General features: G+C 31.8%; 1 protein-coding gene and 1 long non-coding RNA gene across 2 annotated transcripts; both read left to right on the forward strand.

The window, feature by feature from the left end:
* Positions 1-3,519: 3,519 nt before the first annotated feature.
* On the forward strand, positions 3,520-3,852 carry LOC130451059 (uncharacterized). Its single transcript, XM_056789857.1, has one exon. The coding sequence runs from the start codon at positions 3,520-3,522 to the stop codon at positions 3,850-3,852; it is 333 nt and encodes a 110-aa protein (XP_056645835.1).
* A 1,119-nt stretch (positions 3,853-4,971) lies between these two features.
* On the forward strand, positions 4,972-53,918 carry LOC130451107 (uncharacterized). The gene is made up of 3 exons (XR_008910671.1): positions 4,972-5,144; positions 24,989-25,187; positions 53,690-53,918. It is a non-coding gene; the product is annotated as an uncharacterized LOC130451107 (long non-coding RNA).
* The last annotated feature ends 18,171 nt before the right edge of the window (positions 53,919-72,089 follow it).

Raw genomic sequence — 72,089 nt, forward strand, 5'->3', positions numbered from 1 at the left:
TCTTTGGAGCTTATAGAAACGACAAGGAAAAATAACGTCATCCTATTATGCTTCTCTCTACACTGCACTATAGGATGCAGCCTTTAGATGTTGCCTTATTGTCTCCAGTTAGCACTTATTATTCTGAAGAGTGTAGAAAGTGAATGCAACTGAACCCTGGAAGTGTCATAACTATGACTATAGAAAAAACAGATTTGTCTAGCACTTCATGTTCGGAAAAAAATCTTTCTAACCCAAGCTCATCATCATCAACAGGCTACTGTAGCTGCATTTACAATTTCTCCTAAAGACATTAGACCAGTTCCGCATTTCAATAGAGAAACAGCGAGAACTAAAACCACAAAGTGGGGGGAAACGGCAGTTTTAACAGAGTCACCGTATAAAAATAAATTGATTACTGATTTTAGAGCAGGAAGTTAAGAATCTAAAAGGAATTTTCGAAATGGAATGACCCAGAAGATATAGAAAATGATCAAACTAGGAGGAAGAAAGGTCCACTCCTGGGAGCTGTAAGATATTGACGTTGGTGGAGTGGCTCAGTAACTTCCTCTCTTCTCGTGCCGTCTTGGCGTACGGGTGGAGAGGAGGGAAGCTAAGAAACAGCTAAAAAAACTTAAAAGGAGTAAACCTGGATAAAAAATCCGTAATCCTACGTTGTTAACCACCGTAGCTGTGGGATGAATGGCTGCTCGAAGACAGTCTTGAACGGTGCCTCTGGGATGCCAAGCGACCTCCCAGAGTATCTAGCCTTAGCGAGGCAAGGGCGCACTACCTCGCCGGACTTTTATTTCGTCCCCACTCGTGGGATCTGTATGGATACTTTTAATAAACAAGATAAGAAATGTCGCTGGAGGAGGAATATCTCGTCGGAGACAGAGGCATCTCTGTCTCACAATAGGAAAAAATGTAACATTGATGAGGATTGTACGTCGTCTTCTGATGGAGACGACAAAATTGTTGATGAGCTAAGGCTATCGATGATGATCTCACCCGGGAGCTCTTCGAACAGAAGCTGATCTGAAAGCACCAGCAAATGGTGGACAAATCGTTCTCGACTGTAAAACAGTCGACTATGATTGAAGAGGTGATAATTGACGAGGAGAAGGGGGAGGAGTCAAGTAGCTAATTTGACTTCAGAAAGTCCGACCTTTTCTCTATCCTACTAGGGATAGAGAAGAGGGTAACTACCCCATACTGGTGCCAGAGTACGAAGGGCCAGGAAAAAAAAGAAAAGAAAAAAATATGGAAGGAGGAGAACTCCAAAAACGAGGAAACCGCCGTAGAGGCTATAGTACGTAAGCTCAGTGAGGTCGAGGAGATCATCGCTGGGCTAAATATAAACAACCCAGAGATAAAGAGGAGAATGGGGGAGATGAGGACCCTCACTAAAAAATTGAATTGGTCGGTGAACAAAAACACCACCTCCACTTATAACTGCAGTGGCATAAAATGCCATAAATGCAGAAAAGAAGTTGAAAGGCTAAAAAAAGCCGAAATAACTAAAGCCATCAAGGTGGCTTTAAAAAATTTTGGGAGAAACAGGTTTTTACTAAAACCAAGATCCTCCCCATAAAAGAACAAGAGGCTTTGGACAGAAAGGACTTATGGTCCTAGTATATCCAGAAAAGGATGACAACATACTGAAGCATATTCTCGAAATAAGGGAGTTGGCAGAATCCCTAAAACCTGGGGAGTATGAAGTTATTCAAAATTCAATAACTTCTCTAAGAACAAAAAAAACTTGGAGACACTATGTCGCCAACTTAAAAGGAAATCAGAAGGAGGATTTCGAAACGATCAGGCCCATGGTCGGGGAGACCCGGAGCGGGGACACTAACGTCCTCATTTTCGGTGATATTGGAATTTACCACTAAGTGTGCTAACTATAACATGGTGGTCCATACCAGGACCAATAGAGACAAGAAATTAGACGAGGGTGAGTCAGTCCTGGTCAGGACAGGAGACAGGCCTTTCGCTGAAGTCCTGAAACAAATGAAGGACAATTTCAATATTAACAAAGTTAAAAAGACGAACAGCGGGGGCATAGTCATTCGCTTAAAGGGCAAGGGTCAGGCTCAGACCCTAAAAAACGCAATAAAGGAAAATATGGAGGAAGTAACTGTTTCCACTAGAAATAGGGGAACAGTTTTCAATATTACAGACCTCGACCCGGCTGTCACCTCAGAGGAGGTGAAAACTGAGGCCGAGAAGCCGACCGGTCTCGCCGATCTGGTGGAGGTAAAACTCCTTAGAAACATTCAATTCGGTGAGCAGATGTGTCCCAGATCTTGAATTATTTCAACGAACTCCTGGAACAACAACGGTTTCCCGACAGCTGGAAAACAGCTAAAGTGGTTCTACTTCCAAAGGAGGGTAAAGACCCAAATGAGGCAGGCAATTATCGACCAATATGCCTAATTAACTCTTTTGAGTTACTAGAACGCATGATAGCAAATAGACTAGCTGAGGAGATTGAGGACAAAACTCTTCTATCTCCACACCAGCATGGCTTCCGACCCAAAAGATCTACGGTGTCGGCAATAAAGGCATTAAAGGAAATCGTAAAAATACAAGCCGCAAATGGGGTGTATTTGTGGCTGTAGACATCAAGAACGCTTTCAATACCGCTAAATGGCATAAAATAGTCAAGGCATTTGAAGATAAAGGAATAAGCCCATACCTAACGAGATATATAAAGAACTACTTAAGCGGCAGGAGGGTGACTTCTGGCTTTATATCACATAGGTGTTCGATGGGTGTACCGCAGGGCTCGGTCCTTGGACCAGTTCTGTGGAATATGATGTACAACGGCATCCTGGAGCTGGACTACGGCCCAAAGGTCTCTAGCATACGCGTACGACCTCATATATTATATCGAGGGAAACAAAGAAAATGAGGTCAGAAACAGAGCAGAGAATACTGTGGCTCTGGCGGTCCGTTGGATTACAGCAAACGGACTTAAAATTGCTCCGCAAAAAACGGAGACGCTAGTAGTGAAAGGACCCGAATAACAAACGGTCCTTTCAAGATGGTGGTGGAGAGACAGAGAGTCGTGGCCAAGACAAAAATAAAGTACCTGGGAGTAGTCATAACTAAAAACTTCAACTTTTTAAACACATAAAGTATATGGTCGGAAAAGCCAACAAGAAGACAGCACAACTACGGAGGCTGATGCCAAACGTAGGGGGGCCAGGTCACTGCAAGCGCAGGGTGCTGTATCAGGTGTATCAGGTATCTTATAAAGAAAGATTAGTGGCTGTCCAAAGGAAAGGCTTATTGATGGTTGCTGCTCCCTACAGGACCGTATTGGCCGAAGCAGTCCAGGTTATAGCAGGATTTCCACCGACTGATCTCATGATAGCTTAGATATGCTTCCTGTATAAAATAGGAGGCAGGTTAGCCGGTAACAGACGGATGGCAAGAAAGAGAACATTCAAAAAGTGACAGGAGAGGTGGGTTAGTCTGAAGACGAAGGCCCAGTGGACGAAAACTCTAATAAGAGACATAAGAAGCTGGGTCATGTGCAAACATAGAACCACTTCTTACTACGTCACGCAGATTCTGACGGGACATGGATCGTTCGGTTCCTTCACTAAGAGGATCCATAAGACCGTGGATGACACATGTGCATCATGTGGGCAAAGGGACGACCCGGCTCATGTCCTTTATGAATGTGTAAGATGGGGTGAGAAGAGAGGAAGACTGAAGAAACTACTAGGCGGAGACTTGCCACGGGCAACTGAGATCATAGGTGAAATGCTCAAGGACAGGGAGACCTGGAAGGCGGTAACGACTTTTATGACCGAAGTGATGACCAAAAAGGAGAAAGAGCATAGGATCACCCAAGGATAGAAACTTAGTGAAAAAGGAAACATGGGAGGTACGCTGATGTAATGACAACTTGTTGTCCTACCGGCGTACGCAACTCCCAAAGGATTTAGGAATGAGGAGAGTGGTTTAGTGGGTGAAAGTCCCACACAAACTCACAGCATTGCACCCGCCCGCTGTGAGGACGACATTAGATTCCACCCCACCTCAGGACCAAAAAAAATGGAGAAAGGTAAATCAACTGTAGAAGTAACGCTAAAAAGTTGTAGGAAGAAAACGGAACCTTTCCATGAAGTTATTGACTCGTCAGAAGACGAAGAGAGATTTCTAATTTGAAATCCTGTAAAGGTTAGGTAATGTGTTATAAGTGCAAACGATGGACACATGAAATATGTGCCGGGATTGACGAAGATGATGAGCAATATGAATGTGATTTTTGTGTATATGTAATATACGAGTTTTGAAAACTTTTTATTTTTTGAATATACCATATAATATTAATTTGGTTTAATAGGAGGTACCCCATTTTACAGTACCCACTACCTCATTTTAGCATACCAGTTGGATAAGAATAATGTGTTTTAGTTATTAATCCACTCATATAACTGTGTACCTTGATATTAGAAACATGAATGTATTCTCACTACTTTTTAAATTAACAAGCACGATATAATAAGTACCCCATTTTATCCAACTCTCCCCTACTTAGAATCTAGAAAAAAGATTTCGTATTAAATAAGGTGAGAGATGTAAATTTGTCTATATTGTAACAGGTTGTTAGTCCTTTGCGAGTACACAGTTTTTGTCTCAACTTGAAACGACGCAATGTTAACGACAATTAACAATAAGATTAAACCAAAATTTCTTATCAGTTTGCTTGAGATTTTAATCCTTACCTACATACATACCACAACAAAACATTGAATAGTAAGTCTATTTTCAGATACGTAGAATCCATATTAGAATTTTTAGTTTGACATATTAGTACTTGTTACATGTAGTTATCTAGTTAGAAGAGAATCTGAACACACAGTTTGCTCTGCCACTACACCACTACAATTTCTTAAGACAGTTTTCTTCAGTTCACCTTCAGTCTATGAGGACGATAACTTGGTTTTTTAAACGCGTGTTCGACAACTTAATTGTTGGTTTAGTAGTAGTGTATACAGTGTTTTCAGCATAATTATCATCAATGGCTCCAAAAATTCCAACTCAGAAGAGGTAGTGCTAAATAACCTGATTCTATATAAAAGGATTATTTTCATTAGAAAATATAAAGCTCACTAAACTAAACAGGCAAAGCTTTGCACACCAAGGTAACTATTTATCGATCAATCTATATTAATGCTAGAGAATTAAGGGTAAATTTAATGGACCGTAGGTTAGGTTACGAAATATAAGGTGAAAATTCCCCATTTTATTCCTCTATACATGTCTCAAATAGACATGTATTTTCAGTGACTATTGTAAAAGATGTATCTTGAGTTCAGTATCAACATTGAGTTTATTTCAAATTAGAAATAAATTGTTAAAGAAGTTCCAAAAATATTGAAATTTGTTAATATCGACAAACGGTCGAGACGTCCTTCGACATCACAAGCAGATAAAAATGTGGAATAAGTAGACAAACTCATGAATTCTAACAGGTGATCAATTATTCGACAGTTTAGTAAAAAACTTAAAATCTGGCAAAGCGTTTTAATAGTCTTTTTTTATTTAACAAATGATTTAGGTACATTTGTTATTGATGAACCAAGAGAAAACCTAGTTTCAATTTGCAAGGAACTGGAAAGTCGACTATAAGATAATTCAATATTTTAAATACGAAAAGGTCACCTCTCTGTAAAAAAGCTTGTTAACCAAAATCAGACCTTAAGGCTATGGTCAGTATTTTATTCGCTTATGCGAGCAAAGGGCGTTCCAAGGGAAAAACTGTGAATTTGATAAGAGTGTTCTGAAACGTTAATACAAGGATATCTACCTTATTAAAAGAAAAACTTTTTGAATAGATTTAACGATGGAATAAACGTTGTTAACCAAGGGTCATTGAAAAAAATTTCATGTTGACTTTTTGATTTATTTATACATTTTTAGTCAAATCTCGCATTGACTTCGGAATATATTTTATTTGAAAGCAAATTGTATTCGCAATTTAGTAATTTGTTCAATTCTTACGATAAAATTCTGTTCAATATACTTTGTAATCAGAATTTACTCAGACAATTATGCATTCCACACTTTTCTTCATACCTTTTTTGACTATAGTAAATCTCAAATATCACAAAAGATCAGTTTCTTATTGAAACGGAAATTCCAATAACAGGACAAGATACCGGTTAATTTACTAAGAGAAATATGACTTTATAAACACGGTATAAATTCTGGAGTCCTGTTTAACTCCTTGTGTACGGTTGATGTGAAATAATTCTTATAATTTCATTATTTTACATAATATAATAAAATGAACAGTGTCTATCGAATAGATTTTACTCGTCCAGAACGAGGGAATGCATCGATTAATTTGATGATGAACTGTGAATCTACAATTAAAACTTAAAAGAACACATGCATGTCTCTAAATGTATTGTAGTTAAACTACAAAATACTTCAATAATATACCACTTTTTAAGCTATTAGAGACCGTTATTGCTTCACATTTAGTTTATATTTATTTTGTGCTGGTACTAGACTCTAGTTGTAAACATATTTTTCATCAATAATTTTGAACTTCTCTGCACGATGAAAAAGTAATGGAATGTTAAATGTAATAAAAAGTTATCAATTAATACGACCAATATGCTTATATAATAGTAAAAATATATGGGTTATAATAGATGGGAATTGCTGTTATGAAAGAATATAGTTATAGTGTAGTAAGAAGCAAGAAAAACATGGATAGAAATTTGGTTAGACAATTGACTTCACATTTTAGAAACGACAAATTATTAAGATGATTATATGCAATAATCCGCGCCTTGTTACGTTAAGTTTATTCTTTGTATTGTTTATTGATGCTGATAAACACAAGGGAACTTCCAAAGCACTGAAACTTGAAGTAGAACATCTTATTTCATAATTAAGTATACCTCCATGCGCCTTAACTCTGGTTCACTACCCATTGTACCCATTTTATCCTACTTTTACGAAGTTTTATTACTTTTCCTTCGGGAATTTATTTTCCTGATCACCTAATGTCGTAAATAGTGGACTTATAGGTGTTATATTACCAATTCCATTAAGAAAATTCGAATTGCTTGATATCTACCTTCAAAACATTTTCTAATTACAAGTTGTAAGCAATCTAACTAAAAAAATGTTATAGTACTCTATTTAGTTTTTCTGTTAACTTCATCTTAATCCTAAACAGGATACCGATTTGAAACGTATATTTCGGCATTTATAAAAGCAAAATCCTTTTTATTACTCTTGTAGAAGTTGTGAAAGCCGCAAATAAATTTTATATATCGAGTATTTTATAATAATCCAATAAACCACTAATGAATAACTTATTCTAATGGATTATTGAAATTTTGTCAATCTGTTTCTAAACGAACATAAAATTTGCTCTTATAGTCCTCTAAAATTTGATAAAAGTATTTTCTACGCATCTTCCACATCCCCAAAGGCAAGAGTTTTTTCAGTTATTTGTTGGAGTGTGAATACCAATAAAAAATAAATAGATTTTCAACATGTGCATAATAGATGGCATATGTAGCAAAAAGTACTTTTACTTGTCTTTAACAAATTATATAAAATGTTTTCCACGACGCAACTTATTTAGACTATTCGTCTCTGAAAGTTATTATTATTCAAAGGATTTCTCTTTGTAATATCATATGCGGGCTTGAATAACACAAAAGGACCCCTGAAATTGTTACTAAAATTAGATTCTCTTCAATTGTATGGGGTTTTTCTGAATTTGCTAAAAGTAAAGGTATATTGTGAGACGCTCGAAAAATTATCAGTTTCCTCAATTTTTAGAGACTTCATAGCATCGCTATTCAATTTTATTATCTCGGTTACTAAGTGATCACATAGTTAAATAAAATTAATGACTGACAAAGATTTCACAAAGTGTTTATTTACTTTCTCTTATTAATAGTACAATAATGGAATAATTTAAGATAAGTCACCTTAATTTAGGAATATTGAGTTCTCTTGTCTTAGGCTATTATTATGATTGGTACCTAACAAATTTTTTTTTTATTTTAGACCAAAATAGATCAGAACGTCAATTTTCTACCTCTTTTATTTTTTATCAGAATTAACCTAATTTAGCAACAAAAAAATCTGTACAACACTGACAATACCTAAGTTTATCCATAAGAAAGTACCCGAAAGCAACTGATACCAAGGTGTGATAGAAATCAGCTAGGGTGCAAAGGGACTACTTGAAGCTTCAATTTATTTCATCCATCCATTCCTCTAAAAAGGATTTATCAATAGTAAATGCTATACAATACGTCGATGATTTTTCGTGCGTCCTTTTAGCAAGATTGCACAGGACCTCGACAATGCCCACACATAATATTATAAAAAGACTTATTTTGGGCAATAACACATTTCACAGACGAATAGTCGCATTTTATGTTCTTTATTACATACCAAGAGATTCTCTTTCTCGTTGGGACTAGTCAGTATCAATCGGCAATTGTTGTTAGGAAATGTTTGACATATAAAAATGAAAATATGTGCGAACAATTGCTTTTTGCTAACCATTTAGATATGTGTACTAGAGGAAAAAAATTTTCATGCCAACAAATATTTTGAGGAAACATAGAAACCATACGAAAATCAACCTACGGTGGACATTTCAAGCTGCAACTCAGCATTATTGAATCAAATTTAGCTAGTTTAGTAAAAAGTCGCCAGGTTCATCCGTCACACTAAATAATCTATTTTTCATCTTCACTGAACGATTTTAATGTTTTTTCAAACCTTAAGTATCGACTCATTTTAAAAAATGAGTCTCTTACCCTAACTAACTTATTAATCCCAACTTTAAAAGGAGATATCTCATAAATCTAAATTTGACAAACAAACATGTTTTATTTGTTTACTAAACCAGGATTTATTAATAACATATATCGTATGTATGCATGAAAATATTATTTAAAATATTTTCAATTTGATAAAGAAAATCCTGCCATTGGCATCGGGAAAGTTATACTCCAAATAGAACTTAAATTTATTGTCAAATAATTTCTATTAAATTTTAACTTTTGTTATCTTGTCTTCAAAGCAAGCTTCAAATTGATTGCAATACTTTTCGAGGTTGAATGTAAGTAGGACTTAAAGCGTATGGTGAACGGCCAATCAATGAGACATTGCAGTAAGATATCTTGACATGTTAAAAGAAATCAACTTCTTCAATCCCATTGTAGTATAAAATTCATTTATCTTCGAGCTTTGAATAAACGAAGACTGCGTATAAAAATGACTTTGTTTATCGGTGTGCGTTGTATTCACTGGCATGTCCGTCCTCTGTCAATCTAAAATCACAGTCGTTCGTTACAGGGGGGAAAAACGATACTTATTGATAAAATTGTAAATTTGTAAAATATTGACTTTTATGTGGAAAAATTTTATTTCTATTTTCTTGTTAATTCAATTATTTCCTGTTTAATAGTTGTCAACACTGACACAAAAAATCGATTGAAAAAAAATGTGACATCAAGTCTCCTTTTAGTTCACATAGAGCATAAACGTAGTTCGGTTATTCCTTTTTTTCCTAGTTAAATAAACTCTAGAAACTTTTTGAGTATTCACAGCGTTTCTAGAGTAAAAAGCTCATTTTTGCTGTGGCATATATAGTACCCCTAACTTTTACGTGGCGACTAATACAATACAATACTAATACAATTAACATAAGCCAAACGAATATATGAGAAACACAAAATAAAAAAACTATGATTCTCATATATTCGTTTGGCTTATGTTAATTGTATTAGTATAAAAAAACTATGAGTACACTTTATTGGTTTTCCTAGTTACGTTTGGGTTTATCAAAGTTTTGAAATATTATTCTCGAATTTTTACAGTTTTTAACTTTTAATTGATAATATGTTACCTTCAATTTAATCTCTATTATAGGCAAAATTAATATTTTTCTGAATATATGAATAAGCTATTATTTTCATAATAACGTTTGAAGTCTATTAAGCTCATCTTCTATATAATTTGCATCGTTCGGCTGTATGTATGTTCAAATAGTTAATCTTTGTTGAGAAATTACTACTCAATATATATATCATCCCAAAATTTCATTTATAGTAAACCATAACGGACCCAAGTACGGAAACTGATTCTAATATAATGAAAATTTCTCGTTAACACTACGAGTATATCGGGAATAATTATTTCAAATAGTTCATATAAAAATGTTATATATGAAAAACAATACGTCTGCTATCCCCGCGGAAATTTCACTAGATTGTGGTGTCAACAAAAAATTTAAAACAAATCGGTACCGTCTCTGTCACAAACCGAAACTGCAAGAAGGACATCGATCGGTAATCGGTGACCGAAGTCGAAAGACGAAGAAAACTAAAAAGATCTTCGTTTTCAAAGTTCAGAAGAGAATCCAGCAGCTAGCAATCACAATCACCTTGATCCCTAGATGGACATGTCTGGTTATACAAAGAGAGAGACGGTGAGACCGGACACGGACAGTCTATGAACTTACCCCCATTGTCGGCTCTATACACATGCTTTTTCCTCAATAAAAGCTGCATTCCTCTTTTAGTGAATAAAAAGTAGTTTCTTCAAGTTAGAAAAATCGAATGGACTTCGCTAAAGGCCTTATGATGTTCAGTCACTATTTCAATCGAATGTTTTTTTAATTTGTGTTTGTACCGTAAATTAGTTATGAAAAAATACCACTTGTGTTTAATATTAGTGAGTATTTAAACGTTGCTCAATGTATGACGGTATTTTCTTTTTATTTATGTCAGCAAACATAAAATTCGATTTTATGAATGAACTGGCATAGAATAAATTGTTCTAATTAGAAATAAGCAATGAACGTAGAAATCTTAAGAATTTGAGAATAGATACGAGTAGCATATTTATTTTTAAATGAAAATATAACTTCTTTTAAATCATGAAACTACTAGTAAACTCATGAATTTAAGTATTATATCAAATCATAGTATAATATAGAAATTCCAATGTTCTTATGCCGATCAAATTTGTAAACGGAGGGACGTTATCAGACATACGAAAGCTTTTTGTTCATTCTTTCTATTGTTAAGAGCCCTAGCGGCATTAAAAAATGACGCCTTGATATATTTGGGGGCTTTTCAAACTCAACAGACCCTTAGAACGCACATGTAGAGCAGCTTTTATTAGAAGAAAATTCCATTTAGAAGCAAATAACGGAAAATTTAAAACTCAGGTTTCTGTCACAGTATGTTACATGTCAATAATTCATACTTAAAGCGGGAATGAATCAGGACTTCGAGGTACTTGCACAATAAATGAACTAGATCGTTTTTGCATTTGGAGATTTATGAGAACTATAACGTTACGATCGCATAGAATATACACTAACAAAACTTTTACTCACATTTTTCGTCGTATGATTGAATTTCTTGAATTAAATAATTACGTTTGGTAAAAGCAAAAAAAAATAATGAATATTGCCCAGATGGATGATAGGAATTTGACACAATTTCCAAAATATTATCTTAATAAAATGTTAAACCACACGTTGTATCAGGCCCAAATGGAGAATAATTACATAACCCTACCTTCTTATTATTATGTATACATTTAAAATGTATTAAGTTGTTGTAAGGCATGTTTGTGTTTCTTTAACCCTCTCCTTTGAATTCTTACTTTAAATCAATCTCGATGAAAGCCACTTAAGGCCAATTTTGTCAGTTTCTTCTTATCTGTCAGTTACAAGATCAAGAAAACCCCGAATTCAAAACGAGATCTAATAAAATGATCTCGAAATTATATTAGGTAAACAGAAATATTTATTAAAAATAACTTGAAAATTTCTACTATTTCATTAGGGAATATTTCTAAACAATTTAGTTACATATAAAAGAAAATCGAAGAAACGAAACTTATAAAACTAATAAACAAAGAAATATTCTTTTTAATTTCACATATACCTGTAATGGAACACTGAGTAAAAAAGAAAAAAAAGTACCCATTTAAACAACAATTACAGTAACTTGTAGTTATGTAACAATTCAGCCTATCTGGGGATTTTTTGTTAATTTGCTGAAATGTCTTGTATTGCGAAATTCTGTCTCTTTAGGGAAGAAGAAAATGTCCCTACCATAATTTCCAGAAACTACCAGAGCTATTTGCTGGAACCTATCATCCAACATGATAAGTCCAATAAAAGCAATTTCATGACATTATTGTAATTCCTGACCACATATTTTTTTAACTGAAGTGTTATAAATTTTATTACCAATGCATATTTCGTTAATGTATGCAATGATTCACTTCGGAAATAACATTTATTTGACTTTTCCGAACGGAGAAGAATAAAAATGAATCGAGATAAGTAACTAAGAGAAAGTGCGGTGAAATCATCAAGAAATATAGTGACTATGTAAATCCTACCGACAGAAGGCATTTGACGAGTAAATAATAAAAACCACCAAAGTTTGTGTAGATACAACAGAAACTTAAAATTGTCATCAATAACCGTACGATTGCCAATAAACAAGAAAATGATTATTATTTCCGATACCCTGGTATATTGGTATATTTTTATGGATATTCACTATATTAGATTATTTGTCGTTGGAAAATACAAATTTCTGTTTAAATCAATATTCACAGTGATGTAATATTTAGTGTGTTGCAGAGTTTACCATTTACATTATAAATTACATGCAAAAATGGATTAACATAAATTATATAATTATATGGAATATTAAACAAATGTGTAGTCTATAAAGTGTAATACATTCAATAGTTCAAATGCTGAATTTTTCTTCGAAAAATGCTGGAAATAATCGATTTGTATTTGAGTTGATTCCTTAAAAAGACAACACTGTCAACATGATAGCTAGTTCTATAGTGTGTAAAGTTATACATAGCAGGCAAACATCTAATTTTTATTTCTTCTCAATTACAAAATATCAATAAGTCACTATTTCTTCTTTTAATTATTTAGATCAACTGAATGCTCATAATTTTGTCCATTAACCTTTCGACAATATTCTAAACGCGATCGAAAGTAATTTTGATCATTTCTAATAACTTAGTTGAAACCATTATAATTCCAATTCGTGCTTTAAGCTCCTCAACATTCACCGGTTACTTAGAAACAAATTATCCAGTTGCGGCACTAATTCTTATAGGAATTCTAAATATTGTTTTGCACTGACAGTTTCGTCTCATACTGGAATGGTGATCGGGTTTAGATATCCATAATTTATTGACAAAATTGCAATCTTCTATCAGGGTCATCTTCCAGTAATTCTAGTAATTCCTGGAGTATTTTAAGTTCGTAAATATGAAATTTATGTGCTTTTCGAATTCATTCTATGTCCGTTGAATTCGTGGTGACAACTGTCTAATAACTACTCCAAGTTCAGATTAGTTAAGGGCTCAATGTCTTATAATGCAAAAAAATGCACAATCACTTGCCTATTGAAATTAAATCGATATCACATTTCCCCAAATTTACTGGAAAGTGCTCTTTACTCTGTAAAGGACTTTTATTCTAATAATAATATTTAATTCTAGATATGTTGCATACTGCTTTGATTTTTGCTATGAACTTATTTACTAATTATTACCTATTACTATTATTTATAAATTATTTACTCATTATGGTTTTATTGTGTTTATTGAAATTTAATTGTATTTGTTTTATCTTTATTTACTTATTTTTATGTTTGTTTTTTAGTTTTTACAAGCTTTTGTCTACAAATTGTAACAATTTTTTGACAATAAACATTTTGCTCTCTCTCTCTATTATTATTAGGTAAATGCCTGGTAAAGTTATTAGGATTTATGAGAATTGATAGTAGTAGATTCATAAATAATACCTTGACTAACAGCAGTTTTTCGATGACAAATTATTTTCCTCGCGTTCTTGTCTTTCCTATATTATCTTTCTCTTCTACTTATAGTATGTTGTAATATGGGTGGCAGGACAGGATATTTTCCACTGAAAAGATGCGTATCTTCAGTTTGAATTCTTGCTTTTTCTCCTCATCCAATCATTTGTAAAATAACCATATCGATTGACTTTGCCTTTTTTTATTCAATATCTAGATTGATAAGGTCTTATACATTATATACAAGTTGTTCAATTATAAATTCATAACATTCTCAAATTTGATTTTTCTTGTTATTAAAAATAAGTATAATTAAAAAATAGACATGAAACTGTGTGCTATTCAACAAAATCAACGATGACATATTGTCTCTAAATTGGGACAGACTGCATATATTGTTATTTTTAAAACATAAAGATTGGAAAAACTCATCGACGGGTCAGAAAATTTGAGAAAGAAATATTTGATCAAAGATATAAGTACAGTTATTAAGGATCAAATAATTTTAACCATTGTTCTGTATACAATTTACTATGTTTATTGCAAAGTAACAAAAAATAGTGTATTATAATACAAAATAAAAAGATGAAGCGAAACATTAATTGATGAAATATAAGGGAAATAAATGGATGTTGCTTAGTTTATTTTATTTCAAGATAATTCGACCACTATGACGGTGCACTATTTGTTATGTTAAATTTAATTAAACCTTCCTCACCGCAAGAAGCAACCACAAAAAACGTATATGTTGTCTTGTGACATAAAGAACATAATAGTTGATAAGTACAATAAGTAGTTAATTCAAATAATACTGATGTCATCATGATATGCCAAAAAGTCATTTAAAGTTTAAATTGCTTCAATATGATTAACCTTCAATTCATGACTTTTCATGAATTTTTAAGTAGGGAAAAAAATTCTCACGTTAAAATCAAAATTTCCAAAAATTAAGTAATTCAAGAAGACACCATCACATTTCCAGTGAAATATAATTCAAAATATATATCTATATAGAGGGTTTACCAATCTTACGACAATGCATTACTTCAAAAAATATCAAAAATGTATATTCAAGAAAAATAGTGGATGTCAAAGTTTGTATATAAACGAGTTTGTGTTTTATATAAATTGAGTGTGTAAAATAGAATGTTTATAAATTTACCCTACTAATATAAGTAAATATGAAAAACATTACATTTGTATTAAGTGTGGAGTATTGTAATCAAATAATGACATAAAGATGGCTAAGAAACTTGGTGACCTGAAAGTGACGGAACTGAGAGTTGAATTGGAGAATCGCGAGTTGGAAACGTCCGAAAAGGAGAGCGAATTAGTTGAAATATTTAAAGTAGCACTGGAAAGTGGCGGCTTAGATTTATAAACTTATTTATTCAAAGCCGAGGCTTCCACTTTGATCTCGTCGACTTCTGAAATGAAGGATGATATTTTGACGGTATGTCAAAATTTGATATTTTGATATGAAAGACGGTATTTCAAATTCAGAAAACGATATTTCAGTTAATATTGACGAGAAGATGTCAACTATGAAGAAAGATATTTCTGCTAATATGAATGAGAAGATTTCGACCATAAAGAAGTTAACATTGCTGCTGACGTGGAAAACAAAATGCCATTAAATCAGATATCGAGAATGGAATGACAACGATGAAAAATCAGATGGATGAGAAAATCAAGGAGTTGGGAAGAAAAATTGCAAATTCGAGAACAAAAGATATTCTAGTAGAGAAGATCGAACAAATACAATCCTTCAATACACAAACACTACTCAAGACCGCAAACAACGGCAGTTTTACACGAGTAAAGACATCAACACTCGACGGTAAGACATCTTGTACCAACAGTTTAAAAGTCAACCGCTACAGTGAACTTGACCATTGCACTGAGAAGAGATATGTGATCCAGACTATACCTCTTGAAGAGGCTGATAACTTCGAACAGCTAAAGAAGAGGTTGAGCATGAGATATGGTGATGAATATATTGAACCTCTATAGTCGCAGCTGAAAATCCAAAGATAGAAGCGTGACATAACTTTTCAAAAATAAAAGTGAGACATTGCCTGATTCGTTTATCCATCAGTACCAGAGAACATGCTGGAATGTTTGGGCGTCCAGGCATTTATTGATGGCCTGCACGACCACGGTATATAGAGGACGCTTCGATTTACCCATCCGAAAACCGAGAAGAAGGTGACGGGGATAACTTGGACCAGATCGTCGATCTTGTTTAAAGGTTAACAAGTAGCCGAGAAAGAGCAAACTTCGGAATTGTGATAAGCCAGGGCATGCACGCACATCGTATAACCGTACCGGGACTTCCGCAAACAACAACGTCCAATCAGAGTTAAAACTATAACAAATCGCCTAGAAGCAGGCAGCACCGATCTAAGATCGTAACTTTGTCTCCTACTAAGTGGTCACCGATAAACCAACACCTTATCTGGACGGCCCCATCCAGCAGAGTGTGCCCAGCAGTGAATCTGAAAGAAGCCGTGGTTTCAAGAACTACGGTGGTCAACGAAGAATGGTCACCCACAAGAATCAAAGATCAGGAGAATGATCCTCACCTGAAAAATTCTGACAAGAAATGTCAAGATTTTCGCCGACACTAAAAGCATATTTGGCTCCTTTGTTTTAGAAGCAGGCCTTTTATAAATAATTCTTGAGAACGACAATGCATCCAAGAAGAGAAAACAGCTAGTCATTTCGAGAACGAAAGTAGCAGGGGTACCGAAGAAGTTGTACGACAGTTCATGGGGAGGTCATCTGCGAGTAAAAAACACTTCAGTGAAATCGTGAAGGGTTTTATTGGTACGGCGATGTGAAGGGTTTTATTGGTACGGCTATGGGAAGAGTTGGTGTGAGAAATATAAAACTTGCACCAGTGGTGGTGCATCCTAGTGGTGATGGATATAGTGTGCCCTTGAAAGTTCACAGCGATCAAGGAAGATATTTCGAGAGACATGTGTTCCAAGAAATCTGTGACAAGCTGGGAATGAAGAAGATTAGGATGATCTCATCACATCCAGAATCGGATGGAATGATCGAGAGAATGAACTAGAGTATTGGCAGATATCTATCCAAAGTAGTTTCCAGCCACCAGAGAGATTGGGACCAATATCTATCCCTATTTGAAATGGCTTACCGATCCGCTATTATAAAGTCCAACGGTAAAACTGCGAAAATTTTGTTTAGACGTCAAATACGGCTTCTTTGTAACATAGAATTTAGCTGTCGTTCGGGAGAAGACCTGGCGGGAAGAGATTATGTGATCCAACTGAGAAAAAAAATGGACGACATACTCTAATTGGTTCGTTCGAATCCTCAAGTGGCCAGCGACAGAATAAAAAAACGATATGACACGAAAGCCAGAGACGGAGGTTTTAAAGAGGGGCACAACACGACGATGTGAAAGGGATTTCACCCAAAATTACAAAAATCGTGGGAGGGTCCATACTTAATTCAGAGAAGGATCAATCAGGTCATCTATCGCATGAGCAAGATTCCAATGGACATCCGAAAGTAGTCCACCAAAATCGACTAGCGCTTATCGAAGGAGACCATGACCTACGGAAAATAGTGAACCATTGCGAGACGAGCTTGACCCAGCTTTCGAAAAAATTTATGGATGCGTACTGAGGTACCGGTAAAGGTAGATGAAGTCACTACAGATCAACAACAAGATTTGTTCACTCTGTCGGAAAATTATTCAATGGTCTGCAGCATCACTGGTCATATCAAGAACGCACGAGGATTAGCAACCGTCTTCCGGAAAAAGATACAGGAGTTCATATATTAATTTGCAGCTATACATCCATCATCAGTGTCTGGTGAAGACGGTGCCCTGTTATTTGTATATGACCGGAAAGTAGTGCATGAATGGGTCCAGTTGCCGATTGGCATGAAACCGGCCCTGTTTGGTTATAGAATGGTATGGAATTCTAAGATATGGAGAAGTCGCGGACCGTTTGATGTTTTTTCATATAATTTTTTATCATAGCAGGCGATTTGTTTACATTTTTTGTTATGAACTAATTTTTAGGAAGGTCTTTCTAATTTTTAAGGTTTTTGGCTTTATAAATGAGTGTGTAGCGAACTTAGTCAAGTATTATTGATAAGTTGATTATTATATGTTAGTTACGTGTAGTATAAAGTGTTTAAAATAAACTATATGTGTAAAAGACTGATCATATATTCACTCCACGAGAAAAAATAATTAAGAGAAACATTACAGTTTTCATAGTTTTTGAAGATCCATTACATTAAAAGCTTAAAAAAAATCTTCGCAATACGAATTCAATATACTACATACACTTTCATTTAATAAATCATATGTTTGATTGGTATTGGATTTGTAGTCTATATAGTTGGAGATAATTTCAATATAAAGACTCAAGACATTCGCAATTTATTTTTATATAACATTCTCTGAATTTAAAACAGTATTTAAAAACGTTATTTGAAATTTCGCACACTCAAGGATTGATGACAATACAACAAGTTGATAAATTCCTACAATTATCCTCACTAGCATTACCAAGATATAACGTAATGAGCTTTTTACCCACTTTAAACGATCTAAATAAATTTAAAATCATCAAATCCAATGACAATACGATAATTTCATAAATTCGTACAATTATTCTTTCCAGACATACTAGGACGATATCTTTGAGTGCAATTTTTTCACTCACTTTAAACAGTCAGATAAATTAAAATTCTTACAGACTTATTAACGACTGTTAAAAATAAAATAATTTTATAAATTCGTACCGTTATTCTTGCCCGATTCACCGTACTTGATATGCTAATCATTCATAATTTGACAAATAAATAATTTTTAAAATTCTCAAATTGACTAAAGAGAAAGTTAATGTCACTGTGTGTGTGGCACTTTGTATATTTTTTATAACTGCGTTTTGGAATAAAACTGTTAAGAAACTATAACGATTAATGTTGAGCATCCCACGCTTTTAGGACAATGATGACATTTATTGTCTCGTTGATCGGTTTATTCTTATATTAAAAAACAAAGCTTTAACATTGATTAACTATATAAGTGTTTTTTTAAGTTTTTTCTAACTATAATTCATATATGTAGATAACGCGAATTTTTAAAACGATATTAAGACGTGTGATCTATAACTAGTCAGACTTAATTTATTCACTCGCCCAAATTCATCCTAATATAACATTGTTTTCTAAATCCTTTTTCCAACTGAACGTAACATTTGCATTATCTGTAATATTAATAACATGAATTATGAATTAATAGAAAATTAATTATAATGGAGTGCATTACGAGGAATTATGGAATTTTTACTTGTTACTCATTTGTCACAACTCCCTATAATTAAAAGGAAATTTAGCAAGTTCAATATACAAAATACAAAGTAATATTAAGTTGAATGGAAATGTAACCAGTTAAACTATAGAAAAAAGAATATGTGGTGGTGATAACGGATACAATAACAGAACAATTGATAAATATGTGGAACAAAAAAATAGTTATATAAAAATGGTAATGAATATTGATAGAAATAAGATTGAAAAACAAACAAAATTACAGGAATTGAGAACAAAAATAGAAAAGGGTAATGAATGGAATCGCATGACTAAAGCTCAATTTGAAAGTAGATCGAAAATGTCAAAAGGAGCAGGAAACGTTAAAAAAATATTATTAGGAATTAACCAAAAGTTGGAAAAGTTTATAAATATTCATTGAACTATCATATTGAAGAAGATAATGTTAAGAGAAACGAATTCAGACTTAAATTTGATAGACGGATGCAAAAGAAAAACACAAAAGTAATGAAACCAAAGTAAGATTCAAGGAACTGACCATTAAGGTGGTTGGGTGGAAAAATATAGTCAAATTCTAATGGACCTAAAGAAAAGTACAAAGACGATTAGGTAGGGAATACCTGTAGTGCCAAGACAAACAGTCGTAGGTATTGATTGATAAAAATCCATAAAATATTGGGGAAAGAATCATTTTAATGAGACCGCTAAAAATTGTGGAATGTCCTATACAGAACAAAGAGATGAATGAAATAAAAAAAGGAAAAAACTTTAATATTTATTTATATATTGTGCACCACTAAATTCTCTGTCAATTCACGGAATGCTATGTCTGCGTGTTTTCTGTTTTATTTTCTACTAGTTATGTCTACTCTATACATTTATTGCTATTTAAAGACAAGAAATCAATACATATATTTTTTTAACTTAGGATCACAAATCTGTTTCTAGATAGTACAAATATATCCATATATTAACGAGTCCCCAAACTAGATTTGTGAATAATCCGAGCTAGAAGTTAGAAGATGCTTATTATCACTTCCTTTGGTGTTTATCTTTCATTATAGCCCTATTTCTTATACAAACAATCACCAGTTAATATCTAAGAGTGGGAAACGATACACTAGATTGATATCTGACTTTTTGATGTCAAGTCAGTTTTGTTATATTTGTAAACAAATAATATCGAAATTTCCTATATATTTGTTTATAATCGGACAAATTGTCTTAATTTTAGTTCTCTCCCAATAAATAATATATTATTTTACAGAAAATATTTCGATTTTGTGGATTTATTGAAATATTGCCGACATTCACAATATAAATAAATAGATCATACACCACATGAATAATATAGTACATTTCGTTTTGATCATATATAAACATTCTATTGTGAGAAGAAAATATTTACAACTTTCTTGAACGCAAGAAGGATAATTTTGGTTTTAAAATTTAGATTATATCATTTCAAATTTACAAATACTCGTTCACAGCATGAATATCGAATTAAAGTCTTAGATATATTTTTCATACTAAACTAATTTCAATTATTGAATTTTCTCCTTCGATAAGAACATAGAAAATGAGTTCAGAGACATACACTCTTTCTATTCGTGGGATGAATTTTTAAACAATATCCATCACGTTCTTAATTTATTTAAATACTTTACACTACACTTAACTAACTTAAGTAATTTACTCAAGTTCTTCGGTTACTTTTGTATTTCGTTTCGTTCACTTTGACTATTTATTTTCAACTAAGTGAACTGCGCTAAAGGAACTCGTTTATATATCTAAAGGAAGTTCTCAAAAATTCTAGAAAATATAAATACAAAACAAATAAATAAATAGATCTTACTAGAAATTAGTTCAAAAGAAACAATGTAAACTTTTATAATTTAAATAAAAGCAAACATCAAACGAATTTCGAGCGTATCAAATGGGCCATGCTTTGCCGAATTTTAGAATTCCAGGACAGACGGAAAGGACCGACTCCAGGTCCCATATTGCGGGGTTGCTCGTAACAATAGGACAAAATTCAAGATCAGGCATAACTCAAAATGAAAACTGTACACTCACTTCAATATACAAAAAATATTAATGGAAGATCTTGAAATAAGCAAACTTAACATGAATATCTCATTCTTTATAAGTTATATGGATGATTGCATCATCGATGTAGTAAAAAATAGAGATGGAAATTTGAATGAAATATTCATGCAAATATTCAAGTAATTTATGAATAATTTTAATAATGAGCTAAGTAATAATGTACATGAGGTTTCTTATCATTACATATTATATACAGTTATATATCAAAATAAACATCAACATGATTCATTCAAGAAAGTGGATATGAAGATACAATATGAAGTAAAAAATTGATGTTAATGATTAGGTGACATAATTTTTCCAGATGACGTCATATTGTCGTTTTAACCAATGATTTCAAATAGGACCATACGGCAAGGTATAAATAATGCTTGTCAAATGTAGAAAAAGTAAATATATTTAACCCCATGAAATCTTCGACGTAATTTCTGATATACAAACTTATAGAGTTTCCGACATATGTATTGATGAATACGATAGAAAAACAACAATACAATCAAAATTATCCATATAAAATTCATGAAACACATGAACAGTTATAGTTCAAAAGTTAATTTTATGATAACCATAACTAATTATCAATTTAATAACAAGATTGTTGTTTCTACTCCGACCCAACAATGTCGAAAATCGTCGCAAAAGTATTCTGTGCCTTTTTTTTTATTTTTCCCTAGATCCGCATATGTGGTTTCAATATTGTAACTATATTATCCGAACCGTAGATTTGGCTCCATATGTGTGATCTCATTCTTGATAAACAAGAATTAGTCTTAAACCCTATAAAATTTGAATTTTTTATCGATTTTGTTTAGATGTATCTTTTTGCTTCTTGATTCTTTAATAAAATTCTTTTGTGGTATCATATATTATTTCTATTGCGAACATAGAACTTATAAATACTACCTTAGTACCTTCTCAGGCCTAAAAGTTAGTATTTCAATTTTCATCTATCACTATTCAAATCTCTTCCCAACTAATAGTAATCGGTTGAGTTTTATATAACTCAAATAAAATATATTATAATGGAAAATCCATCATAGTGAAGAATAGAACAGGAGGCTCATCACATCGCATTGTCATTACGACCGTACAGGATTCAGAAATAGGAAAGGTCTCTCTCATTTATAATTCGGGACGAGTAGGGGCCGTTACCACCACATGCCCACTGATAACTTTACGAGGAGCACCACTTCAAACCACATGTTACACTTTGGATTGCTACTTTATGCCCACTACATGACATCAAACTCCCTTCACTCCTCTAAATTTCAACCTCCTCTTTTCATGTCGGCCGTGTGTTCACTTTGCATACTATCGGGAAGTGCATGTCCTCGTTGTAAATTACTTAGGACAATGTCGGGGTATGACAACCGTCTTTGTAGTGTTAAGGGGTGTCTTAATGTATTAGTATGTTATAAGGACCCGGATATTTTGTTTAAAACCTAGAACTTAAATAGATATTTCATTTCCTACATGAACATTTGTACAAAAGATATAAATTTTGTAATCATGTAAATATCTATGACTTGATGAAATTACATCATATTCAGAATATTTCAAATATACAAAAATAATTATATTCCCAATCCAATGTTTTCGTAAATGCATATTATATGCAATCGAACAATAAAATAATACGTGTGTACAAGGTTTTATAAACGTGTATCAAGTAACGAAGTATTTGCTTTCATAAATTCCAATCAAGATTGTTTAAATGAGAATGTACCTATCACATATAATTGGAATTGTTTGTATTGCACAATTTCCTCTTAGTGACGTGTATCCGGATATTGCTGTCAATGTCAGGGGGATTCTTTACGATACCGATATCGATGCGCACTCTATTAGGTATATCCAACATCCGACAAAAAGCGCGCACGATTTAATAAAGCACTTTCCAATTGTCCGATATATCTAGCACTTTTGCTCCACTTGCTTCCTACTTGAATTTTCTGAAAGGTCTAGAGATCTTCATCATGTTACATAGAGGTTACGCAATTAAATTTTATTACACTTACAGTAGATAAAACTTGGCGCAGGAAAAATGGACAACACAAATTAAAATGAAAAATTAAATTGCACGTTGAATGATTAATAATACTCTATAAAGTTGGTGTTGAGCATAATGTAAATGTGCGAATTAAAATAAGTCGTGTTTAAACTTTTGCAAGCTGCTTTATAATGTGAGGAAGCAATATTGATATTCCTTGATATCTAACCGTACAGAAATAATTTGCATTTTACAACTTTAAATCTGCAAAATCCCAAACAAATTTTTTTTTCTTTGGACAACAGTTTCGAAAATTGCAAGTACAAGGTGTCCAGAAAGGGTATCGGGTATTTGTAAGTTCAAGTAAACAAAAAATATTTATAAGCAATAAAAACTTTTATTGTTTTTTGATACCATATGAATTGGAAAAGATGATGTTATCCAAATGATGACCGTTACGTTGCTGGCACTCTTCTAAACGGGAACGAAGATTGGCGATAACACGTCGACACACAGCTCTTGATATTGCTGCCATTTCTGACCTGATGTTTTCCTTCAATTGGGTTAGGTTCGTTGAATTATTTTGATAAACCATACTTTTAAGGTATCCCCATACAAAGTAGTCAAGTGGACTAAGGTCGGGGCTTCTGGGAGACCAGTTGATGGTCTTCGCCTATTGACTATTAGGGAATAATTCATTCAAAACTTCCATGGAGTCTTTCGAGGTATGGCAAGTGGCCCCATCTTGTTGGAACCACGTTCTTGAGTTGAAACCTGCAAATTCCTGCAGCTTTGAGACCAAAAAATTTCGCAACATATCGCAGTAACTGTCACTATTCACATTGATTGCTCGGCCTCGTTGATCTTCATAAAAATAAGGACCAATAATTCCTTTAGCAGACATAGCGGCCCAAATAACGACCTTTGGGCTGTGCAGGGGTTGTTCATGCTTTCGTCTCGGATTCTCGACTGCCCAGTACCGACAATTCTGCTTATTAACAAGACCATTCAGGTGAAAATTTGCTTCGTAGTTGAACAGTATGTTTTCAAAGTTGTTAAATCGCTGCATCATTTCGTTCGCAAAATTCAGTCTATTAGCATAGTCTGTATCCTTCAATTCTTGAACCAATTGAATTTTATAGGCTTCTAAATGCAAATCTTCCTTTAAAATCAAATGTAAGGACGATTTTTTTATGTTTAACGCTTTCGGATGGATAAAGATGGATTTCGACGAACCGACGCCTCAACTTCTTCAATTGTTTCTTCATCGCGAACTGAACAAGGGCGACCAGAGTTTTGAATTTTAACTGTCGCACCTGTATTCTCGAACATCCTGATCCATTTCCTAATGCTATCGTCACTTGGCGCGTGGCGTGTAAGATATTCCGCACGATACAGACGTTGAGCAGTCACTATTGAATCACCGTTACGATAATACGCTCGTACGCAAAATGTGCGATACGTCCCCGAGTATTGTTCTATCGTGACTAAAACTCCACAAAATGGCGGATGCCACGAATCCCTTCCCGCTCCCTTTCGTCGCTCGGTTTCGAATGTGGCGCAAAAACAAATACCCGATACTCTTTTTGGACACCTTGTATTTATTCACGGCGCATTGATGTACATGTTAAAACTTTCTAGTTTGAGTCTATACATAATAGGTTACAATGGGATGTGATGGTAAATAATTGTTTTGATTCAGGGGTGGAGTAAACGGATCAGATTAGATATTCTCTTCATTCGCAACCAGTCATCAAAGCTGCCGATTCTTAACCTACAAAAGAACATCACTGTCGGCAATGAAAAACTTCAACCCTTTATTGTGTTGGAAGATAGGATAGTAATAAGCAGTACGCTCCTTTCTATTATATATTCTACGGAAGCAAAAGACACGAACATTGGTAAGTACCTTCAAAATTTATTACGGTATTGTCAATCTGATCAATAGTTTGCAATTTCGAATGGATAGACCACATAGTCGACGTCTTATACTGCGTTCATATTATCTCAAGGTTTGCAAATGAAATCCGCTTTCATCTGTATCTCTACCTTTCTGCTCTTCTATCCATTCGATGAACTTGTGCTGTTTTTTTATAATCATTTCTGTGGCATTAAACATTTGAGAGAAACATAACATGTGATTACACAATATCATTATGACTGACAATAATTTTCATTAGTTGAACATTTCTTGATTGATTTTGCGCAACCTGTCAACAATCTTTTTCACTTCCGAACCGTTCAAAGATCGAACCAACAATGACTATTGATATGCATAGTCTATTGGCTAGATTCTCTCGACGATTATTTGCTGTTCCCTCGAAGCTTTCCGAAACTGAGAACTGGAAGCTCTTTCTCTTTCCATTGCATTTTTCAAGTTCAATCTCCAGAGATTGGAGATAGTGGATTATATTTACTTCAGTAGTCATCTTTAGAGACTTTTCATTCATTGAGAAAACTTTCCGATTGCTTATAGATATAGTTATTGTTTGAAATATATCAATTGTTAGATTTAATAATATACGGAGTGGCAAATAAATTATAGTAAATAGTGAATTTTGAATTATCCTCAAAAGTAAAATTGAAATTAACCATACTCAGGTTTTCTAGGAAAAACATTTCATTAACTATCGAAAAATGAATAAATGAGGGATCAACATTTATTCATAAATATTTAAATTCATCATTGGATAATTTTTGAACAATTCAAGTGAAATATAGATATAATTATTGGGCTCTAATTATTGAGCTATGCTATAATAGTGCATCGAAAGCTAAATTTTTAACTCTTACTTCAATTGATTTTCAGTATTAAAAGTGTGCTAAACAACAATTGGTTTTTCAAGTATTCCAAGTAGATACATCTGAAATTTCAAAACAAATATACCTTAACTGAAATAAGGAAGCTATTTAGAAGTTCTTTAACAAATTATACAGTTTTGCGAAGACCAAATCAAAAATATTGTGTTATGGTCAGCGACACGAAAAGTGTTAATATTTTCAAACTCATTTGTGATTACATTCTTTATAATTTTACTGTTAGGAGGAAGTGCACAGTGCACACTTGAAAACACTCTTGCATAGATGATTTTTTTGACCATAGCGTCAACAATGAATGTGTAATTATTTTCTCTGTATCAATCACCTATTTGGCAAAATAATTACAAAACTGTAGTTCACGGAATTATTAGGAGGATAAGAGTGAATAGCATATTAGACTTGAAAAATGATAATAATGAATAAATTTTCAGTATTGTTTGAATATTTTGTGTGTTTCGTTACTCATATGTATGTAAATTATTCAAGATTATTCAACTGATTTAGTGGCCATGTCTATTTGTTAATCCTCACAAATATACCAATAAGAGGAATATAAAAACCAACACAAGAATGGAGTGGAGGCTCAACGTTACAATGCAATATTTCGAAGGAGTGAAACAAGTTACGGAGTATAATATTCTAGTTTCTAATAGGAACAAGTAGAAAAAGAATGAGCAGAGGTTAGATTTGGAGAAGAAAACAACAGGACTAAATAATGAAAGAGACCAAATAGAACCAATCAGAGGGTGTTATTATTACACTGCACATACTATCTAGATCGAAATAATTCACGTAAATCCATACAAGTAACAAAACAATCTCTAAATTTCTACAATGGAAATTAAGTTGCAGTTTGTGTTGTTAATTTGGAAAACAAAATCCTTCAAACTGTAATCTGTATTTTTGTAAATATAGTACTATTTATCTGAATAAATTTAAACATTAATCATCAGATAGTTCAAAAATTTTATTCGGTTTTTAAAAAAGAAACCTAATAGTAAATGAAAATTATTTCTTGGTATACGAATCATTGACAAATAGGCATCGAAAGCACTTAAATTTACTCCCGATAAATCACTTAATCGACTATACGACTCACGCGATCGCTGATATGAGAATGAGATACATGTTACACTTCTGCTTTGAGAATTGAGACTCTTTTGCATCACCGTCCATCCGATTCGTTTCTCTAGGGAGTCATTTCCAACAAGTCTCATAATATTACCTTCATATTTATTGTCTCACTTTCTATATGTATTACACATTGATTATTTCAAAATATGTCGATATTATTTAATTTAAAATAAGAAGAAACTTCTTGACACACTGAATGTTCAGTAGATTACGAAATAATCTTAATTCTATTTAAATATGAATCTTGAATTTGTGTTTATAAAATATGCTAAAATACAAAATCTATGAATTGGGGAGTCTTAATTATCTGTGATAGGAAATAAATACTTTTTTAGAAGATCTCAATTTAATAAAATAAAAAAAACATATAGAATATCATATATTAATTCAAATATCAAAATTCCGTGTTTTGTAGAAAGCAAATTTGTGCGTTGTTATGGAATAACTTGTTTTATTACAGTTTGTAACACTTAGCACCCTAACGCGAATAGTAAGCATTGGCAACGAGAAGTATACGAATGAAATTTTACAACAGAAGCTACGAAGCAATAACAAACAGATGTTATATTCAAATATTTGTATCCTCTAACGATTGTACACCTAATATTGCGATGCAGAACATATAAATGACGTGATTACTGTTCCTTTTCGGACAAAAGATATGCAAAAGACTGGTAAGAATATTCACAAGTTATTTCAGAATATTTTTAAATGTTGATAAAGAATGCAATGACACAAATTCTAATGAGAAATATTTTGGATTTTCATTGATGGTTTCTTGACCTCATTTATGTACGTTTAATATTACAGATGTTTAAAAGCATCATGTATTGAGTAGCATAGTTATATTTTTTTGAGAAACGAAATTTTATGGCGAAATCAAAAACAAAATATTCATCTTTACACTTATGGAGAACAGAAATATATGAAATTCTGCATCTTCCAATGTTGAAGGCTGTACATAAGTAATCATTACCACAGATTTTTCAACACTAGAATCAATATCTGTATTATAATTGGTTGAACAGAGGGCAAAACTAGATACTCATCTTTCTTCTTTAAAAGAAACATGCCATTAGTTCATATGCTGATATTATTTAGAAGATTATTGAATTTCGGGGTGTGGTACAATGCGTTGTCTATTAACGATTACTTCTTACTGTGATAGAAAATTATGTATATAGAATGATAATTATGCATTAGGGCGGAAAACATGTTTTGTTTCAGCGTGTAGTTCTTGTTTTATCTTAATATCAATTCTTTTGAATGCTTGTTTAATCTTTTTATTTATGGTTTGCTGTATCTTTTTTTCTGATTTCTTCATTTCATATATTACAATATTTTATTGTCTCACCTTTCTTTCTAGTATGTTAATTCTCGTGTCTTGTGCTTGAGTTTTTCTTCGTTGTGCCTAATTGTTATTTTGAGGTATTGGTTCTTTTGGTATTGGTTTCCGCAATGTATGACTGCATTTGATCTATTTTCATTTCTAGACATTCATTGGATTTTTCGATGGTGTTAAATTTTCCCAGTATTTCTTGAAAAGTTTTTTCCGTTTCGCACTCTTTTAGATTTTTTTTATTTGAATGCTGTTCTAGCCGCTCTTACATGCGTAGTGTCTTCTAGGCGGTTTGGTACCAGGTGCCTAGTAACTTCAGCCCCTAACCTACTTATAAGCTATTATCATCTGCTTTCATTTCTTTTCCCTAGATACGCACATGTTCGAGTTGAATCGATGTTGATGAGGTCTGATAAGAAGTTTATTTTGGCTTATCAAGTTTTGACAACTTTTTAGTTAAATGTTTGTCGTCCAATTATACTGGTTTTATGTCTAATCTTTATAAGATTTTCGCAAAATTTTCACATATTGTCGATTTCCTTTGAGTATTTCAGTTTTCCTTAGACCACTATCACTGTATTTTCTATTCAGTTACGTATTTTAGAGTTGTATTCATTGTAGTCATATTTGACTTTAGTCCTTAATGCACACTAGCACGTCTTGTTTGTTCTCTTAATAATAAATATTACAAACAAATTTTTAGAACACCAATGGGAAACTCAGTGTCACTCATTTTCACTCAGTACATCATGGATGATTTGCTCTCGGAGTGTGTGGAAAGATTAGATTTAGTGAAACATTTGGATAATGTATTATGTCCTTTATGACTTATACTAATATCATATTTATTGAAATAATTCGATAAGTGTTGGGAAAGTCCTTATACATATGGTAAGGAAAAATGTTTTGATGTTTCATTTCAGTTTTGTTTTTAAATTAATTGTAGTAGTATCTTTTTATCCTTTACTTGAATATGTTATTTATAATTTTCCCGGATAATTATTTTCTTTCAATGCAATTTTTGCTTTTTGAACAGCTAATAATAATTAATAATAATAATAATAAGCAGAGGAACAGAAAGTTTGTAGAAGAGATCATAAAGGGTGCAAAGAACAACTTATCATGGACTCTGTGATACTTCGGCAAGCACAGAAAGATCACCTGAATATACACACTGCTTTCGTGGATTATAAGAAAGCGTTTAATAGTGTACCTCATTCCTGGCTTATGGAGGTTTTGCAAATTCACAAAGTTCATTTAACTATTGTAAGCTTCCTTTCAACAAGGATGAAGAAATGTTGTGCTTCTTCCTTGCAATGCTCAATGATACAAAGTACGGATTCAGAAGACAGCGAACAGAGACACCAACTATACCATCTCCCATCCTCTTTATATGGACGATATCAAGATATAGGCAGCAAATAAGCGTCAAATCAATCACCTTCTCGATATGACATCGATTCTCCACCGATATACATATGTGGCCCAGCGAAAAAGTGGAAATAGTCCCAATTATTATGTCAGCATCTGTCGTCGTGTCTAAGACCCTGCACGATAGCATTGCTAAACTCTGATTATCAAAAAACCAGAAGGCTGTAATATTGAATATTTGCCACACAGTGCGCAAGTTCATTATGTGAACCGAGCCTAATCATTTTGATCCTTTGTATCCGGCATAGGTAAATAATACCGGCTCTAACCTGAATAGTGCAGAAGTCTTTTGCATAATAATAATTATAATACGTTATCCAAGTATTTCACTGAATTAAAATCTAAAATACTAAAAAACGAAAGAAGAAATCATCATCATCAATATATCAAGTGCATTGTGTACTAATTGTGACGCTGTGTACATAGGGCAGACCTTTGAATATTTAGAAAATAGTCTAAAAGGTCATCAATACGATAAAAAAATAAAACTGCATTAATAAACTATGAAATATCAAAAAAACATAAATTCAATTATAAAGATACAAAAATTTTTGGAACGGAATCTAATACACTAGAAAGGAAATTTTTAGAAATGGTTCACAGAAAGAAAAATCTATAAATGATAAAAAAGACCTAAACAATTTATAGCTCTATTTTGTAAATTGTAATAATAATTTGATTGATTAAGTACTGCTACATATTTGAGATGTAAGGACTGAGGAAAAATTAATTTTTCTTATTAGAGCAAATTTCTATTTTGATTTTATTCTTATTTTGATGTTCATGATGTAGGTGACCTATTGATTAATATAATAGTCAGTGTCAATATCATATTTTGATAAAGACTGAAGTTAAGTCGAAACGTTATCAATCTTTTAAAAATTAACAAATAAGAACTATTTTTAAAACAGAAGAGACCTGAAATCAAGAGCATTTAGAAGCATACATATTTCAATTTTTTAGATTCGTTGAAAAATTACAAATTTCAATATTTTTTCCGGTAACTAAGTTGTAGAATGTAGAATACCTCATTACAAGTTTAATACTTACAATCGATAATAATTTGTTGCATAACTTGGTACCAACTAACCATCAAATATATTTTTTCTAAAACAAAAACCATGAATGCATGAATAAACACAACCCAAGTTACAATTTATTTAATAAATTATCACGGTCTACACAAATGATTTTTTAAACCTTGTAAACAACAACATCCGTTTACAATTTTCTTAAGAATTTATTTGTTACGTCATGCATGAAAGTTCAATAAAGCTTGTGAATTATAAATTCCACTTCTCAAACTTTATTCACAAAAAAAAAACAGTTTACAATTTTTCAAATGTTTTACTGAACGAATTAACAAAATTTTTTAAAATGGTATTTAAAATTAAAACTATTTATATTGGAAAAATGGCGTATAAGAATTCATGAAATATAATCTTGTTACGTTCTAATTTTTAATTTTTTCATTATTTTAGGATTAGGTTATGAGTTTATTAATAAAAATATACTCATTTTAATTGTCAATTAAAAGGGACAAGAGAATTCACTGATAAATATAAAAAATAATAAAATAATACAAAACTATATATCTTGACAATCATTCTTTTTAAAGAATTGTCACTCATCTACATAGAAAGCAACAAAACTTAAGTTATATTGGAATATAATGGATAACATGAATGATAGCCTAATGATTTAATATAAATGTATAAACTCCTAATAATTTTGTTATTCGGCGTGGTTATTAAAAGGTTACAGTCGTATTTGCTAAATTATAATATGTGGATGAATTTTGGTTTATATGGGTGAAGCTCATTCTCCTTTGTTTCCATTCTCCACAAAAATTTGTGAAATTATACTTTTACCCACATTCCAGTGCGAAGAATATTCGGAATTTTGCTGCTATAGACAGCACTACATCTAACTTCGTAACCTCATTTGCAACCGGTTTTCCTGTTTATTATTTTTATTATTTCTCCTGACTGTTGTAGATTTTTTCTTGGTGTCTGTTAATGAATATTTCAGCTGCTTTTTGATATGTTTTATAATTTTCACCAACAATTAGCAAATTTTTTTCCTTGATACTACGGGCTACTAGAATTTATTATTATTTTTTAATATGTATTCAATATTGATTATCACGTATTGAAATATCATGGTAACTTTATTAGAAATGTGAATATGAATTTATTACAGCTGCAGTGTAGACTATAGGAAAATTTACAATATCATCGGCTCAAATATTTTGTAATTATAGCTTTGAACATACTGGGTGTCTCATAAGTAATGTAGGCTTTCATATGTGAAAATTCCTATGCCTCCATTGAAACATATCACATAAGTTGTCTCTAATTCTATAAAACGAGAAATATGGAATATGTGTTTTTTATTGGAAATTGGAAATGTCTAGTAGAGGTGTCTAAACTGCTCCTTTACCTGCCTAAAGACAATATATATAGACGCATTGTTACTTGCGATTAAAAATGGATTGATCTTGATGACCAGAATATAGAAACTCAGTGTTCAGACAACGGCCAATTACCAGAATCCGTCAAAAATGAAGGTTTAAGCTGGAATTTCTGGAACCGTTGGTGATATTCATACTGAACACACTGTTCACACTACCACCACACCAATACTCAAAATTACACTATCTGACGCGCGTTTCGATAACCAAGTTATTAGAGACTGTCTAATTGTGAGTATTGATGTAGTGGTAGTGTAAACAGTGTATTAAGTATAAAAAGAGAGGTTGTTGTGAATATATAGTGTTTACAATGGAGAGCTGATGCGAATGTATGAGGTATTATCGGAGAAATATACAGGTTTAGTTAAGTGAAAGCAGTATCTCACAACAAGACAATGATGAACTACATACTGCGAAAGTCATACGGAATAAGATCGAAGAACTTGGTGGTATTGAGCTCCTACCACTTTTAGTCCGGATCTTAGACCGTCAGATTACTATTTATTCATATCAATGGCAAAAGTATTGCATTGGAATCCAAAAGAGACGTTGAAAATGGAGTGTGACTATTTTTGGTAGCAAAGCCCAAAGAATGGTTTTACCAAGATCTCAAAGACCTTACTGGTAATTGGATTGAAACCATAATATACGATGAACTTCGAATATCAAGGCTTTCTTTTTGTAAGATTATTAAATAAAAAAGTGAACATTAGAAACAAACATTATTTATATAGTTAAAAATCCTAAATAAATTTTTTTGATAACAATTTTTCGATATTATAAAAAAGATACTTATAATTTGAGCTAAGGTCATATTTTTGACATTGGCAACTTGAATATGATTGAAAAATAATAAAAAATAAAATAATAAACTTATGATTTATTATGAAATTAATTATAATAATATTGGTTGCTAATAAACTTCAATTTTTTATTTGCACTTCTAAATTTCAATACTTGTAACTACAGACTTATGAGGATGCTCGAATATCATATTTAATGGACGATATCAATACACGGGCGAACCCCGTCCTTTCCTACTCTTCCGGAGTACTAAAATGTTCAGACGTAGACCTCAATAAGCTTAACACACTAACAAAGTTCAAAATGCACCGTCGTAAGCCAGTAGTGGAAAGTCTTTACCTTACAAGACAAGAAGAGGGCAGTAATCTCCAAACGATGCCGTAACAAAAAATTCTAATTAATTGAAATTATTGTAACAGCGGATGATGGTTGCATTCGATTGAATTTTAAAAATGCTGGAGTCAACCAGGAAAGAGAAGAGCAAACTATTCCTCAAGTTACGGTGCAGGAAGCAGTCCTGCATGGGAAATATCATGCACACCTATAGAAAGATATCATGGTTCGTTTATGTGGTTAAGGAAAGGTCAGTTGTTTCCTGGAACTGAGGGGTACCTAATCTCTGCTCAGGACCGAGTTTTTCGAACCAGAAACTATGACAGAGACGACCTCAAACAGAACATATACTATATGAGCAAGACGTGTTACAAAACAGGAACTATAGAACATATCACAACCGGATTTTCTACCCTTTCTGAAAGTGCTTATCTGTCCTGGCATAACCAATAGTCAAAAATTACATGCAACTAATTAGCAAAATACCACAGCCAAATCAAGAGCAATGTAGAAACAAATAATTGTGCTCTATGCTGGGACAAAATAATCGCCAACAAAACCATGAAATATAATAGAACTGACATTGTCTTGATAAACAAGCTCGAGAAAATGTCTTAATCGTGCCCGCTAATGCACAACCTAGTAAAGACAGAAAATAACAAAATTTATAGGCATGTCGAGGAAAATAACATCTTGGGGAGGAACGGAGAGGTTGTAGAAGAGATCATCATCTGTACCGTCTCTCATCTTCTCGACATTGATGACATCAAGCTATACGCAGCAAATGAGCGTCAAATCAAGTACTTGATATAACAAATCGATTCTACGATTATATACATATGGTGTTTGGACTGTCTATATACAAGACCCTACATATCGAGAAAGACATTTTCATGAACGGAAACGTGCAACTGCTCAATGGAGATATCGTACAGGCAATGGAAAACGGAACAACCTACAAGGACCAACCGCAGAAGGTGCTAGAATATCATAACTACGATAGTTCTAATATCACCAATTGACAGGTGACGGATAACAGACCTGACATCGTGATGGTTGATAGGGAGTCAGTTCAGTCCTTCTCGATGAGCCATACCGAACACCCACAACGTTCTCAACGAATCCCAGTAGAAACCACATCCAGAAGGCTGTGATATTGAATACTTGCTACACAGTGCGCAAGTTCATAATGTGATACCGTCCTTACGCTCAGTAGTGCATAAGTCTTTCTCATAATATTATTGGAAGCAGAAAAGCAGCTTCATTGTTACTCATATAGAAAAGCGTATCGACTATCTTGTCTCCTTTGGAATGTATCCAATTATTTTTCAGTTGGTTTTTTGGTGGTGATTTTGACGCCCTCTCGATACAATAATAATATCAACGTTTGTACCTTAAATGATAAAAATAAAACTGTACAGTTATTACATCGACCATAACCAATCAATATAATAAAACAATCAAATACCGCATCTATTAAATTTAAAAAAAAGTCTAGCGGAATATGAAAATAATCGCCAATGGCATTGTCGTAATTAGATAAGAGAAGAACACCACAGAAACCATAAAAAATATTCTATTTTCATGAGTCGGTGACCAGATGTCTAAATATTTGAACATTCAGTGTGTAAACTTGAAAAAGAGTAAGTGCATTACCCTTACATGGTCCAACAAAGTCAAGATTACTCTTATGAGAATTGTCGAGATTGAATATATAGCAGTAGCGTCACTTTAAATAAATATATGTGAAATTAAGTCTTATTAAAATATAAAACGTTTAAACTAATATAGAATATTGCGATGTTTAAAAGGTAATATAATTATGACAAAATTCAGTATACATTTTGAAATCGAGCTGAGAAAAAACTTTCTAGCATATAACTACTCGACAAGAAGTTTGATTTGAGTGAACTGGAGATAAATAAATCCATTAGACTATGAAATAAATGCATAAAAACATAACAATATCATAATAATATCAACTTGAACTTTCAAAACACAGTAGGTATCCTGGTGGATATCAATAGATAACAATAACTTTTGATAATATGTTTCCATAGCGAATAATCTATATCACTTTCCATCAAAAAATACGGGATATTAATTAGTATTATAACCAAAAACTTGAGGCACACGATGGTATACCCAAATCAAATCTAATATTGAAAGGGCACAAAATAAAATAGTTATCTAGAATCAGAAGATTATCAAAAACGTGGAAAAAAATAAATTTGATGACATATGTCATATGTCAAGAGGAATTATATATGAAAAAAGAGTAAGATAGATAGATAAATTCATACAAACAATACTAAATAAAAGTAGAAGGGAAGGAACTGAATACCAATATATTTCCGAAAGATTGAACAATATTGTCCACATATTAATTTAAATCCCACAAAAAATATATTATGATAGTCAATAACAACTAATTCATTTCTTAAGAATAAATTATAACATTAATCAGTCCACTAACGTAAAAGTACATGAAGTGATCACTGTTTCAGAATGTATTTTTACCGTTGTAAGTTGATTGATTGCATGCATATATTGAAAGTCACAAATAAGTAAATACTTGAAATTAATTCCATTTATTTACTGATCTTCTTAATTTTGAGTTTATTTGAAGTCTCTTAATTAAAAATCAAACCAAATAGACACTTGTCAAGTAAACCACATTACGCGTTTTTAGGTATAAAATGCATGAGAAAAGTGCCCGAAGCCTTCACTTATGACCTCTCTTATACATGTAAACATCAAAGGACATCACATCAGTCAGTAGTACAATAACTTTTAAGGTCTTTGACCTTAAACATCTTATATAATAACATTGTATATATTCATTTGTTTGGAATGAATTTTCTAGAATACTGAATTAAATTCAACAGAACGAAGCAACTGTAATGAAATTATAGATACAAATTATAAATACCCTGTAAAAGTACCGTATTGTACTTACTTAAGTAAGCTAGACAATATTTCACAAAGAAGTTTATTTCAATATTATCAAGCATTGGTGTTATAGTTTATCATCCGTTGACTGACATCCAACAAAGTAGTCCCCGTTTGATTAGATAACATCGTTTCCAGTAAGTTCTCGGAATTGTTTTCAGTGCTTTGGTGCTTTGTTTGCATTAGTTTCTTTGTCATCAGTGTACTTTAAGACGGCATTTTTAATCTGAGAAAGAGTGAAAAGTCGCAGAATGCTACATTGGAACTTTTCATAGGCTGGCAAAGCTGTACTACTTGATTCTCGTTAAATATAGCTGCACTAGGTTCTATGAATAAGGTAGTGCATTGTTGGTAGGTCAATCGCCACTTGTTCAAAGTTTTTATTTTGACTGAATCACATAGTCTCCTCAATACTTCCACAAAGTATTCTTTAAGGTTCATATACCCCTCGGAACATATTCATGATGCAAATCCTATGCCCATGACCAAATGTTCCTCGGAAGATTGAACACGAAGATAAGAAGGTAGTTATGATATTTTTGGGACAAACCTTGTATCTCAATACCAGATTAAAGTCGGCAGTAAGAGCCTGAAGTTTACTTTGTGTATAAAATAAAATATCATTCTGACAAAAATGTCTATTTTCCACAGTTTGTTTGGCATCAGCTCCACTCGATCATGTTATCCACTTTGTAATATTCAAGAATCTTTTTCTAAACTATGTTTATGGTACTTGCTCCTATACTAATCATATAGCGTTTATTTCACATTTGTGCTGGATGGAATTTTCGTGTTTTTATGTTTTCTTAACTTGATTTCAATATTTCATGAAATTTTTCATTGACGCTTGTATATTTTACAGCGGTTTAACCTTCGTTCATTCAAATTTGCTACATATAAAAGAAATTCATTTTGTTCCATGTTCTTTTTCTTCTTGCCTTCTTGGACGTCACAATGGGACTCTGTGTCTTCTTCCACGTATTTGTTCAATACTTATCTGTCCTTGGAAAATACTACCATTTATGCAAAAGTTTTTCTTTGATTTTATCTCATTAACTTTATCTGGTTAATACATTGTCTTCCTTTTTGCTTTTTCTTTGGTTTACCTCCTATAGTTTTCTTGACCATGTGTTCGTTTCTTATTCTTTCTAAATTTATTTTCCTATACATTTTTTCTAATTGTCCAATTTTCTGTTATTATACTTATATCGTTCTATTCATTGAATATTATTTTTTGTTTCATTAATTTATTATCATAAATTCGTCTTGTTTATTTCCATTTTCATTCTTGCAGTTCCTGTATTCCGTATATTTATTAATTTCTGTATTTCCTTGAATCCTTAAGTATAGCTATGTCAATTGCTTTATCAAATAATTGTGTCTAGCTGGTTCTAAATTTTATTTTAAAATTAACTGTTTCACATGAGCATTTATTATTTTCACTATTTTTGTTGATATCTATGTCCCGATTTGTTCTCTGTTTATAATGCCGCTTACCGATCTATAAATGTCAGACAGAATTTTTCTCTCTCTTCTCTTTCCTAGAATTGCCCATCTATCAAATTTTTTTTCTCCTGTTTCTAAAATCGTCATATAAACTATAAATCATATTGTCTACAATCATCGCAATTTGTTTGCTCCCCTTTTTTGTGTACGTGGAATATTTTTTCCCTTGTTTCCTAATCTTTTGTGTTTCCCATACTTGTTTACATATTTCTCCAGTTCCATCAAAACTTTTCAACTGCCTTCAAGTCACAAATAAGTCAGCAAATGATTTCGTGTTTTTTAATAAAATAATTATCCGTCCAAAAACGTAACGTCTCCAACAGATACTGGAAAGTCAGGTTTTATTCACTGAAACAGACTAGTACCCTCGGTATAGTATAGAAAGCGGTCGATTTACAATTAAGTACCCTTCAAAAATCATGTGGAAGCATGTTGACAATCGTTCAAGCAAATACGATAAAAATTTCAGTAACTCCAACGCACCAGTAGATTGAGGATCCAAGCATTAAAAGGAATGAGGAAGTATACCGACTTATAATGAGAAGAACTTCAAAATCTAGCAATATCTGTAGATTCTTTAATAGAATACAAATAACCACGGAAGTAAATTGAAGATAGAGATAAGTAAGAACGGATTATCTGCTGTTATCATCATCTTAACGCAAATTATGTTTTCCTTTCCAATTAACAACTTTTGCTGTTAGTTGCTATTTGAATCCAAGTCATTTATATTTTTGTTATTGAACACAAAAGTATCAAAATTTTTCTTTAGCTGTTTTTCAACGCATTAAGCTAATATAATTTTCTCATTTTTCCCAATACTTTTTAAAGCAACAAGCAATAAGAGTGTAGGAAGTTTGTTGAAACTGGAATTTTATAAGTAACGTCAGGTGAAAAGAAATTAGTAGCGTAAAATCGAAGAAAAAATGCTGAAAATGTGCTTCATCGAAAGGTTTTTCGTAATTTTCCTTCGAAATAATTGCGTGCCAGGCATTTTAAAAGAGACCATCGCTACAGGAGTAGTCTAAGCCCAATGTCTTGCATATACAGTAATATATGGTAGTGGCATATTAATGTTGGCGAGTAATGATCCGGACATATCAAAACGAAATGAAAGAAAAGATGCAAATATACAGTAGCCCGTTTATTACCTTAATGAAAAATTAGTAGTATCCAAAGCTGCATAAACATTGAATTCAAACATGAATATGAATAAAGTCAAAACAAAAGTCAACTATTGAAGAAAGGAACCAAATGGAGAATAAGATAAAATTATGAAGAGTTAATTGTAGAGAAAGATAGATCGTGTTAAGATGGATGTAGTATAAGGTAACAACAGTAATTCGAGGCAATTTGAAGTGATTGGTTGTAGAACAAGAATGAAAAGCGAATTTTCCTCTTTTTAACTATCGACATCTCTCTCTCTCTCTCCCATTGGGAAATATAATGAACCGTAATAATGTTTATAATATTAATTATTCAAAAACATTGTGTATCGTCTGTCGTTTATAAAAATCAATCAATTACGATACGTTCGTCGGAAGAGATAGAGTTTTTTCCCTGAAGGAACTGCGAACATTATTTTCGAAGCAATAATATTTGAAAAATATCAAGATTAAAGGTAAAAATATTATTCTAGCGTGATGAAAATCACATTTCATTTGAACTAAATTGTATTACATATTATAGGAAACGAGGGCTAGAAATATCTGATAGTTTTTAATTGAAATTGAGGATGGCGCTAAATTAGAGCTTCTGAATGGCAAATGAATAGATTGCTCTAAGAATATCCGAAAAGATAGGAACAGGCCAACGTATTAAACTTTTCTCCTTGCAATTTAGAGCTACTAAGACGACAATATTGACAAAAAGTCAACCGCCATCAAATTGCTATCTTTTTCTACATAAATATTGGAAGAGAGCTCAAACTCAAAAAAAATTAATAAATATATTATTGTTCAGAAAGTTCCCACAAAATCTAAATGTTTTATTATTTTATTAAGGAAAATAATTATTCTTATAAAATTCTACTTCAAAATTTTTCAGAGAATGTTAAAACCGCCCCTGACAGTATCGGCTGATTTTGGAGCAGACCAAAGTGTATAAGAAGTTAATGTCTTTACGGGCTGTGAAGGGGGCAATTTGCAAGTCTGATTTTTTCAGTAGGGGCATGTTACTTGATTATTCTTTAAAACAGTAGATCTTTTACTCCCTTACCCTACGTTGTACAAGTCATTGAGTCAAAAGTCCTTACGTTAATTTGTGAGTGTCGCAACAGCTTGTACTATGAATTTATTTTCTTTCACACCCCTAGGGTTTTCTTTTGCTTTTTTATTTCTTCGAAAGCTTTGTTTTAATAGTTATTTATGAATAGATTGAGTGTAAGAGAGAAGATAAATTTTAACGTCCCTGTTTGAAACTACATAATTAATAAAATCATAGAAAGTTCATAATTATGGGTGACCTTTTGATTTATTCGAATAAATTTATCCACAATTTTTTGTTTTATTTCTATTTTCATCTGAAATTAGACGGATTTTATCAAAAAATCAAGTGGGAATTATAAACAATGAGGATGACCTAGTTTATAGTAAATGCTAGAAATGGTTACTTTCTCTAATGATATAATACATTGAAGGGAACTCAATAATACCGAAATCATATCGATTTTACTCTGAATATCGAGTAGGATATTAATTATAATTTCACTAGAAAAAAAAATGAATATTGAATTCTATTACATTCTTTCTGGGAATTTCAGTGTTGATGCTATTGGTGACGGTTGAAGTGGCTAAATATGCACGTTTCTTATTTTTTTAATGATATTTCTACGAACTATTCAGAGATTTGGGATATGTGTGTCCTTTGCAATTTCTTATATATCTGCTTTCGAATATGCTGAGGTAGAGTTAAGGAACTATTTTACGAATTATTTATTTTTTTATATATTTCAATATTTTTGGCTGCTTAACGTATCCATTTATTTAACTAATTTACATCCTTACAACAATCTTCCTTTTTTTCTCGTAATCAATATTGAGTATTAAATTTCAAAATCTTGTGTTGTTTATAAACCCTAGGATTATAGTTAATATGTTCCAAATTTGTGAACTCTTTTTTGCAAAAGGCTGCTCCATTCCCAATCTATGCCAACTCCGCAGTGAGCTCTCATTGACATTTAAAACAATTCTATAATTTCTCATTTAGACCTTCGGACATTGTTGGCTGACATTGTTTATCTTTTTTCAGTAATTGCCTGTATCTTTCTTTATGTGCCCGAGCAAATTTCTAAATTACATAATTAATTAAATTTAGCTCTCCGTTTCATTATTTTCACTGTACATTCTTTATATATTCTGTGCCCTCTACACTGCTGAAAGCCCAACCTTTAAACATACCTGCTAGATTTCTAATACAGACACTAAGATTGTAATTTTGATGTTTACGAAACTGCATTATATATATATATATATATATATGTATATATATATATATATATATATATATATATATATATATATATATATATATAGGTTTGATTTTGTTACAAAAACTAAACAAAAGTATTTAAACGTCACGTTCAGTGTTTACTTGGTAAAAAGGTGAATAATTTTTAATCATAAATTAAATATGCAATTTTTTTAAAAACAGTCAATTTTAGAGTGTACATTACGAGAGATAATTTAAACGGATAAAATAGTTTCATAAGATGGTAAAATGAAATACTAGGTGTTCCTACTGAATATACTGTTTACACCACCACTATACCAACACTAACAATTACACTGACGCGCGTTTCGATAACCAAGAGACTGAAGGTAAAGGTTACCTTCAGTCTATGAAGACGATTTTTTAAAGAAAGGTAGAATTTGACGTTTCTACTTTTCTTTAAGTATTTATCAAAATATGATATTGACACTGACAATTTGCGTATTTATATTAATCAATGGATCACCTACATCATCAACATCAAAATAAGAATAAAATCAAAATAGGTATTTGTTCTAATAAGAAAAATTAATTTTTCTTCAGTCCTTATATTTCTTGTCTTAGAATTTACAAAATAGAGCTATAAATTTTGACTTGGGTTGTGTTTATTCATGCATTGGTACCAAGTTATGCAACTAATTATTATCGATTGTAAGTATTAAACTTGTAATGAGGTATTCTACATTCTACAACTTAGTTACCGGAAAAAATATTGAAATTTGTAATTTTTTAACGAAGCTAAAAAATTGAAATATATATGCTTCTAAATGCTTTTGATTTCAGGTCTCTTCTGTTTAAAAAATAGTTCTTATTTATTAATTTTTAAAAGATTGATAACGTTTCGACTTAACTTCAGTCTTTATCAAAATATGATATTGACACTGACTATTATATTAATCAATAGGTCACCTACATCATGAACATCAAAATAATAATAAAATCAAAATAGAAATTTGCTCTAATAAGAAAAATTAATTTTTCCTCAGTCCTTACATCTCAAATATGTAGCAGTACTTAGTCAATCAAATTATTATTACAATTTACAAAATAGAGCTATAAATTTTACTTAAATTGTTTAGGTCTTTTTTATCATTTATAGATTTTTCTTTCTGTGAACCATTTCTAAAAATTTCCTTTCTAGTGTATTAGATTCCGTTCCAAACATTTTTGAATCTTTATAATTGAATTTATGTTTTTTTGATATTTCATAGTTTATTAATGCAGTTTTATTTTTTCATCGTATTGATGACCTTTTAGACTGTTTTCTAAATATTGAAAGGTCTGCCCTATGTACACAGCGTCATAATTAGTACACAATGCACTTGATATATTGATGATGATGATGATTTCTTCTTTCGTTTTTTAGTATTTTAGACTTTAATTCAGTGAAATACTTGGATAACGTATTATAATTATTATTATGCGAAAGACTTCTGCACTATTCAGGTTAGAGCCGGTATTATTTATGTATCCCGAATACAAAGGATCAAAATGATTAAGCTCGGTTCACATAATGAACTTGCGCACTTTGTGGCAAATATTCAATATTACAGCCTTCTGGTTTTTTGGTAATCAGAGTTTAGCAATGTTATCGTGCAGGGTCTTAGACACGACGACAGTTGCTGACATAATCATCTTCAGTCCTTACATTTCTTTTCCTAGAATTTACAAAATAGAGCTATAAATTTTACTTAAATTATTTAGGTCTTTTTTATCATTTATTGCTTTTTCGTTCTTATGAATGTGAACCATTTCTAAAAATTCCCTTTTTCGTGTATTAGATTCCGTTTCAAGAATTTTTAAATATTTATAATTGAATTTATGTTTTTTTGATATTTCGTGGTTCGTTGATGCAGTTCTATTTTTTTTTATCATATTGATGATCTCTTAATCTATTTTCTAGATACTGAGATTGTTTGCCCTATGTAGACAGCGTCACAATTAGTACAAGGCACTTAATATATAATATTACTTCTTTTGTTTATTGTTCTTTTAATTTTCAATTTAGTTAAATATTTGGATAACGTATTATATCCTTTATGACTAATACCGATATCAGATTTATTAAAATAAACAACATATTCAAGAAATGGATAAACATATACTACAATCAATTAAGAAACAGGACAGAAACGAAACATCAAAACATAAAACAATTTTCCTTGCCATATATACAACATCTTTAAGTCTTTATCAAAATATAGCTCTTAGCTCTTACTATCTTCTGGTCACCAACTAGAAGCAATAACCGGGATTCGTTTGTATACTGAACGTTTTTGTAGAGTAATGAATATTTCGTTTAAAAACAGTTTTGAAAACTTGACATTTCGACCCATTGTGGTCTTTATCAAAATAAAATTTGACATTAACAATTTTTATAATTAGGTGTGTGATATGAATGTTATCTAACAAATTTTCCAGAACTTGTTGGTTTCTGTACCAATCAATTCAAATATCATTATTTTCGTTTCTAATAAATAAGGTGTCAAGAAAGAAAACAATTTTTCAGCATTATACCTTTCTAAAGTGGATTGTATATGAAGATCAAAACTATTGAAATCAAATAGAAAATTGTCAATTCCATTGATTGGAATGGATGAAATTATATTATTTACATACTTTTTGATGAAAAACAATTTGAATGGTAAAAGATTCAAAATTATTACAAAATCCAAAATATAATCTACCACACAATCTGCTAGTATAGAAGAAGTCCCAAAGATTTGTTGGTAGTTTTTATATGTTGTATTGAAAATGAGTGTTAGTTACTAATTCTAATAGAGTGAACATTATTAAAAAGTGATATCACCTACATCTAAACCTAAAAGAACATAACTGTGGTAATACCATATTATTGAAAATTTTATATATTTTAAAGAAGTTTTCAATATAACAATTATAATCATTTTGTTGTAATTTCAGTGAACCAAACACTGAGAGGTTTAATTTATATACAGTGCTTTTCAGATAAAAGTATCACCTTTAATAACTTTTGTAATACTGGTATTTAGAAAAAATCCAAAAACACGTCAATTTATGTTGGAAGGGGCAAGCATTATGGCTTATTTAAACTTACTGGAAAAGCCACCCCCTCACCCCTAGCAGCATCCCCTTTATTTTTTTAAAGTACTTTTCATATTTTTTATGTAAAATTTTGATACTCCTCTTTGAGCTGATTTCAAAAATGTATAATACTTGTAGGTTAAAGTGGTTAGTTTATGAGATAAACAATTTTTCTTTTAAGAGCATAAATTTTACTTATTATTTACTTTCACCTTATTTGCCTGTACTAAAATGGGTTGTACAACAGTTCAAACTCTTTAATCTTTTTAACTGTGCTATTTATTCTACTTAAAAAATCCAAACAACAAAAAACTCTACTTTTTATTAAAGTTTGACATTGTCAACTAGAATTTGTAGTCACTATTGATAGTGTAATTTGATACATTATTTATTTTGTTTCTCTGTAATGGTTTACTCTTTGCAAGAAAGAATTGAAATTGTAGGTTTATACTACCAAAATAATAATTGTGCAAGAGCTGCTGCTAGAATATTTAACGAATTACATGACGGAAGACATGCAACTCATAAGTATGTAATTCAACTGATGGAGAAATTTACCACAACAGGGTCTGTTTGCAATAAAGTGCATAAGCGAGAGGGACTCGTAAATAACGAAGCAATCCAAGTGGCAATTTTAGGGCAAGTCAGCTTAGAGGCTCAACAACCCCAATCGTTGTCAACAATAAGTAGAGCGATCGGTGTTTCATCTTCTACAGTTTTCTGAGTTCTACATAAATTCAAGTACCACCCATACAAAGTTAAGTTGGTGCACGAGTTGAATGAAGATGATTTTGATCGTCGTCTAGAGTTTTGCGAATCGATGACGCAAATTATCAATAACAATCCACAATTGTTAAACAATATTTGCTTTTCTGATGAATGCTCATGGTCATTAAATGGCTTAGTAAGTAGGCAGAATTGTAGATATTGGGCTGAAAGTGATCCACATATTATGCGTGAATTCCATACACAACATCCCCAAAAGTTAAACGTTTGGTGTGTTATCCTAGGTGACTACATTGTCGGACCTTTCTTCATCAACGAAAATTTAAATGGTGAATCATATCTTGAGTTACTCAGGGAAGGGGTTGACCCACGTATTACAACAATAATAGAAAATGATGATAACCTTTCCGAAGATTTACTGGTATTTCAACAAGACGGAGCTCCCCCACACTATGCTATGCCTGTCCGACAATTTTTAAACGAAACATTCCCCGCTCGTTGGATAGGTAGAAGGGGGCAGATGATGGAGTGGCCACCTAGGTCACCGGATTTAACACCCCTAGACTTCTTTTTATGGGGGTATTTAAAAACAAAAGTTTATGCTACCCAACCAGAATCTCTGGATGATTTACGAGAGAGGATAGAAAATGAATGTCGACAATTAAATCCAGCCGTATTAAGCGATGTCAGAGAGGCATTTCAAAATAGATTATACCATTGTATGGAAGTGAATGGTACTCATTTTGAACACTTATTGTAACTTCATAATAAATAGCACAGTTAAAAAGATTAAAGAGTTTGAACTGTTGTACAACCCATTTTAGTACAGGCAAATAAGGTGAAAGTAAATAATAAGTAAAATTTGTGCTCTTAAAAGAAAAATTGTTTATCACATAAACTAACCACTTTAACCTACAAGTATTATACATTTTTGTCAATCAGCTCAAAGAGGAGTATCCAAATTTTACATAAAAAATATGAAAAGTAATTTAAAAAAATAAAGGGGATGCTGCTAAGGATGAGGGGGTGGCTTTTCCAGTAAGTTTAAATAAGCCATAATGCTTGCCCCTTCCAACATAAATTGACGTGTTTTTAGATTTTTTCTAAATACCAGTATTACAAAAGTTATTAAAGGTGGATACGTTTATCTGAAAAGCACTGTATATTAGATAAGACATATCAATTATCATTCATATCACCCACTTAACGCAAAATTAATTTAATCAAACAGATGAAAAATTAAGTCCTCAAAATTTATAATCCAATTTTTCATGAATAAAATATTGAAATACTTTACAAACTTTTTTATGAAAACTCATATCCTCCATATCTTTTTGTATAATTTATCTGACATTGACACGAACATTGAATCATCATATTCAAATGTCATTTCTAACATTTCTTTTCCATATATTTATACAACTTTACATAAATAAATCAGTTACTCCTTTCTGGAATGTTTAAATAACACAATATAAAGAGAGCGTACATTCAAACACTTAATATTCAATCTATTTTACCAAAATAAAAGATAAAACACTAATCAATAAATTGCCTAACATAGTATATGAAATACCTTGTTTAAATTGTGTCAGTTGGATAACTTTTCATAAGAGTGATAGCAGATTATATCCTGATAAATGTTCATTAGCGACTAATATCTATCACGAAGGACAAGTTTTGACAACTGAAAAAAAAAACTTCGAAAAACGTTTATTTTTAGAAACAACATATTTTGCACAAAATGATCAATGCATTAATAAGAAAACTGATTCAACTAATCTTAGTGTAACATATGCTTATCTTTTAGATTTTGAAAAAACAAATTCTAGGAAAATTCAGCCCCATTAACAACCAACTAACTTCACTTATAACTACCTAACCTATAAAATTTATTGTCATTTATATTCTAGCCAATGAATATTCAACTACATTCATAACGACCTAAACTATTGAAATTTAATGTTATACATAAATTTACCAAACAATATTAAACATCATTCATATTGACTGTTTCACCATTTGGAACCATTTCATGGTAAACCACTTAATGGTGGAAGAAAATGACAAACAGCTTCGACGTTATATTCATAAACTCAAGTCTCGTTACAGGTAAAGATACATTTGATGAATGTAGGACTTTTCTACCTTATTAAGCATCTCTTTTGTTGATGTTTTTGCAAAAGATTCAGATCTTTTGGTACGAGTCTAGCGTTAACTCTTTTCATACCAAGAGCAGAATAGGTTCATTCGATCCATAAGAGATATTGAGAGCATTGGCTATCTCATGGTTACCGACAAGATGATTTTTTAGTACCATTTCCTTAATTTTTTCGATGTAATCTCCGTCAACAGAAATGGATGGGCGATTCGAATGAAGAAAGTTTTCGATGACATCACTACCTTCACTGAGTGCATTTCTGTCACTCAAACATTTGCGTTTGCGATAAAGTAGACTCCTCAAAACACTTCTGCAACGTTTTCAACGATTCCGTACCTGTGATTCCATTGGAAAGACAAAATGTAAAAGCAAACTCGTTGAACTTTTTTTCCATTGTCAATATCGCCAGACAAACTTTTCGTATCATATCTTAACAGCTAACAAACAATAATTGATACGAGGGTGTTTCAAGTTTCAAGATATTTACGAATATATATATATATATATATATATATATATATATATATATATATATATATATATATATATATATATATAGTCCTTCAGGTATAGATTACCGATTTAAAACAAGGACTGTACAGAGGAATACCCATCAAATCGATGTTTTGAAAATTCAAAAACGTTTTTATTTTAACTAAATAGTATTCTAATTTTTGGTAAACAAGTAAACAAATGCTGGTGTACCATTCAGAGTTGACCATTCTACGTTGCTCTAATGGGACGGTCGCGATATGTCCAGTTATTTCGAAAAAACAGGCAACATTTGCTTATAAGTGTGAAAAAATTTTGCTGGATTTGACACACAGACGATTGTTGTTTAGTTTCGGGTTCATATACATAGATCCATGAATCTTCCCCGTCACGATTTTATACATCTTTTTGATGCCAAATGCTAATGCAATATTGAATGTATGTCAATAGAGCTGATACTCAAGTATGCCTCAATATCATGGTTTGTTACATGACGATCTTGCAATATCAGTTTACGCATAGCATCGATGTTTTCTGACACAATAGTCGATTTTGGATTACTTTCACGAAATGTATCCTGTAGCGAAGTGTGACCACGATTGAATTCGGAAAACACGATGGCTCGACATGGTGCTTCATTACCAAAAATGGAAACGAGTTGATCGGCACACTGCTATTGGTTTAATCCACGTCGACGGTTATAAAAAATCATAGCAGGAAGTTTATCATTAAAAATAACTTTATTATGACGTCAGATTTGACATATTCACATTAGTACTACAGTATATTAAAACCTAGTAGCGGCTTACATGCATCAATCCGGGTCAATTTTGATCGTTTACCTTTTCATGGGTAACAAGATTAAGAAAATTCTATTCCAAAATGTAAAACAATCCCAAATAATTGTAACATAACAACAGTTGTATATTCATTTCTCACGATAAGAGACCGTAGTATTCACAAATACTTTTCATAAGTAACGATAAAAAAAACATATATTTTAGGCAGTACAATTTACTTGGTAAAACTATTAAATCATGCAAGTAGTCATTCAGCGGTTGCATGTTACACATCCTCTGGACATAATAACTTAGTCACCTGCTATAAATCTGCAGCCTCATTATTGAAATGTTCTTAATTGAAATATCATGTTTTGTCAGCCTCTGAGCGGCAAAAGTTTGGTGTATTCCTTATTAGCTGAATCTGGCTTCTGAAGTTGCTGTTGACTTATCAACTCAGTGGCGTGTGACACGCACAATAATCATAACTTACAATAACTATCTAATAAATTCAATCCATCTTTTTAAATTGAACTGAAATATAATTCACATTGTATATAAATGATTTCATACTTTTATCAAAGAGAATTTTGGGTTGGGTTATTTTATTTCGACAGCTATTTAAAAACTTAAGAATGTTTTGGACTTAAAATGTGGCCTAGATCGACAATTCTGAGGGAGTGTGATTTCTCACAAGTTTTAAAGAATGTTTCTTTTTCATTCTTACACCATTACAAAACATTAGTTTTCTCAAATTATTTAAAAAATCACAAATTCATTTTCAGAATAGTCTGATATCATTAATTTTACTAATTAGTACATAAATTATATGGGGAAATCAGGTAGGTATTAAAAATGTTGCTATCGTATAGTAAATAAAATTTTTAAGATCATTGTTTGTGAAACTGCCAATAATCGTATGATAACTATAAATGCATGTTATAATGATATTCTTTTAAATAACATGTCTCATAAGTGAAAATATAAGACTTGTAATAACTTAATAAATTACTAAAGACATGACCAAGTGTTTATTCTAATCAATCAAATTGATTGCATCAAATTATTGCGTAATGGAATTACAACATTTTGCTACAAATATATAATAAGTATGCAATCCGCTATAATGAAGCAAACAGCAGGTATGAGGTTACACATTCAACTTCTTAATTTATGGAAATTGTTGCTATGATTATAAAAATATATAATTATGGAATTGGTTGAGATGCGGATGAAAAATTGACAAAATAATATAAACAGAAGCAAGCGGTTTTGAGTACATAAAAAATTAATAACCTTATAATATAGCCACACAGCAATTTATATCTCCGGAAGCTTATGTGAAGCAATTTTTAGTTGAAACTTGTCATATTATTTATGTTTTTTTTCATAAATATAATTCGTTTTCTTTATAATCAGAATAAATGAGGATAATATAAATAATTGGTTCTAATTTCAACATATTATATATATATATATATATATATATATATATATATATAATTAATTTATCTTATTAGAACAAAGCTCTAAGTTGATTTTATTCTTATTTTGATATTCATGATGTATCTGACCATAATACAATATAATAAGTATGTATGGGTATATAACAATAATAATTGTAAGTGAAATTTCATTATTTTTATAAATTTATACATATACTTGACCATAAAAACGCCGAAATCTCAACATGTTGAATGAGGGAACTTCACAAAGGCACGAAATACATACATGAACAAAATCAGCAATAGATATCACTTTGACTCTCACATTAATCTGAAATGTAATACCATTTTTATTTGGAAGCGATCATTTTCCAATAAGGATTTCATATTCATCAAATTACTCTGAGAATAATAATTTACTAAGACCAAAATGGAACCTAGGGAATGCAAATTGAGCAAAATTTAGCGAAAAAATTGAGACTAAGATTAACACTACAAAAGACATGTTAATCACAAACGTAGAAATTCTCATAGGAACTTTCACATTTACTGTTATAGAAGCGGCAAAAATACACATAGGATATAGTTAAGTACTAGTAAACAACAAACCACTACCTTGGTGGGACAAAGATTGTCAAGACACAATCAGATTTTATAAACAATATTTCGTTTAGTTTAAACGACATAACAGAAAATTTGATTGGATATAAAAAACAAAGAGCTCAGCAAGATATATTATGAAACAGAGTATAAGCGAATCATGGACTAAATTCGTGTCCACACTAACATTCTCATCCCTATTATCCTTAGTTTGGCAAAATATCCAAAAGATGTCTAGAATTAAACAGCCACCAAGAATCTCATTCTTAGCTATAAATAATAACCTCATCACAAAACCAAGTGAATAGCAGAAACATTAGCCTCACAATATAAACATTGCTGTAGTGATTCAAATTATGATCCAGAATATAAGAGATATTAAGAAAGAATAATCAAAAGATTTTACTGAAACTGAAACAAATCCCATCAATTACCTTTTTACCAAAACAGGACTTTATCAAATTCTGAGATCACAAAAACAGACTGCTCCTGATCCAGACCAAATACCTCTAATATTCCTACAAAAACTCTCAGTCATCACCAAAGATTACCTATTAAAACTATACAACTACATTTGGATTAATAGTCTTCCCTTCATGCTGGCACAAAGCCGTGATAACTCCATTTATGAAACCCGACATAACGAGAAACAAACCAGACTCATATCGATCAATATATTTTACTAATGTTTAATAGCAGACTGCTCTGGGTAATATAATAAAATATGAGGCTTATTTTTTAAGTAAGTACCGTTTTGGAATTAAAAAAAGAAGTGCAAAGATATCGCAATAATTTCCGTGAATATTTGAGGCACTTGTCATAACGTGGCACCAGTTTTTTAATACCCTCCTCATAAAATTCTGCCGCCTGACTTGTTAACCACTGTATCACAACTGTTTTGACTTCGTTATCGTCTTGAAGACGCTGACCGTCCAGCTGTTTCTTCAAGTGCAGGAACAAATGGTAGTCGCTGGGCGCAAGATCAGGGCTGTAGGGAGGATGATCTAGAGTTTCCCAGTGAAAGCCACATGTGGACGAGCATTGTCATGCAGCAAAGCGATACCCTTACTCAACTTGCCACGTCTTTTGTTCTGGATTGCACGACGCAGATTGTTCAATGTCTCACAATAAGACGCTGCATTGATTGTCTCATTACGAGGCCGAAACTCCACTAGCAATACTCCTTTTCTGTCCCAAAAAACTGTGCACATAATTTTCCGGGCAGAGATTGTTTGCTTAAACTTCACTTTTTTGGGTGATGATGAATGTCGCCATTCCATGGATTGTTGTTTCGATTCTGGTGTGACGTAGGCCACCCATGTTTCGTCACCAGTAACAATTTGGTCTAAAAAATCTTCACCTTCATTGTGGTACCGCCCAAGGAAAGTCAATGCACTTCCTAAACGTTGAATTTTGTGCAAATCCGTCAACATTTTTGGAACCCAACGTGAACACAATTTCCGGTATTTCAAGTTCTCAGTCACAATGCGATACAAAGCAATACGAGAATATTGAGGAAAGTAGTCGCACAATGATAAAATTGTAAAGCGTCTCTTTTCTTTCATCTTTTCATCCATTTTCTGCACCAAATCTTCATTAACGCCCACTCCGTTCTTCATCATGCACATTTGTGCGGCCATCTTTAAATGCTCTCACCCATTTCCTTACCATTCCATCACTCGTAATGTTTTGTCCGTAAACTTCACAGATCTCACTATGAATAACGATCGGCTTTACGCCTTTAGCACTAAGAAATCGTATAACAGCCCGTACTTCACAATCGGCGGGACTCACGATTTTCGGAGACAACACTCAGGAAACAACGTACACAATTAAGAATCAGACTGTAATGGCGTCAGTGCGTAGACAAGAGATGTAGGTATCCAGCGCGCATGTGCGGAACGCCGATCTTGGGCTGCGGCAGCGGAATCGCAAAACGGTACTTACTTAAAAAATATGCCTCGTAATTTATTAACACCAGAACAAAGTGGATTTCGCCAAAACAGATGCACAGCCGATAATCTGATAGACCTCCAATCTGAAATAAGCAAAGGATGGACCAATAAACAAGAATGCAAACCAGTAAAATCTCAAAATTACAACATTGGAGAGAGCAAACATTTTATACTTTATTAAAAATTTCCTTACAGATAGATATTTCCAAGTAAGGATAGATAATAAGCTCTATCCTCTTTCTCATTGCGATCTCCGATATCTTCTACACAAGCTATACGTTAGTCAAAGGAAGATTGTATGACGATGATCTGATACTGTTTGCAAAAGGTAAAAATATGACTACTCAAAAGCGCATATACAAACTGCACTAGACAAATTAAGCAACTGATCTAACACCAAAGGATTGAAATTCTCTGGAACAAAAACAAAGTGTATTAACTTCTCCAGAAAATACATACAATAAAAGCGCGTACTGATCTCAGAAGGTCAAAATTTAGAATTTTTGGAAAATATTAAGTTTCTAGCAATTATCTTTTATAAAAAACTTACGTGGAAACAACATTTTTTATCGCACCAGTTTCGTTAAACTTACTGAGACTAGACCTTGTATTAGCACATAAATTTTTAAAGAAAACTTTGGTTGAGATACTGTAAATGTAGCTATAACTCCGAAATTATGGCATTTAGGTCTAGAGAATATGAGAATTTACATGAAAAATAATCAGTATTTTCTAATGATTTCTAAAAACAAAAAATATATAAGGTGATCCATTTGACATAACAAAGTTCATACAGGAGAGATCTGACAACAATGTACATACCACCATAAACGCTGTATCACAAGACGGTAAGCATATTATTTTTATTTTCTATTTTTAAAATCTCATATTTTTGTTTCAGTTTTCATTTCCTCAGTAAAATTCCAAGAGCCAGGCAAATTGAGACCTTGGAATCAACCAGGAAAAAAGGATGAATCGTTGCGTGGAGTAGGCAAATTGAGACCACGGAATCGGATCACTATCCTATCTCCACAGTTCTCTTGATAATGGTTCCAAAGTGGAAGCCGAAACGTCGAGAATTATATAGAAAAGAAGATAAAATTATTAATGAAAACTAATTTTAAAACAGAAGAGACCTAAAATCAAGAACATTTAGAAACATAAACAAGGTCTAGGAAATAACAAATATATATATATATATATATATATATATATATATATATATATATAAGTATATAAGTAATATAAGTAAAAGTTACATTCTGCCAGGGACATACCTGGTGATGTAAAAATGAAGAATATGTATTTTCATGCATTCACTTATATCTATAGTTAAAAACATAAATGTACAGAGAATGAATGTTGTACCACTTATGTACTTGCTTTATACATAAAATATTTTCTATTTGTTGATACCCTCATGAATATTCATAATATCTACTGGACATGTAAATAGAAAGTATGTTATATCAGGTACATACATATTCTCAACATAGAATATAGATTATCTTTTATACATTCGGGTATATCTTTAATATATACGTAAATTTAGATTTGTTGATACCCACATGAATATTTATAATATGTACCTAATATTGATTATAAGTTACATTCTTTCAGGCACATCTATAGTAAATACATTAAGGTACGGCGAATGGTAGATGGCGCTATCTACGCCGTCCGTATTCATTCGTAAATCTAGAACAATAAGTCTCTTTTTTTTAGCCAAAGATTAAATTTAAAAATTCAATTCAATTTTTGATTTGTGTGTTTATGGAACGTCATATGTATATGCACAGGATAAAGGGAATGTGGGATATGTTTAACTATTTATTTTGATATTGTTTTGTTGCTAAACTATCTTGATTTTAGGCTTTATTTAATTAATTTTTTTAAAAAACATATAAAATCTTGACGTTTGAATCTACTGCGGTCTTTATTAAAATATAATTTAATATTGACATTTTTCATCATTATATTAATCAACATATCTCCTACAACATAATTGATATTATCTTTTGCTCTACAAAACTAACATTTTTATGGACAATATAAGTCTGATACATTCATTTTCTATCAATAATAAAAATGAAATAATTTATTTTATTACACTAATGCATAGTATTCAAGATTTAAGATGTGAAACAGATCCTGAGCTAGATCTAAAATGGCATGTACACACAAATTAACAGAAAAAACATCGTCATACACCCCATCCTCCACTCGCCTGATATCGTTGGGATTGGGATTAGGCTTTAAATAGTTATTTTTAACTTTATAAAATAAAAGCTTCAACATTACTTCTCAATTTTTTCAAAAACAATGTACAAATAAAATCTGGAACATTTTTTCTATTGTATCCATCCATAGTTATTAAAAATAACATCTACAGAATTAATATATAATATCTAGCAACCGCAAGAGTTCTGCGAATAATACAGTACTTGGAAACCTTAAAACAATGAACAATTTAAAATTAGCAACATATCTGTGGTTCCTTATTATAAAAAAGTCTATTCTTTAATTAATACAAATTGGAGTATATACACGTGTTAATAGTGAAAAATAATAACACTTGTTACAGTAGAAGTATTTTTATAACAGTGATTACTTAGGTACATTTCCATCAATTTTTATCACATAAATTGTTTACAATCAGTGAACATATTTAAATTATGTTAAAATAATAGTGTTCTATCCAGCACCGTATTTTATTTCCTAATATGACTTGATATGAATTATTGGCAACGTAAAATAAAAGTAATATTTTGCAAGTTTCTCCTATTTTTTTTTAATTATTTTCAGTTATATATACATATTTTAGTTGGACAGTCTCGACAGTGTTGAGCATTTGCACAGAACCAGAACTTACAAATGATTATAATTTTTACATTTACATTTTATACCATTTAAAACTTTTTTGACTTGTGGGATAATGGTACCTTGAAGGTAGATTTTGGATATTATTGATAAATATTACTGATTATTGCAACCTTGCGCCTCATTAGTAGTTTAGAGAGAATCAAAAAGTAAATTAATGGGGATAGTCCAATATTCTTGAATGTTATTCTTAAAACTGAGCTGGCGTGTGGATCTCTAGTATCATTCCTAGTGGAAGGTTTAGTAGATGTCTATCTGGGGCTACTGAGTAGTCAGTAGAATGGGCTCATCAGTACATGAAGGTAAGCGAAAATAACTTGATTTAATAAGACAGTATGAGTAATATTGATATAAGGTATTAAATCGCAAGACTTGTTCTGTCAGAAAATTTTTGACCAATACCGACTATTATTAGTTTTTGGAGACATTTGAAAGTGTTTGTTAATATATCAAACTGAAAATTCATATGAATGGATAATATTGATCTGATATTCTTGGAAGGATGTCATATTTCTCCATTTCTACTTCATAATTTAATTTTTTTGGCACAGTAATAATTTTTATAGATATTTAAAAGTAGATACATTTTAGAATGAATGATGAAGAACTAGATAGGAAAATAACTATATGGATATCTCAAACTTTTCTCGACTTGATTCGGCCATCACCTATAGATGTTTAATTTGCAAATTTGAAATTATTTCTCACAATTGAAAAAATAATTCCATTCAAAAGGCGGTGTCGCTCAATGTTTTAAAATGTTGAATGCAACAGATTTAAAAACTTTATCATTAATTTCCTTTTCTTTGGGATTAGTTTGGAAGGTTTGAAGTACAAGTAATGCATTTTAAACAGAGTCACTTAGATATAACCATATTCATATTATATTTTGCGGGGGTAAAAATCAAAGTGCTTTCTTTCCGTTTCCTGATTCACCTCATGAATACGCTATCGTTCTACCGCCTCTCTCTTTTCCTCTTATAAAGCCCTTAAATACGACCTTGAATGTCAAAGGGAGTACTTATGTATAAATCATACTTTGGTGGATTTTTATTTAGTGCCAATGAAGAGGGATTCTTACTTCATTTGAATATAAATAGATATAAACAAAGTGCTTTTTATTTCTTACACTTGAAATAAACCCGAATTTACGAAGCTGCCGGCAATGTGTATTACACTTACGAATTTAAAACTGCATGAATAAATAAAGTGATTAATTTAATCAACCAATTAACGCTCCTGTTTCGTTCTTTAACTGACAACTCACGTATACACTTGCTTTTGTAAAATGAATGAAATGTTTCACATTGACTAATTTTGAAAAGTCTAAAGAGGTCAAAAGTAACTATATATAAATGAAAGTGTATCCTCAATGAAAATAAACGGAGCATATGTGAAAAAAAAGGACAAAGAAGCCCAGGAAACATTTAAACAACTCGTGATTTTAAAACTGGAAATTAAATAATACTATACGTTTCTTTATAGCCATGAAACCCGCTCCTAATATTTCATGTATTCAAGTATTCCCAGTCTAAACTGTTTCTTAGTGAGAAACTTAATCATAATTAATTTTATTAACTTTATTTGCAAAAGATTTTTTTATTTTGTTCCTCAAGTGGGTTTTTCATGTTCCGTGACCCACATCTCTTTTAACTGTTTTTCTTCCAATTTATTCGTATTTTTATTCCATGTCCACCCCTGTTATTAAATGTTTTTATTATTTATGATTTGGTCATCTTTATTGCTTAAAAATTTGTTTTCTCTTTATTACATTACCATACATCGAACAAAATGATCACTTTGATTTCCATTTGAACCTCTTTTTATTCTCTCAAAACTATTTACTCATAATAATAAAAATATATTTGTATTATCAATTACTATACTTTTGATTTAAAAAGTGTTATCATGTGAAAATTACAAAGCTTGGAACAAATATCAGAAAATGCTTCAGCAGTTTTTGTTGAAAGTGAATAGTTTAATTTAAAATTTTAAGAATACTGAAGAACAGATTTATAGTTAAATTCTATAAAAAAGTTTTTAATTTTCTTTTATTGTGCTGATGAGCTCCTAACATTTCATCTATATACTGTGATGATCACAATGCCACCATTAAAGGCCCCAATTTTTCTGTTTTAGTCCTGATTGTTATTTTTTACTTCTCATTTTTTCACGATTTTCTATGAACCACATATGCTTTCTAATTATGTGAGACACAAGACGTCTGGAAATTCATTTTTTTATATGAAGATATGTCTCATGTATCAACAATTCAGAATATGAAAAATCGTCCTTATAAATAATTGTCGAGACTGACAAGCGATATATTGACCGAAAATATTTGTTAGAACCGCTTTGTACTTGAGGGATGTGAATATGAAGTTGTAATGCCATTTCTTGCGAAGTCGGCTTTATCTCTAAACACATTATTATTGAAATTGAGACTGATATAATTATTACATTGATAACGTTGAACGTGATTCGGATATAAAAAAATTTTTGGTGCATTCCAAACAGTTTCAAATTTACTAGTTGAGCAAGTCTTAACCTGTCAACAAGAACTAATTCAAAACTGTAACTGCCCGTTGATCTTAAAGTTTAATTGATTTCACTAATCCCGAACAACAAAAAGTTTGGTGTTGGTCAATTATTTATATTATTCTAATATATTCGTTGTCTTTTAAAACACACATCTAAAGATTTTTATTCCCTCTAGTATCATTTATCCTTGGAAAATCACTCGATGAACTTTTTCGAAAGAATTGAAAAATTGAATCATATATATATATATATATATATATATATATATATATATATATGAATTTTTATTCCAAATGAAAACTATTTGTTCGATTGCTAGAAAGTTTTTTTAATAAGTACAATATTTTGTTAATTATGACCTTCCACTATTTCGCTTTATAAACTATACAGATTACGCGAGTAATAGTTACTGTTCAACCAGTAAAACACTGGAACACGTGAATTGAGGTATTTGTTATCGATAAAATGACCTTTTTAGTCTTTAACCGCTCACCAAATATTGTTTTTGAATCCAAAACTATATCGTGTGTAGGGGTAATTGAAAATAGAATATTCCCTTAGGGGATGATAACAACCAATATAGTTAGACTATTTTCAGTTCTAAATGAGTTTTTATAGATGACAGGCAAACCTGTGCAGTCAAAACACAAAATTTTTAGAATTTACCTGATTTGAAACTAATAGCACAACCTAGTAACAACATACTGTGGAATATATATGTTCAGAGAAATACTGAAACATAAAATGAGCAATTGTTGAGCACTGTACTACAAAAAAGGGACCATATGAAGTATGGGGGAGAGATATAAAGATAAGGCTAGTGAATCTGTGTATAAGAAAACGTGTATGTCTAAGTGCGTTAAATAAGGGTGGCGCCACATTAGCATTAGGGTAACTTTTAAAGGAAACGTCAAATTTTATTTACACCCTAAACAACTTCTCACACTTTTTTATAATGCAATTTGTTGGAGTTTTCAGTGATGAACTATGATATAAATTTTTTTAACTCAACATACTTCGATTCTTCTTCAATTGCTACTTATATACCACACACTTTGTCTATAACAGCAACTTTCTGAAAAATATTTGAACAGTTATTTATCTTATACAGTTTGGCAGTCTTTAAACTTCTCTTCCATATGAGATATACCTCTACCCTCCATACATATGAATGATTTTCTTACTTGGGCATACTGAGTGATGTCAAGCACTATGATAGAAAATTATAATCTCAAGGAAGCAGACGTATATTCAATGTTCTGAAGTGTTATATCGTACACAAATATATTTGAAAAACCAAATATATAATTTCATAAATCAGTTTAATCTTGGTTTTAACATACTATTCATTCAAATTGATATTACAATTCTCGATCATCATCATTTCAATTTTTACTTGGAAGCTATTGTATGTTTCGCTTTCTTAGTGCTAATTAGTTTTTAGCAAATATCTTTTCCTAATGATTCTAGTATCTGTATCACTTGCTGTATTGCTATCTTCATCAACCAATTCTTTAAAGGATTTTTTTAACAACTTTATATTTAGTGAAAGTGGAAACTACAGTATCGTATTAAGCAATTAAGAAAGACAAAAGTGTATTATTTATAGGCCGCCACAGAATGTGTTGAACACGCTCTGCTGTAGAATGCTCATTTTTCTGTAGATTATCTTTCAATTTATCGATTTCTCTGATCAAACAATTAACTGAAATATTCCAAAATTCATGATATTGAGATATAAAATATATATTTTTTGTAACTCAACTTTCTACATATAAGAACTTGTTATCTGTTTTTCGTGATGATTTGTCTTGATTTAAAAATTTGACGTTTCGATCTACTTCGGTCTTTATCAAAACATGACCTATATAATGAATATCAGAATAAATATAAAATGAAAATAGATATCTGTTTTAATGATAAAAATTGATTATTCCTTAGGTTTTACATCTACCATGTAGCATATACCAGCTGTCAATTAAATTATTCGTGGTTTATTTAAAATTTATAAAATACAAATTTTACGTAAACTATTTGGGTCTTTTTGACCACAAATAAATTGAAAAACAAACAGAGTAGTATTGAACATCAAAACATAATTAAAACCAAGGAATTTATCAAACAAAACAACATCTCAAAATTTTGGGAGCAGGTAAATCTAATAAAACTGTTATTATGAAATCAGAAGATTATAATAGTAAAATGATGAAATTATTAAACGATAAGACAACTTTCAAAAAAATTAAACAACGAATTCATATCAAAAACAAAATGATATTTGGGAGAACAACTTTTTAAATCGCCATCAGATATAGGAAAATTGAAAATTCACAATGCCATACTCCTATAATATAGTCAGTCAAAACTGCACAAAGCTACTAATTCTCTTAAGTTATGAAACTACTCTCACTACTTTATCTTATTTTTTTAAAGATATTTTGAAAAAAATACCATAACAAATATTATATCAAAAACACATGGGATTTCAAAAAAAAATTTAAAATATAGAAATTCCTAACGAATATGTATTTACTTTGTTAGATTTAGTTTCTTCACATACAAATATTACAATTGTACGAGTAATAGTATATTACGTAACAAGACTTGCAAGTAACCCATTACGCACGAAGTGAAAAATTTCATGAGTGCGTAATGGGCTTACAACTCGTGTAACGCACTATACTTTTTCTACACCCATTCATACATGCTACTTAATAAAACGTGTCCTATTTTTAAAGAAATTGTATAATGTTCTTCCCAAATAAAAGTTTTTAAGTTTTTTAATTGACTAAATTTGTGTAAATAGACCAATTAAAGTCTTACGTAAATAAAAAATTGATTGTAATTTAATTAAACCAAGAAGTTTAAATTTTATTCTCAAAACGCACGTGTATGTTATGAGATCTCATTACATGCATGTTATTATTAAATGTCGTTTACAAGGAATGTTGACAGTGCGATTTTTGACGTTTACAGACATGGGCGTAGAAAAAGTATTTTATGTAATAATATATTATTATTTCAATAATATAATGATATATTATTGAAAAAATGGGAAAAAATTAGAAATACACAGACATACAAATATGAAAATGAAATATATAAACAAATTGATTGTTGTATTATGAGAATTTTAGAAAATATTATAGCACAATTGGTAAAGGACGATCTTGAGCAAACTTATATAAATATCCCATTTTTTTCAGTTATGTAGATTACATTACTGTTGTATCATAAAAAACTTCATCACACAATCGAAATTAATTTTGAATTAATTAAATTAAATTGAGTCAGTTTTTTTCAATAGACCGCTAAATTCCATAAACTATGCTAATAAATTTATTGGTTGCAATTTTATATTCAATTTTAGTAAAGGCTGATTGAATTGTGAGATTTTGTCTGTAGGCTATCTTTTTATTAAGTTGTTTCAAGACTCGAGAGAGTTAAGGAGTAACTGATTTTATATATGGTAAAAGTATATAAATTTGTGAGAAAGTATTGTTAAAATTAGAATTAGTTCTAGACGGTAAGTCATGTTTAATGTCAAAGTCACTGTCATATGTATTATATAATTCGTTTTAAAAGATATGAAGGATATTAGCTTTTATATAGAAGTTTATAAAGTATGTTTAGATTCTCTTTATGAAATGTTGGATTAGAAATTCTAAGGACTCAGTTTTTCGTCTGTTCAATTAATTAATTAATCTTAGTGTTACGTGGGTGATATGAATGTTATTTAATATATTTCCCAGAGCTTTTTGGTTTCCCACGCCAATCAATTGAAATTTTATTGTCTTTGTTTTTAATGAACTTAATATCAAAAAAAGAAGAAAATGATTATTCGGTATTCCCCCTTTCCATAATAAATAGTACATGAAGATCGAAACCATTGAATTAATGTGAAAATGTAATAGTGAATGATCAATTATATCATGAGGAAGGTTTAGAATTATATTATCTTCATAATTTTTAATGAAGAATATCTTGAGGGGTAGAACAGATATAACAAAGTCCAAAATATAATCCATTACATAAATAATCTACTAGTATTGGAGATTTTGAAGAGCTCACAGTTGGTAATTTTTATTATTATTAGAAAAATGTGAATTATTTATAATGAATGTTATTATTTAATTTTAATAGAGTTTCTTAACTAATTTTGCAATTTTTACTCATACTACTCCACTTGTGTTGTAGAGCTGTTAACCATATATTTAAATCAACGTTCATTGTTATAGTTTCAATTGGAGTGGAATAACAATGTATTAATCATATTTGACTGAAAATATACTCAAAATATGGTATAAACATTTTAGGTATACAGGTTTCATATAAAGAATAGTTTCAAAGATACAGATCGATAAACCTATATATTACTAATATAAAAAAATTGGAAGCATTTTATAGTTTCTATACAGTGCTTTTCAGATAAAAGTATCCACCTTTAATAACTTTTGTAATACTGGTATTTAGAAAAAATCCAAAAACACGTCAATTTATGTTGGAAGGGGCAAGCATTATGGCTTATTTAAACTTACTGTAAAAGCCACCCCTCGCCCCTAGCAGCATGCCCTTTATTTTTTTAAATTACTTTTCATATTTTTTATGTAAAATTTGGATACTCCTCTTTGAGCTGATTTCAAAAATGTATAATACTTAAAGGTTAAAGTGGTTAGTTTATGAGATAAACAATTTTTCTTTTAAGAGCACAAATTTTACTTATTATTTACTTTCACCTTATTTGCCTGTACTAAAATGGGTTGTACAACAGTTCAAACTCTTTAATCTTTTTAACTGTGCTATTTATTATGAAGTTACAATAAGTGTTCAAAATGAGTACCATTCACTTCCATACAATGGTATAATCTATTTTGAAATGCCTCTCTGACATCGCTTAATACGGCTGGATTTATTTGTTGACATTCATTTTCTATCCTCTCTCGTAAATCATCCAGAGATTCTGGTTGGGTAGCATAAACTTTTGTTTTTAAATACCCCCATAAAAAGAAGTCTAAGGGTGTTAAATCCGGTGACCTAGGTGGCCACTCCATCATCTGCCCCCTTCTACCTATCCAACGAGCGGGGAATGTTTCGTTTAAAAATTGTCGGACAGGCATAGCATAGTGTGGGGGAGCTCCGTCTTGTTGAAATACCAGTAAATCTTCGGAAAGGTTATCATCATTTTCTATTATTGTTGTAATACGTGGGTCAACCCCTTCCCTGAGTAACTCAAGATATGAATCACCATTTAAATTTCCGTTGATGAAGAAAGGTCCGACAATGTGGTCACCTAGGATAACACACCAAACGTTTAACTTTTGGGGATGTTGTGTATGGAATTCACGCATAATATGTGGATCACTTTCAGCCCAATATCTACAATTATGCCTACTTACTAAGCCATTTAATGACCATGAGCATTCATCAGAAAAGCAAATATTGTTTAACAATTGTGGATTGTTATTGATAATTTGCGTCATCGATTCGCAAAACTCTAGACGACGATCAAAATCATCTTCATTCAACTCGTGCACCAACTTAACTTTGTATGGGTGGTACTTGAATTTATGTAGAACTCAGAAAACTGTAGAAGATGAAACACCGATCGCTCTACTTATTGTTGACAACGATTGGGGTTGTTGAGCCTCTAAGCTGACTTGCCCTAAAATTGCCACTTGGATTGCTTCGTTATTTACGAGTCCCTCTCGCTTATGCACTTTATTGCAAACAGACCCTGTTGTGGTAAATTTCTCCATCAGTTGAATTACATACTTATGAGTTGCATGTCTTCCGTCATGTAATTCGTTAAATATTCTAGCAGCAGCTCTTGCACAATTATTATTTTGGTAGTATAAACCTACAATTTCAATTCTTTCTTGCAAAGAGTAAACCATTACAGAGAAACAAAATAAATAATGTATCAAATTACACTATCAATAGTGACTACAAATTCTAGTTGACAATGTCAAACTTTAATAAAAAGTAGAGTTTTTTGTTGTTTGGATTTTTTAAGTAGAATAAATAGCACAGTTAAAAAGATTAAAGAGTTTGAACTGTTGTACAACCCATTTTAGTACAGGCAAATAAGGTGAAAGTAAATAATAAGTAAAATTTATGCTCTTAAAAGAAAAATTGTTTATCTCATAAACTAACCACTTTAACCTACAAGTATTATACATTTTTGAAATCAGCTCAAAGAGGAGTATCCAAATTTTACATAAAAAATATGAAAAGTACTTTAAAAAAATAAAGGGGATGCTGCTAGGGGTGAGGGGGTGGCTTTTCCAGTAAGTTTAAATAAGCCATAATGCTTGCCCCTTCCAACATAAATTGACGTGTTTTTGGATTTTTTCTAAATACCAGTATTACAAAAGTTATTAAAGGTGATACTTTTATCTGAAAAGCACTGTATATAAATTAAACCTCTCAGTGTTTTGTTCACTGAAATTACAACAAAATGATTATAATTGTTATATTAAAAACTTCTTTAAAATATATAAAATTTTCAATAATATGGTATTACCACAGTTATGTTCTTTTAGGTTTAGATGTAGGTGATATCACTTTTTAATAATGTTCACTCTATTAGAATTAGTAACTAACACTCATTTTCAATACAACATATAAAAATTACCAACAAATCTTTGGGACTTCTTCTATACTAGCAGATTGTGTGGTAGATTATATTTTGGATTTTGTAATAATTTTGAATCTTTTACCATTCAAATTGTTTTTCATCAAAAAGTATATAAATAATATAATTTCATCTATTCCAATCAATGGAATTGACAATTTTCTATTTGATTTCAATAGTTTTGATCTTCATATACAATCCACTTTAGAAAGATATAATGCTGAAAAATTGTTTTCTTTCTTGACACCTTATTTATTAGAAACGAAAAATGATATTTGAATTGATTGGTACAGAAACCAACAAGTTCTGGAAGATTTGTTAGATATCATTCATATCACACACCTAATTATGAAAATTGTTAATGTCAAATTTTATTTTGATAAAGACCACAATGGGTCGAAATGTCAAGTTTTCATAACTGTTTTTAAACGAAATATTCATTACTCTACAAAACTTTAACCTACAAGTATTATACATTTTTGAAATCAGCTCAAAGAGGAGTATCCAAATTGTACATAAAAAATATGAAAAGTAATTTAAAAAAATAAAGGGGATGCTGCTAGGGGTGAGGGGGTGGCTTTTCCAGTAAGTTTAAATAAGCCATAATGCTTGCCCCTTCCAACATAACTTGACGTGTTTTTGGATTTTTTCTAAATACCAGTATTACAAAAGTTATTAAAGGTGGATACTTTTATCTGAAAAGCACTTATATGGATTTCAGAAAGATACTTCAAAATTCCTCACGTGATAACTAATCCAACATCGTGTAGGTATGTGTATGTGTAGGTAACAATCATATCATGAAATTACGATCTGGTCTATAAAATATATCTAAAGGGTAGTTTGTAACACGTCCTCGTTAATATTTTGATAAAAATGTGTCACCGAAATCACAAAGTATCTATAGCTACCCTACATATTTTATATTTTGATGGACCCTCAATAAGTATGGCCAAAAGGATCGTTAAACGGTAAATTACTACTTACCTCTAAAATTTGAATAGGTAGAAAAATATAAAAAGGGAACGTTATCTGTATTACATGTCTAATAAGTTGAGGGTATTTGACTTAAAATTATATAGACTCCAAATTCTTAATGAATTATACTCGTTTTCCAAATTTTTAATAATTCGTCTATCTGTCACTTTGTAACTACATGAATTGTTTGGAATATTCCTTATTTTGACAGGTTTAATTACATATGCAGTATTAAGAAATCCCGAATGCAAATTTTGAGAATTGGCTTGTAGATAACTATTTCTGAACATATTCAAAAAGTCTGGAAAATGGCGAAAACAAAAATTTAGTATTCATAAATGCTCATAAAAGATTTCACTATGGGTCCAGTATAGACCCAGACTTGGGACAAATAAGTACAACTCTGGAAGCGGTTATTGACCCAGACTTGGTGGGACTCTGGGGTAATAACAATGTCCCTCGCTTGGTTTGCAAGCTTAGACCAGGCCTGGTTGCTAGAAAAAATAGATTTTTTTCATATTGTTAAGAAAATTATAGTTTTATGACAAATTTCCACTAATGCACTCTACTAATTAATATACATAAAATTATTGGTTGAATAGTTAAACATATAAAGGAGTGATACTATTTTTTATTGTGTTTTATGTATGAAAGAATTTTATTCATAGAAAATTATTACTTTTAATGTTAAGATATCTATCATGGATAAGATGTTAGAGCAAAACTAAGATCTGCCAAGCCTAGCTGGCTATAGGATGGCCGAGGTCGGGTTGCCCAGATTTCAGCCCGGCTTAGGTGACTATGGGATGTCCAAGGCTAGGTTACGCAGAATTCTGCCAAGCTTGGCTGACCATAGGATGACCGAGGTCGGATTTCACAGAGTTCAGCCAGGCTTTGGTGAATATGGGATGGCCGAGGTAAGGTTACATAGAGTTCGGCCAGGTTTGGCTGACTATAGAATGGCCGTAGCTAAGTTACCCAGACTTCAACCAGGCTTGGGCTATTATTGGTTTGCCAAGGGTTTCCCAGCGTTGGCCCAAAACAACAAATAATCCAATCATCAAAATATTTTTCATATTCATTTCTAATCTCCTATCGACAGAAAACGGCTACCCTATAATGGTTTTTCGATTTTATAAGAAGAAAAAAAGGCAGTATGGGGAAGATAATCACCTTCTCCACTTTACTTCACTCTAATTCGGTCAAAATGGCAAATATTGCATCATACTTAAGCTGACTCTAAATAAGACTATCCCACTTATACTCACGCGATTGAAAAAATCGTTTTATTATGATCTCCCTTAGTTCTTTGCTGTTAAAAAAGAAGCAGGCTCCTGCCTGCTTTGCTAGAAATTTGCTGTCCAGTGAATTTTTCCATTAAGATAATATAAATATTGTTACGCTGTGGTAATTTCCATATCACTATGAGCCACTATCCAAAAATGGGAATAAATTGTTCATTCTCATCTCCTACAACTCTACCTCCATAATTTCATACAAATTTAGCCAAAATAAATCCAATCTCTCCTATTGTTGATTGTAGTCTATTTCAGAAATGTATAGAGCATTTAAATGGGGAATTCCGTCTAATTCGGCTTAATATGAAAAACTTATTATTTTAAATGTACATGATTGCATAAAATACGATTACCCGAAATTTACTGTACAAGAAACTGCCGACCGATATTCCCGAATGACTGGAGTTGGAAAGTCCACCGTTTTTAAATTATTGCAGGGGAGAAAAATAGCAGGCTAAGTGGAACCTCCCAAAAAAAGTCCAGGCAGACCCGTAAAAGTCCTTGATAAAGACACCAATATTGTAATTCGAAGAAAAGTTCACTCTGTTAATTTTTAAAAAGAAATACCCACCCTAAATAAGATTTTAATGGAGCTTGGCCAGGATGACAGTATTCCATTGATAATTAAAAAACTAGACCACTTTGAGAAATATGGATTTTGCCTGGGAAAAGCGTAACCGTAAGGCACTTTTACTGGAAAGCGATGAAATTGTTTGCTGGCGACGAAAATACTTAAGAAGTATAAAGTAGTACAGAACAGAGCAAAAGAAACTCTTTTATCATGATGAGACGTGGATTAATGAAGATTATACAGTACCAAAAATGTGGCAAGACAAAAATATAACCAGTGCTCGCCAAGCATTTATGGAAGGCCTGTCAACGGGTATTGAGGTGCCTTAAGGTAAAGGTAAAAGACTAGTAATCGTCCATATTGAAAGCGAAGAGAAATTTTTAAAAGAAGGTTTGCTAACCTTTCAGTCGTGCCATACGGGAGATTACCACGAGGACATGGATTCGAATGTTTTTGAAGACTATTTTGGTGAAATGATAAAATATCTTACGGCTGATTCAGTAGTAGTTATGGATAACGCAAGTTATCATTCTCAACGCATAGAGAAGACTCCAACTTCATCTTGGAGAAAACAAAAAATTATTGAATAGGTAACCATCAAAAGTATAGAATTTGAAGATAACTTCTTAAAAAAAGAACTATTAGCTATAGCAAATTTACACAAACATCATTTTATGAAATACGCCGTGCAAGTTATAGCAGAAAAACATAGTGTAACTGTGCTGCGCACACCTCCCTATAGATTTTATATGGGCGCAAGTGAAAGGATACAAATCATCCAAATATTTGTACCTAATACTATGTACATAATGCCTAATTTTTTTTGTTAAAATAAAATTGATAATAAATAAAATGGATAACAATATGCTTAACCCATATATCGACCCCAACCCGGGTGGTACTACCTGTACTTGATAAAAAGAAAGAATTTTACAATGAAATCAATGCCAAACTATGAAAGTGGCTTAAATATTCGTTGGGACACTCTGTGGTCCCTTTGCATAACTTATGAGATTTTATTACTCAATACATTTCTGAAATAAACTATAACATTGTGGTAATTTGGTTGTATTTCAAGAGGATAGAAACTACTACTTATGAGCGGCCAGATTTCTCCGAATCTTTCAACAAACACAGCATTGGATGTCAGTTATCACACTTAAAAATTGGGCCAATTATTATTTCTTTAAAGAACTGCTGGAACAAAACGGCTTTTAAGTTAAGCATACTATCCATGACAGGTTACATTACATTGACTTCATTGTTAAATTCTCAATGTTTCATAGTATATTTATTGACAATGAAACTTCTACAGCAATCTAAAATGTTTAATTCGTTTATTAAACATAAATCGACAAGAAGACAAGAATATGTTATTTACATATGAAACTTTATCTACATGAAAAATTCTACTAAATGACAATCACAACAGTTGCATAAAATGTAGGGTGAACCAAATCCCCCCTTATTCGTTTCTTACTCCTCTGGTAGAAAGCGATTCCACATCGTAACAAATTTTAATGTAATTCCATTACCAAGTATCAAAGAAAAATATACAATATTATTAAGGAAATTATCAAATCCAATTTGCTTCTCATTTCTCAAAACACCATATATAGGTATCTCAGAATAGAGCGGTATTTTATTCAAGATTTCTGATTCAATCTACATATTTTAGACTCAGAATCGTCTGTGACATATATTTACACTTATTAATGAATCATACTGTATAAATCATATAGTATGAAGCCATTAAGTAAATTAAAGCAGGTGATTAATATGCATCTAGAATTCTGCAAACTATGAATCGATAATTGTTCATGTACCGCACTAAGAATTATAAAAGCAATTAAACAAAAATGCAGACGAGTAGGTATTTAAAATTACAAATGTGTCTAGTCAGTATCATATTGTTTGAATAACTTCAATAATATTGATAGTTGATTGATTTTATGAAGAGCATAGTATAGGTAGTATAATTCTTCAATAAATTTAGTTAATCTCAAATTAACTATTCAAAAAGTAGTATATTGAGGCCGATCTGAAGAATAATCTAAGTAATAAAGATTATAAAGAGTTGAAAAACTAAAGCCGTGGTGCACACGTTATCGGGCAAAGAAATAAAATATTGAATAGTATATTAAAAAAGGTTACGTTTCCGAAGAAATACTCCCAAAAAATATGTTAATGTTAAACATATATCACTTGGAATGGGTTCTAGCCATTTCTGATGATGCCAGATAAATCAGAAGTATAGTGAGAATCACTTAAAACTTCTTCGGTTTTTCTAGTTTAATTAAACGTGGTTTATTCAAAACTATAGATACAAAATGCACTTATATTAGTCTTATTAACACTAAAGCCTGCTTGAATTTTTATGATTGGAGGAACTTTAATTTCAAGTCAACAAACAAATGATGTTGTGTTATAACTATCAAAACATTATTAATACAAGAGAATAATTTGACACTCCTCTACCAATGTACACCCAAAGATATTAAATAGAAGTTTTTCAAAACATATAACTTGTTAATTAGGAGAAACTAATTTGAAGATTAAATAGAAAAGAAGGATGGGGATTGTAGAATTGAACTCACCGATAATAGGGGAAAGCCTGTGGCACGTGTAAGTCAATTGGAGTAGCGGGGTGATGGGTGGCGTACGAATGATGATCCCTAGTTTGCATCATACTGCTGGCAGCCGCCGCTGCAACAGCTGCAGCGGCGGTATGTTGATGACCCAACACTGCCGCCCAGGGCGAGGCAGGGAACCCTCCTGGGTGCTCCAGCTCGGAGGTGCACCTACGCACAGTTACACTGAAGTGCATGCAGAATATGCACCCACCACACTTGACGGCACTGCACCTGCACTTGGCAGATCATCCGAAATTCCGATGCCCTTTAAACTCGTCCGTCGTTAGTCGCTGATATCGCTACCGATAAACACCCCGAAGACTCGCTGTCCTCTCGCCGTTAGCATTGATATTTATCCAACTAAGCTACTTACTAAAGGTGCCGAGTTACACTGTACCAGACTTCTTCGGTGTTTTTCGAGAGAGCGGCCGCCGTTCTCTGTTCTGTTATGAATAACTGAAGGAGTTAGCGAGGGCGGGACTCGCGTGCATGCCCAACGGGTCATGTGACCGTGCCGCGGACTCCCGTAAGGCCGGCACGACGGGCTCACGTAGCCCGCCTTTGTGCGGTACTCCCACTCGAGGCGTGTTTCCCAACTCAATTCTGAGATAAGCAAAGGTAACGCTTATTACAGTAAAACACTGTTTTAACGACGTCGTCGTCTGCGGGTTGGAGGATGCCTATGGCAGAATTCTTGATAGTATTCACTGTATGTGTATACTTTAAGTTGATAGTATCGTTTGTTAAAGATGATTTGAATGGATATTTCGGTTGACAACAGCATTATATACGAGGTACATTCCAGAAAAGTTCAGATAAGATACAAGATACTAAGTAAAAGATAGTTTATAGTAATAAATGTTCTTTGTTGTAAAATGCCATTTAATCAGAAGATAACTCAATTTATTAGTTTTGCAAATGTGAAAATGTTATTTGGAAATTGTACCCGTTTAATCATCTGCATGGTAAAATGATACACACAAACTCTAATAAGTATCATAAATGTAAGAAAACTCAAATTGAATCTTTGAAATGATCCAATAATTGCTATGTATACACTTGATTGGTATTCATCCTAGATTTCTAAAGAATGATTTGGTCAACATTATCAGAAGTCTGTCATATCCTATTATGGAATTAGCATAAGATTGTTATTGTTGTTTAATATTTATCCATAAACCCAAGTTATATACCTACCTATGATATATTTTATAGGTATAAAAATGATGATGATAACGCGAAAAAAAAATCTAAAGAAACTGCAGTTACGAGGACTACAGCAGTCAATGAAGAATGTTCACCCACCAGGATCAGAAAAGATAAGGAGAATGATCCTTACCTGCCTAAAGAAAATCGGCAACCTACCTGGCAAGAAGTTTCAATATTTTCACCAGCACGCAAAACATATTAAGCTCAGTGGGTCTTCCTTTTCTAGAAAGAAGGTCTGTTTTAAAGAATCCTTGTAAATTATCATGGTTCAGTGAAGTCCTCTATCATATTAGCAAGATATCCAATCGAGAGCCGAAAGTAGTACATTAAAATCGACTGAAGGAGACGATGGTCTGGAGGAAGATATGGACCAGATCCAAGAAGAGCTCGACCCTGCCTTCGAAAAATTTATAGGTACGTATGGAGGTACCGGAAAAGCGAGATATAGAGTAACTACTGAACAACGACAATATTTGTTCCGTCTTACGAGAGATTATTCACTGACATGCAGCATACCGGAAAAACTTGAAGATCGGATTTCAGCCCTTGGCAAGACA

The sequence above is a fragment of the Diorhabda sublineata genome, chromosome X (genome assembly GCF_026230105.1).
Source record: "Diorhabda sublineata isolate icDioSubl1.1 chromosome X, icDioSubl1.1, whole genome shotgun sequence".
NCBI lineage: Eukaryota > Metazoa > Arthropoda > Insecta > Coleoptera > Chrysomelidae > Diorhabda > Diorhabda sublineata.

Bases quoted from the DNA above. Each gene is read 5' to 3' on its own strand.
- LOC130451059 (XM_056789857.1), top strand. From the start codon at position 3,520: ATGTGCAAACATAGAACCACTTCTTACTACGTCACGCAGATTCTGACG.